This window comes from Canis aureus, chromosome 12 (assembly GCF_053574225.1).
Source record: "Canis aureus isolate CA01 chromosome 12, VMU_Caureus_v.1.0, whole genome shotgun sequence".
Classification (NCBI taxonomy): domain Eukaryota; kingdom Metazoa; phylum Chordata; class Mammalia; order Carnivora; family Canidae; genus Canis; species Canis aureus.
In genome coordinates this window covers 2,714,552-2,786,640 of record NC_135622.1, presented here as the reverse complement: position 1 = coordinate 2,786,640, position 72,089 = coordinate 2,714,552, and the positions used below count along the sequence as shown (strand labels likewise).

Sequence of the window (72,089 nt, the reverse complement as noted above, 5' to 3'; positions counted from 1 at the left end):
TCCTTAAAGCGGCAAGAGACAAGAGAGCTCTAATATACGTGGGGAGAAATATTAGATTAACAGCAGACCTCTCCACAGAGGCCTGACAGGCCAGAAAGGGCTAGCAGGATATATTCAGGGTCCTAAGTGAGAAGAACAGGCAGCCAAGAATATTTTATCCAGCAAGGCTCTCATTCAGAATAGGAGAGATAAAGAACTTCCAAGATAGGCAGAAACTGAAAGAATATGTGACCACCAAACCAGCTCTGCAAGAAATATGAAGGGGGACTCTGTAAAAGAATGAGGAAGCACATATGTTCTCATTCATTTGGGGAATATAAATAATAGTGAGAGGGAATATAAGGGAAGGGAGAAGAAATGTGTGGGGAAATATCAGAAAGGGAGACAGAACATAAAGACTCCTAACTCTGGGAAACGAACTAGGTGTGGTGGAAGGGGAGGAGGGCAGGAGGTGGGGCTGAATGGGTGACAGGCACTGGGGGGGGGCACTTGACAGGATGAGCACTGGGTGTTATTCTGTATGTTGGTAAATTGAACACCAATAAAAAATAAATTTATTAAAAAAAGAAAAAAAGAAAAAAAAGAAAGAGGAAGCACAAGGAAAAAAATCCACAAAATCAGGGACTGAATAGGTATCATGATGACCCTAAATTCATATCTTTCAATAGTAACTCTGAATGTGAATGGGCTTAATGATCCCATCAAAAGGCACAGGGTTTCAGACTAGATAAAAAAGCAAGACCCATCTATTTGTTGTCTATAAGTGACTCATTTTAGATGTAAGCACACCTACAGCTTGAAAATAAAAGGCTGTAGAACCATTTACCACTCAAATGATCTTCAAAAGAAAGCAGAGGTAGCCATCCTCATATCAGATAAAGTTTATCCCAAAGACTGTAGTAAAAGATGAAGACAGACACTATATCATACTTAAAGGGTCTATGCAACAAGAGGACCTAATGATCATGAATATTTATCCCTGAATATGGGAGCTGCCAAGTATATCAATCAATTAATAACCAAAGTAAGAACATACTTAGATAATAATACACTTATACTTGGTGACTTGAATGTAGCGCTTTCTACAATTGATAGATCTTCTAACACAACATCTCCAAAGAAACAACACCTTTAAATGATACACTGGACCAGATGGATTTCACAGATATTTGCAGAATTTTACATCCAAATGCAACTGAATATACATTCTTTTCAAGTGCACATGGAACTTTCTCCAAAATAGACCACATACTGGGTCACAAATCAGGTCTCAACCAATACCAAAAGATTGGTATTGTCCCGTGCATATTTTCAGACCAAAGTGCTTTGAAACTAGAACTAAACCACAAGAAGTTTTGAAGGATTTTAAACACGTGGAGGTTAAGGACCATCCTGCTAAAAGATGAAAGGGTCAACCAGGAAATTAGGGAAGAATTAAAAAGATTCATGGAAACTAATAAGAATGAAGATACAACCGTTCAAAATCTTTGGGAAACAACAAAAGCAGTCCTGAGGGGGAAATGAATCGCAATCCAAGCATTCATCCAAAAACTGGAAAGAACTCAAATACAAAACCAAACCTTGCACCTAAAGGAGCTGGAGAAGGAACAGCAAATAAACCTTTCACCCAGCAGAAGAAGACAGTTAATAAAGATTTGAGCAGAAATCAATGAAATAGAGACCAGGAGAACTGTGGAACAGATTAAAAAAAAAAAAACAAAAAACCCAGGAGTTGGTTCTTTGAAAGAATTAATAAGATAGATAAACCATTAGCCAGCCTTATTAAAAATAAGAGAGAAAAGACTCAAATTAATAAAATCATGAATGAGAAAGGAGAGATCACAACCAATACCAAGGAAATACAAACGATTTAAAAAAACTTATTACGAGCAGCTATATGCCAAGAAATTAGGCAATCTAGAAGAAACGGACACATTTCTGGAAAACCACAAACCACCAAAACTGGAACAGGAAGAAAGAGAAAACCTGAACAGGCCAATAACAAGGGAGGAAATTGAAGCAGTCATCAGAAACCTCTCAAGACACAAAGGTCCAGGGCCAGATGGCTTCCCAGGGGAATTCTATCAAACGTTTAAAGAAGAAACCATACCTATTCTACTAAAGCTGTTTGGAAAGATAGAAAGAGATGGAATACTTCCAAATTCGTTCTATGAGGCCAGCATCACCTAAATTCCAAAACCAGACAAAGACCCCACCAAGAAGGAGAATTATAGACCAATATCCCTGATGAACATGGATGCAAAAATTCTCAACAAGATACTAGCCAATAGGATCCAACACTACATTAAGAAAATTATTCACCATGACCAAGTAGGATTTATCCCCGGGATGCAAGGCTGCTTCAATACTTGTAAAACAATCAATGTGACAGATCATTCCAACAAGAGAAAAAACAAGAACCATAGGATCCTCTCAATAGATGCAGAGAAAGCATTTGACAAAATACAGCATCCATTCCTGATCAAAACTCTTCAGAGTGTAGGGATAGAGGGAACATTCCTCAACATCCTAAAAGCCATCTATGAAAAGCCCACAGCAAATAGCATTCTCAATGGGGAAGCACTGGGAGCCTTTCCCCTAAGATCAGGAACACAACAGGGATGTCCACTCTCACTACTGCTATTCAACATAGTACTGGAAGTCCTAGCCTCAGCAATCAGGCAACAAAAAACACATTAAAGGCATTCGAATTGGCAAAGAGAAGTCAAACTCTCCCTCTTCGCAGATGACATGATACTGTACATAGAAAACCCAACAGACTCTACCCCATGATTGCTAGAACTCATATAGCAATTCGGCAGTGTGGCAGGATACAAAATCAATGCCCAGAAGTCAGTGGCATTTCTATACACTAACAATGAGACCAAAGAAAGAGATATTAAGGAGTCAATCCCATTTACAATTGCACCCAAAAGCATAAGATACCTAGGAATAAACCTAACCAAAGAGGTAAAGGATCTATACCTTAAAAACTATAGAACACTTCTGAAAGAAATGGAGGAAGACACAAAGAGATGGAAAAATATTCCATGCTCATGGATTGGAAGAATTAATATTGTGAAAATGTCTTTGCTACCCAGGGCAATGTACACATTTAATGCAATCCCTATCAAAATATCATGGACTTTCTTCAGAGAGTTGGAACAAATCATCTTAAGATTTATGTGGAATCAGAAAAGACCCCAAATAGCCAGGGAATACTTGAAAAGAAAATCGGGGATCCCTGGGTGGCTCAGTGGTTTGGCACCTGCCTTCGGCCCAGAGCGTGATACTGGAGTCCCGGGATTGAGTCCCACGTCAGGCTTCCTGCATGGAGCCTGCTTCTCCCTCTGCCTATGTCTCTGCCTCTCATGAATAAATAAATAAAATCTTTAAAAAAAAGAAAAGAAAACCATAGCTGGGGGCATCACAATGCCAGATTTCAGATTGTACTACAAAGCTGTGGTCATCAAGACAGTGTGGTACTGGCACAAAAACAGACACATAGATCAATGGAACAGATTAGAGAACCCAGAAGTGGACCCTGAACTTTATGGTCAACTAATATTCGATAAAAGAGGAAAGACTATCCACTGGAAGAAAGACAATCTCTTCAATAAATGGTGCTGGGAAAATTGGACTGCCACGTGCAAAAGAATGAAACTAGATCATTCTCTTACACCAGACCCAAAAATAAACTCAAAATGGATGAAAGATCTAATTGTGAGACAAGAATCCATCAAAATCCTAAGGGAGGGGATCCCTGGGTGGCTCAGCGGTTTAGCGCCTGCCTTTGGCCCAGGGCGTGATCCTGGAGTCCCAGGATGGAGTCCCACGTCAGGCTCCTGGCATGGAGCCTGTTCTCCCTCCTCCTGTGTCTCTGCCTCTCTCTCTCTCTATGTCTATCATAAGTAAATAAATAATTTTTTTTTAATCCTAGGGGAGAACACAAGCAACACCCTTTTTGAACTTGGCCACAGCAACTTCTTGCAAGATACATCTATGAAGGCAAGGGAAACTAAAGCAAAAATGAACTATTGGGACTTCATCAAGATAAAAAGCTTCTGCACAGCAAAGAAACAGTCAACGAGTCCAGAAGACAACCTGCAGAATGGGAAAAGATATTTGCAAATAACATATCAGATAAAGGGCTGGTCTCCATGATCTCTAAAGAATTTAATAAATTCAACAGCAAAGAAACAAACAATCCAACCATGAAATGGGCAAAAGATATGAACAGAAATCTCACAGAGGAAGACATAGACATGGCCAACACGCACATGAGAAAATGCTCCGTATCACTTGCCATCAGGGAAATACAAATCCAAACCACAATGAGGTACCACCTCACACCAGTGCGAATGGGGAAAATTAACAAGGCAGGAAACCACAAATGTTGGAGAGGATGCGGAGAAAGGGGAACCCTCCTGCACTGTTGGTGGGAATGTGAACTGGTGCAGCCACTCTGGAAAACTGTGTGGAAGTTCCTCAAAGAGTTAAAAATAGACCTGCCCTACGACCCAGCAATTGCACTGCTGGGGATTTACCCCAAAGATACAGATGCAGTGAAAGATGGAGACACCTGCGCCCCGACGTTTCTAGCAGCAATGTCCACAATAGCCAAACTGTGGAAGGAGCCTCAGTGTCCTTTGACAGATGAATGGATAAAGAAGCTGTGGTCTATGTATACAATGGAATATTCCTCAACTATTAGAAGCGATAAATACCCACCATTTGCTTTGACGTGGATGGACCTGGAGGGTATTATGCTGAGTGAAGTAAGTCAATCAGAGAAAGACAAACATTATATGGTCTCATTCATTTGCGGAATATAAAAAACAGTGAAAGGAGTAAGGGGAAAGGAGAAAAAATGAGTGGCAAATATCAGAGAGGAAGACAGAACATTAGAGACTCCTAACTCTGGGAAACAAACAAGGGGTAGTGGAAGGGGAGGTGGAGGGGATGGGTTGACTGGGTGATGGGCACTGAGGGGGGCACTTGATGGGATGAGCACTGGGTGTTATACTATATGTTGGCAAATCGAACTCCAATAAAAAAATATTCAAAAAAAAAAAAAAAAAGGCAAAAGCATGGCCAGTCTCTCTCCTAGAAGATCATTGGTGGTAAATGATCACCAAGATCAAAGGACTATAAAATTTGGAGTTTTCAAACCCAGCAGAGTGCCTCAGATAAAACAGAGGAGTACTGTGCTGCCTGGCAGGCAGATAGCTCAGACACAGACAGGATGAAGGTAGGAATCTGAAGGAAGCCAGGGACACAAGAGGGGTGATTGTTTGGTCTTCTGTGAGGCCTTCCTGAAGACTGGCAGGCAGGAACTCTCTGCTGGGGATTCGAGAGAGTGGGGAAACTCCACTGCCCTCCCTGCCACCATCCTCTCCCCCGCCCCCCCCGGCCCCCTCCCCAACTGCATCAGCACTGATGGATTTCTGAGAGCAACACAGTGCCTCCCAGTGGAGACTGGAGCATCCTGCCCCCTGTGACCAGCAGGAGCACCTCCACTAGGACTAGTCAGCCCAAGCATCAGTGCTCAGGCCCCTGCCCCAGAAGACAGGCACAAATCCCTCACATTCACCAAGAATGTGAATGTGAATTCACTCATTCATCATAGAGTGCTGCAAAGCTCCAGCTCTAGAGGAAATAGGATCTGGCTGCTTCTCTGCTCCTTCTCCTTCTCCTTCTCCTTCTCCTTCTCCTTTTCCTTCTCCGTCTCCTCCTTCTCCTTCTTCTCCTTCTTTTGGATCTATCTTCTTTTAACAAGTGAACCAAAACACATTTGGTTAAAACTTGCCACACACTAGACAAGGTCAAACCATCCACCACTGCAGGAAAAAAAGAAACTGCAGAGGACTGACCTAAGGGTAGGAGCAGCCAAAACATAAAAGCAGAGTGTATATAGGACCCCCTCTTTTGGGGGGAACCTCTTCTTAATATAGCTATTACTTTCAGGAGCAGAAATATAACAGGCTTTCTTAACAATCACACAAAAAAAGGGTAACCTAGACAAAATGACAAGATGGAGGAACTCACCCCAAAAGAAGAACAGGAAGAAGTAATGGCCAAGAATTTAATCAATACAAATAAGTAGGTTGTCTCAACCAGAATTTTTTTTCTTCCAAGATTTTATTTAAATTCAAGTTAGTTAACATATAATGAGCATTTATTTTAGGAATAGATTTTAGTGGTTCATCACTTACATATAACACCCAGTGTTCATCATAACAAGTGTCCTCCTTAATGCCTATTGCCCATCTAGTCCATTCCACACCCACCTCCCCTGCAGCAACCATCAGTTTGTTCTTCTATAGGTAAGGAGCTCTTATGGTTTGCCTCCCTCTAGTTTTATCTTGTTTTATTTTTCTTTCTCTTCCCCTATGTTCATCTGTTTTGTTTCTTAAATTCCATATATGAATGGAACCATATGGTATTTGTCTTTCTCTAACTTATTTCACTTGGGATAATACCCTCTAGTTCCATCCATATTTTTGCAAATGGCAAGATTTCATTCTCTTTTGTAGCTGAGCAATATTGCAATAGATAGATGATATATAGATCACCACATCTTTTTTTTTTTTTTTTTACCTATTTATGATAGTCACAGAGACAGAGACAGAGAGGCAGAGACATAGGCAGAGGGAGAAGCAGGCTCCATGCACCGGGAGCCCGATGTGGGATTCGATCCCGGGTCTCCAGGATTGCGCCCTGGGCCAAAGGCAGGCGCCAAACCGCTGCGCCACCCAGGGATCCCTAGATCACCACATCTTTATCCATTCCTCAGTTGATGGGCATTTGGGCTCTTTTCATAATTTGGCTATTGCTGGCAGTGCTGCTATAAGCATTGGGGTACACGTGCTGCCTTCAAATAAGCATTTTTGCTGGGAACGTGAACTGGTGCAGCCACTCTGGAAAACTGTGTGGAGGTTCCTCAAAGAGTTAAAAATAGACCTGCCCTACGACCCAGCAATTGCACTGTTGGGGATTTACCCCAAAGATACAGATGCAGTGAAACACCGGGACATCTGCACCCCGATGTTTCTAGCAGCAATGTCCACAATAGCCAAACTGTGGAAGGAGCCTCGGTGTCCATCGAAAGATGAATGGATAAAGAAGATGTGATTTATGTATCCAATGGAATATTCCTCAGCCATTAGAAACAACAAATACCCACCATTTGCTTCGACGTGGATGGAACTGGAGGGTTTTATGCTGAGTGAAGTAAGTCAATCGGAGAAGGACAAACATTATATGGTCTCATTCATTTGGGGAATATAAAAAAGAGTGAAAGGGAATAAAGGGGAAAGGAGAAAAAATGAGAGGGAAATATCAGAAAGGGAGACAGAACATGAGAGACTTCTAACTCTGGGAAACGAACTAGGGGTGGAGGAAGGGGAGGTGGGCAGGGGGTGGGAGTGACTTGGTGATGGGCACTGAGGTGGGTACTTGACGGGATGAGCACTGGGTGTTATTCTATATGTTGGCAAATTGAACCCCAATAAAAAATAAATTTATAAAAAAGAGAAAGTTGAATGGATAAAGAAGCTGTGGTCTATGTATACAATGGAATACTCCTCAGCCATTAGAAACGACAAATACCCACCATTTGCTTCGAGGTGGAGGGACCTGGAGGGTATTGTGCTGAGTGAAATAAGTCAGTCGCAAAAGGACAAACATTATATGGCCTCATTCATTTGGGGAATATAAAAAATAGTGACAGGGAATAAAGGGAAAAAAGTGAAAATATCAGTGAGGGTGACAAAACATGAGAGACACGTAAGTCTGGGAAATGAACAAGAGGTAGTGAAAGGGGAAGTGGGTGGGGGGTTGGGGTGACTGGGCGATGGGCACTGAGGGGGGCACTTGGCGGGATGGGCACTGGGTGTTATGCTATATGTTGGCAAATTGAACTCCAAAAATAAATAAATAGATAGATAAATAAATAAATAAATAAATAAATAAATAAATCTCACATTCTTGTATAAATCCTCTTACTATATTGCAGGACCAAGTTTACAGATATTTAATATTAATATTAAATATTTAAGATTAATAATTTTTCTTAAGTATTTGATATAATTCTCTAGTTAAGCCATTTGGACCTAGAATTTTTTATATGAGTAGGTTTTAAACCATAAGGTAAATTTTCCTAATAATTATAGGGACTGTATCATACAGGGTTCAACCAGAGGAGATGTGCATTAAAAAATTTATTGCAAAAAAAAAAAAAAAGATTTATTGCAAGGACTTGGCTTACATAATGTTGGGGCCAAGTAGGCAAGTCAGATCCATAGGGTGGGCCATCAGGAAGGTCTGATTGAAACATTTCTCCAAGGAGGTTTTACTCTAATGGCCTTTGAACTGGTTGAGTTAGACCAACTCAGATCACCTAGGATATTCTCCCTTACTTAAGGTCAATTGATTATGGACTTTAATCATATCCATCTTTACAACAATGCCTAGATTAGCATTTGAGTAACTGGGGACTAGAGCCCAGGCAAGTGGGCACATCAAAAGACCATCACAGGGCTATCCACATTTTCCTTAAATGTCAGTTTTCATTAGTTATGTTTTCAAGGAATTTGTGGTTTGTTTTTTTGTTTTTTTGTTTTGTTTTGTTTTGTTTTGTTTTGTTTTTGGAAAGCAAGACTTGGTTCTTTTTTTTTTTTTTTTTTGGTGTAAAAAGGTGATTTTATTTTATTTTTTTTAATTTATTTTTATTGGTGTTCAATTTACTAGCATACAGAATAACCCCCCGTGCCCGTCACCCATTCACTCCCACCCCCGGCCCTCCTCCCCTTCTACCACCCCTAGTTCATTTCCCAGAGTTAGCAGTCTTTACGTTCTGTCTCCCTTTCTGATATTTCCCACACATTTCTTCTCCCTTCTCTTATATTCCCTTTCACTATTATTTATATTCCCCAAACGAATGAGAAGCATAAGATACCTAGGAATACACCTAACCAAAGATGTAAAGGATCTATACCCTAAAAACTATAGAACACTTCTGAAAGAAATTGAGGAAGACACAAAGAGATGGAAAAATATTCCATGCTCATGGATTGGCAGAATTAATATTGTGAAAATGTCGATGTTACCCAGGGCAATATACACGTTTAATGCAATCCCTATCAAAATACCATGGGCTTTCTTCAGAGAGTTAGAACAAATTATTTTAAGATTTGTGTGGAATCAGAAAAGACCCCGAATAGCCAGGGGAATTTTAAAAAAGAAAACCATATCTGGGGACATCACAATGCCAGATTTCAGGTTGTACTACAAAGCTGTGGTCATCAAGACAGTGTGGTACGGGCACAAAAACAGACACATAGATCAATGGAACAGAATAGAGAACCCAGAAGTGGACCCTCAACTTTATGGTCAACTAATATTCGATAAAGGAAGAAAGACTATCCATTGGAAGAAAGACAGTCTCTTCAATAAATAGTGCTGGGAAAATTGGACATCCACATGCAGAAGAATGAAACTAGACCACTCTCTTTCACCATACACAAAGATAAACTCAAAATGGATGAAAGATCTAAATGTGAGACAAGATTCCATCAAAATCCTAGAGAAGAACACAGGCAACACCCTTTTTGAACTCGGCCACAGTAACTTCTTGCAAGATACATCCACGAAGGCAAAAGAAACAAAAGCAAAAATGAACTATTGGGACTTCATCAAGATAAGAAGCTTTTGCACAGCAAAGGATACAGTCAACAAAACTCAAAGACAACCTACAGAATGGGAGAAGATATTTGCAAATGACATATCAGATAAAGGGCTAGTTTCCAAGATCTATAAAGAACTTATTAAACTCAACACCAAAGAAACAAACAATCCAATCATGAAATGGGCAAAAGACATGAACAGAAATCTCACAGAGGAAGACATAGACATGGCCAACATGCACATGAGAAAATGCTCTGCATCACTTGCCATCAGGGAAATACAAATCAAAACCACAATGAGATACCACCTCACACCAGTGAGAATGGGGAAAATTAACAAGGCAGGAAACCACAAATGTTGGAGAGGATGCGGAGAAAAGGGAACCCTCTTACACTGTTGGTGAGAATGTGAACTGGTGCAGCCACTCTGGAAAACTGTGTGGAGGTTCCTCAAAGAGTTAAAAATAGACCTGCCCTACGACCCAGCAATTGCACTGTTGGGGATTTACCCCAAAGATACAGATGCAATGAAACGCAGGGACACCTGTACCCCGATGTTTCTAGCAGCAATGTCCACAATAGCCAAACTGTGGAAGGAGCCTCAGTGTCCATCGAAAGATGAATGGATAAAGAAGATGTGGTTTATGTATCCAATGGAATATTCCTCAGCCATTAGAAATGACAAATACCCACCATTTGCTTCAACATGGATGGAACTGGAAGGTATTATGCTGAGTGAAGTAAGTCAATCGGAGAAGGACAAACATTATATTTGTGGTTTTCATCTAGTTGTAGACTTTATTATTGCGAAGTTTGCAATATCCTCACATTATCTTTTTTATGTAATAGCATCATGTCTATCATTGATTGGTTTTTTTCTATCCACTTTTAACACATGTGACAATGTCACTCTGTGCATAAAGATGCTTAAGCCACAAACTAAATAATATTCATAACAATAATAAGATTTTAAAGTACTAATATTTTAAATAATAATAAAGTGATATAATTTTAAGGTAATAATAATTTTTAAACCCTAGGATTAATCTCTGATTCATTTTTCTTACCTCCCAGACATAATTTCTCCCAAAGTGCTAAACTTCTATTTTAAGAATAGAATCATTTCTCATCTTCTCATGATCTCCTGTGTTCTTACCCTATTTGGAGCCACTATTATTCTTCATCTGAACCACAACAAAAATCTCCTATCTTGTCTCCTTCTTATCCTGTGCCACAACAATCCCTCATCAGAACAACTGCAGCAATAATATAAAGACATATATAATATTATACTGTCATTATTGCAATTATAAAGTATTTTCTCCTTGCAAATAGGATGAAATCTAAAGTCCTAGTCCCCTCCCAGCTGTCCCATCACCCTCAAACATTATCCTGACTCTAACACCACAGATTTGCTTTTGCTTTTCTTGTTTATGAAATTTTTTTTTCAAATTGCATCTCATGAGTGGCATTTATTTTTTATTTTTTTTATAAATTTTTTTATTGGTGTTCAATTTGCCAACATATAGAATAACACCCAGTGCTCATCCCATCAAGTGCCCCCCTCAGTGCCCGCCATCCAGTCACCCCCATCCCCCGCCCACCTCCCCTTCCACCACTCCTAGTTCGTTTTTGAAACTTTAAAAAGGAATCATACAGTAATAATTATTTGTTGCCTGGATTCTTTCCATCAAAATTGTGTTTGTGAGATTCATTATTTTCTGTAGGTCTAGTTCATTCTTGTAGCATTACAGTTTTTCTTTGTGGGAATATACCACTATTTTTGTATCTACTTTACTCTTGACAGGCATTTAAGTAGTTTCCAATTTCAAATGTTTAAAAATGATGCTACTATGAATATTCATGTTCATATATTTTTGTGACTATATGTATATAGTGCTGTTGAGTACATACCTAAAAATGTAATGGCTGGTCAGGGCATAGGGGTATGTTCAGGCTCAGTGAATACTGCTATTTTTTCCAAAATCTTTATCCTACTATTATCTTTATCAATGATAAATGAAAGTTTCCATTTTTCCACACTCTTATTACTCTTGGTGGTGTCTTTCTTTTTTCACATTAGCCATTTCAGTGGCTATGTGGAGGTAATATATTATGATCTCAATTTTCACTTCTCTTACAACTAATGCACTTAAACATTTTATGATAGTTTATTGGAAGTTAGAAAATACTCATTCATGAATTTGCCTGTTCAAGTTGTTTGGATGATTTTCTGTTTCTGTGTCTGTTGGACATGTTTCTCTGTTTCTTGTTTTCTTATTGATCTATAGAATGTGTGTGTGTGTGTGTGCGTGTGTTCTGGACACAAGTTCTTTGTGAGATATATATATATATCATGAATAGCTTTCCATCTCTGTGGCTTGCCTTTTTGGAATTGTAGCAGTGTCTTTTGATAACCAGAAAAGCTTGATTTTAATGAAATTTATCATTTTGGTCCCTTATAACTACATTTTTTATTCTCTGTTTAAGGAATTTTTCCTATCAAGATGATGAAGATATTATTCCTTATTTTTTTTAAGTTGCATCATTTTACCATTCAAATGGTATATAATCATCTATAATCCCCCCTAGGACTATAACCCACCTGGAACTAATTTTTGTTTAAAATAATGCAGGGGTCAGGGATGCCTGGGTGGCTCACCAGGTGAGTGTCTGCCTTCGGCTCAGGGCATGATCCCCGGGCTCCCAGGATCAGATCCTGCATCTGGGTCCCTGCATGGAGCCTGCTTCTCCCTCTGCCTATGTCTCTGCCTCTCTCTCTGTGTCTCTCATGAATAAATAAATAAAATCTTTAAAAAAAATAAGGCAGGGGTCAAGTTGATGTTTTATTTTGGTTTGTTTTTTGTTTTGTTTTGTTTTGTTTTTGGCTCCATGAGAATATCTAATCGCTCTGAGCACCATTTATTGAAAGGACCGTCCTTCCTCACCGCACTACAGAGTCACCTGTGGTGTAAATCAAGTAATTTTATAGAATTGAGTCTGTCCCTGGAGTCTCTATTCTGTTCCATTGGTCTAGCATCGATCCTTATAGTAATACCACACTGTCTTAATTACTGCTACATAGATATCTGGTAGTTAAAGTTCTTCAACTTTGTTATATTTTAAGAAATCTTTAACTATTCTTAGTTATTTGTTTTTTTGTATAAATTTCCATAAAATTTGTCAAGTGCTACCAACAAAAATGTGTTATGTTTCGTGTATACATTCAGTATAATGAAATTTTAAAATCGAATTTTTAAATAAGCTTGTCAAGTTCTATCCAAAATAATAGTCTTAGATTCATATGCATGAATTTATGGGTCAATTTGGGAATAGACAAATGGAAAAACACCTGTGTTCATGCATTGGAAAACTCAATAGTGTTAAAAATGTCCGTACTTCGCATTCCTGGAAAGCCACAAACTACCAAAACTGGAACAGGAAGAAATAGAAAACCTGAACAGGCCAATAACCAGGGAGGAAATTGAAGCAGTCATCAAAAACCTCCCAAGACACAAGAGTCCAGGGCCAGATGGCTTCCCAGGGGAATTTTATCAAACGTTTAAAGAAGAAACCATACCTATTCTCCTAAAGCCGTTTGGAAAGATAGAAAGAGATGGAGTACTTCCAAATTCATTCTATGCGGCCAGCATCACCTTAATTCCAAAACCAGACAAAGACCCCACCAAAAAGGAGAATTACAGACCAATATCCCTGATGAACATGGATGCAAAAATTCTCAACAAGATACTGGCCAATAGGATCCAACAGTACATTAAGAAAATTATTCACCATGACCAAGTAGGATTTATCCCTGGGACACAAGGCTGGTTCAACACCCGTAAAACAATCAATGTGATTCATCATATCAGCAAGAGAAAAACCAAGAACCATATGATCCTCTCATTGGATGCAGAGAAAGCATTTGACAAAATACAGCATCCATTCCTGATCAAAACTCTTCAGAGTGTAGGGATAGAGGGAACATTCCTCGACATCTTAAAAGCCATCTACGAAAAGCCCACAGCAAATATCATTCTCAATGGGGAAGCACTGGGAGCCTTTCCCCTAAGATCAGGAACATAACAGGGATGTCCACTCATACCACTGCTATTCAACATAGTACTGGAAGTCCTAGCCTCAGCAATCAGACAACAAAAAGACATTAAAGGCATTCAAATTGGCAAAGAAGAAGTCAAACTCTCCCTCTTCGCCGATGACATGATACTCTACATAGAAAACCCAAAAGTCTCCACCCCAAGATTGCTAGAACTCATACAGCAATTCGGTAGCGTGGCAGGATACAAAATCAATGCCCAGAAGTCAGTTGCATTTCTATACACTAACAATGAGACTGAAGAAAGAGAAATTAAGGAGTCAATCCCATTTACAATTGCACCCAAAAGCATAAGATACCTAGGAATAAACCTAACCAAAGAGGTAAAGGATCTATACCCTGAAAACTATAGAACACTTCTGAAAGAAATTGAGGAAGACACAAAGAGATGGAAAAATATTCCATGCTCATGGATTGGCAGAATTAATATTGTGAAAATGTCGATGTTACCCAGGGCAATATACACGTTTAATGCAATCCCTATCAAAATACCATGGACTTTCTTCAGAGAGTTAGAACAAATTATTTTAAGATTTGTGTGGAATCAGAAAAGACCCCGAATAGCCAGGGGAATTTTAAAAAAGAAAACCATATCTGGGGACATCACAATGCCAGATTTCAGGTTGTACTACAAAGCTGTGGTCATCAAGACAGTGTGGTACTGGCACAAAAACAGACGCATAGATCAGTGGAACAGAATAGAGAATCCAAAAGTGGACCCTGAACTTTATGGGCAACTAATATTCGATAAAGGAGGAAAGACTATCCATTGGAAGAAAGACAGTCTCTTCAATAAATAGTGCTGGGAAAATTGGACATCCACATGCAGAAGAATGAAACTAGACCACTCTCTTTCACCATACACAAAGATAAACTCAAAATGGATGAAAGATCTAAATGTGAGACAAGATTCCATCAAAATCCTAGAGAAGAACACAGGCAACACCCTTTTTGAACTCGGCCACAGTAACTTCTTGCAAGATACATCCACGAAGGCAAAAGAAACAAAAGCAAAAATGAACTATTGGGACTTCATCAAGATAAGAAGCTTTTGCACAGCAAAGGATACAGTCAACAAAACTCAAAGACAACCTACAGAATGGGAGAAGATATTTGCAAATGACATATCAGATAAAGGGCTAGTTTCCAAGATCTATAAAGAACTTATTAAACTCAACACCAAAGAAACAAACAATCCAATCATGAAATGGGCAAAAGACATGAACAGAAATCTCAGAGGAAGACATAGACATGGCCAACATGCACATGAGAAAATGCTCTGCATCACTTGCCATCAGGGAAATACAAATCAAAACCACAATGAGATCCCACCTCACACCAGTGAGAATGGGGGAAATTAACAAGGCAGGAAACAACAAATGTTGGAGAGGATGCGGAGAAAAGGGAACCCTCATACACTGTTGGTGAGAATGTGAACTGGTGCAGCCACTCTGGAAAACTGTGTGGAGGTTCCTCAAACAGTTAAAAATATACCTGCCCTACGACCCAGCAATTGCACTGTTGGGGATTTACCCCAAAGATACAAATGCAATGAAACGCCGGGACACCTGCACCCCGATGTTTATAGCAGCAATGGCCACGATAGCCAAACTGTGGAAGGAGCCTCGGTGTCCAACGAAAGATGAATGGATAAAGAAGATGTGGTTTATGTATACAATGGAATATTACTCAGCTATTAGAAATGACAAATACCCACCATTTCTTCAACGTGGATGGAACTGGAGGGTATTATGCTGAGTGAAGTAAGTCAGTCGGAGAAGGACAAACATTATATGTTCTCATTCATTTGGGGAATATAAATAATAGTGAAAGGGAATATAAGGGAAGGGAGAAGAAATGTGTGGGAAATATCAGAAAGGGAGACAGAACGTAAAGACTGCTAACTCTGGGAAACGAACTAGGGGTGGTGGAAGGGAAGGAGGGCGGGGGGTGGGAGTGAATGGGTGACGGGCACTGGGGGTTATTCTGTATGTTGGTAAATTGAACACCAATAAAAAATAAATTTAAAAAAATGTCCATACTTTCATTACATTTTCCATTAACAAGGGGTCTTTGCTAATATTTGGAATATAGAATACATTAAATTACTTGGGGATTTAGATTTAAGGTATTTAAGATATCCTTTGTTCTGCCCACAGTATGTAGACTTTCTTAGATCATATAAATCCTGAGTTACAGGTGGGAAGAGATGGTGCCCAGGACTCTGAGATCATTGGCCTGGTCACAAAAGGAGCTCAAGAATCAAAGAGCCTCATAATCAGTGACCAGTGGGGAAGTTCACATTTTATTGCTTGGAAATATGGAGTACCATGTAAGATCCTTGTGTGTCAGTCAGTCCTAAAGAGAGGAGAGTGCAATATTGCTTCATGCCTGGAGCTAAGAGCAGGATGGTGTGACACTGAAGGAGGAGAGTTAAGCCAAGCTCCAGTACTCGGGACAATTTCAGAGGGGAAAGACTCCCCTGTACTGGAGAATCCTCTTCCATTTAACCTTCCAGTTGATAAACGGATAGTGCACTAACCAGATGTCTGTCTTGTTGCAGAGTCCTTTCACTATGAATGTCCACATATGTCTCCTACTAGACTATGAGTTTTTCCTGGGCCTGGGCTGAGCCTTAATCTTTACTGTATCCTCCTCTACTCACAGACTTGGCCCCAGCAGGTGCTCAATGGTTGTTGGGTAAATGACTTTAACTTCATTTGACCTCAGACATGAGTGCTAGAGGGGGTGTGTATGGTGTGTATGGTAACTTAATTTATTCTATATGGGATGTGGAGAGGAGATACTCAGAGGGAATGCAAAGTACATTAAGAACTAGCCCTGGTCACTGGGTGTTATTCTGTATGTTAGTAAATTGAACACCAATAAAAAAAAAAAAACAAAAAAAAACAAAAAAAAAAAAACAAAAAAAAAAAACAAAAAACAAAAAACAAAAAAAAAAGAACAATGGGGGCTGAGCTTTATACTTCTTTTGTCACATGTATTCCTAAGGACCCTACTCTTTTTAATGTTACTATAAATGGAATTGGTTTTTAAACACTGTTTTCAGGGACACCTGGGTGGCTCAGTGGTTGAGCATCTGCCTTCAGCTCAGGACGTGATCCTGAGGTCCCAGGATCGAGTCCCGTGTTGGGCTCCCTGCGGGGAGCCTGCTTCTCCCTCTGCCTTTGTCTCTGCCTCTCTATGTGTGTCTTTCATGAATAAATAAATGAAATATTTAAAAATAAAAAAAATAAAAAAAAAAAAAGAACTAGCCCTGGTATTCCTAGAAATGACCCTATCTCTGGGCATGCCAGCCCAGGGACTTCTTTCCTCGTCCTTCTTCATATCTACCCAAACTTCACTGGAGGGCAAGGTACACTTGAAGAAAACACATCTGGCCATATATCCCTCTACCCCACCCATCACATACTCATACTAAATCCTTCCAAAGGAAATAGAAATGTTACTCACCAAAAAGCTGCTAAACTAGAGTTTTGCATGTAAAAAGGGAGTTTGTCAAGTGTCTTTAAGAATTGATTGAGACATTGGAACACCAGGAAATGGTAGGAAAACGCCTTCAGTTTCCTCTTGCCCAGGCTGAGCCCAGGATACAAGGACCCTACTCTAGGCTTCTTTATGCACTCGAATCCATGAGGCCTATAACAGCCTCGAAAGGCAGGTGAGTTTGGGTGGGGGGACTGCCTCTGTTCTATGGGAGAGGAAGTTCTCAAAGGGGCCATGATGGGTTCCCACTAGAGGAAATGAGAAGTATGTGTAAAGTTATGGTTTGAGGAATATGGACAAGGAAAGACAGATGATCAGAAATAGCAATAGGAGCAGAAAATAAAGACCAGGTGGAGAATACAGTGAGCCATAGAAGTGAGATGGAGATGCAGAAAGTCAGGAACCCACATTAAGAGTCAATAAACTAAGATCTGTAGGGAAATGCAGCCACTGCCCATCTCTGCAAATAACCTTTCTTGGAACACAGGTGTGTGCATCTGTTTATATGTTGTCTATGCCTTCTTTTACACAACAATGGAAGAGTTGATGGAGTTGTGACAGAGACTGTCTGGGCTGACAAGCCTAAAATATTTACTATCTGGCCCTTTACAGGAAAAGTTTGCCAACTACTGTTCTAAAATATAAGATAAATTGAGATTAATGAAATTAAAGGTATAGATTAAAGAAAGCTCCAGGTCAACCAAATGATGCTTATAGAGCTGAGGCCAGAATTTAGCTTTCATAATCCTTAGTCTTTGTTCTTCCTTATGCTCTACCCTGACTATTTCTCCTGTTTCATGGCCAAGCTTCTGAGCCTGTCAGAGCACAATTGGCCATCTAGTGAGTATCTGAGCTGGGGTCTCCTCCTGGGGCCTGACTAGGGTCTCCTCCTCGCTCTGGCTTTGCTCTGGAGTCTAATTTTAAGACCATTGATTCCAAGGGATGTTCATTGTCCTTGAAGAAACAGTGATCACATAAAGTAATCAGGAATGACACAGGACTAGGGAAGTTGCTGAAGAGGGCAGAGTAAGGGGAAGAAATGCCTCGGCATCAAATAGGGGCACTATCCACTGAAAGGAAATGTTTAATGGTATCTGGAAGAAGTGCAGTCCAATATCTCCACATTAGACTGTTTCAACAGGTCTTTAAAAAACATTAGCAGGTGCTCTGCTGTCTCTGAACCTGCTTTTCTTAAAACTGACTATTCTAAAGACAATTTACCTTGTATTTTCAGGAACATTTTCCTGATACTTTCCAAATCTTTTCTTTCCCTGGACTCAATTCAGAGTGAACATGTGCTATTCAAAGCCCAAAGCACCATCTAGGCAACAATTCTCCTGATGGGGTGGACAGGGCAAACACTGGGCATCTGCAGGGAAGCCTCTAAGAAAATTCTCTTTGTTGGCTGCTGTGGTCCATGGAGGCGCCTGTGGAGTGGGTGTTCTTGGGAGGGAGTGAAACATGGTTTCATAACATTGATATTAAAGAAAGGAGTGACAGGAGAGGGTATGTGTTAATTTGGGAATAATCTCCTCTACTGATACGGTCTCATTCTAAAGGGCCTTGCGTCTTTGTTTCCGTTCATCTTCAACCTAAGGAAAATGTCCTATCAGTAGCAGCAATAATGTAAAGTCCTCTAGCGGCACCCTCCCCAGGTCCCTAAGCCCTGCCCTCCTCAGATCCCTGAGCCCTGCCCCCTAAAGTTTCCTGAAGCATGTCCTCCACCCTCCATCCAGTCAAAGTGTTCTCCTGTTAAGTGTCCTCCCTGCCACCAGGAATACCTGCCAAAGCAGAAGTGACAGCTTTGAAGCCACCCTCCCTGGCTTGGCCATGAAGATGCCATCCCTCCTGCCCCCACTCCATCCCCTCACTTTCAGCAACAACAAGGAATACACAATACTTAGAAGATGCTATTCTCTTCAGACTCAAGAAAAAAGATATTATAGTCTATGGGTTTGCTCCCCAAATCAGCCACTCTTTCCAAGGTGCAGGAGACTACAAGGTGTAGACAGAAGTTCTCAAACTTTTCCAGAGTCCTGACCTGTTCTGCCCTTCTCCCTGACTGCTGTGGTCCTGCAACTGGCTGCTCTGCCACACTGCCTCCTGTTGGCGATATGAGGTCACTACAGGATATGGATTTCCTTGCGGATCAATCTGCCTCTATGATTCAACATGATGAAGGCTTCCAGGAGCAAACATGGTGGAAAAATTAAAGCAAGAAAACTGTTTAAATCAACCAAAATTGGGCAGCCCGGGTGGCTCAGCGGTTTAGCGCCGCCTTCGGCCCAGGGCGTGATCCTGGAGACCTGGGATCGAGTCCCACATCGGGCTCCCTGCATGGAGCCTGCCTTCTCCCTCTGCCTGTGTCTCTGCCTCTGTGTGTGTGTGTCTCTCATGAATAAATAAATAAAACATTTTTTAAAAAATAAAAATAAAAAATAAATCAACCAAAATTTTTCCAGAGCTCTTCAGAGCACACCTCTACACTTCTCAGTAAAGGAAATGAGTTGTATTTTTATTTCCTTCCTAATGACTTCCACAACCCCTAACAAAGCTCCTCTAACCCTAACTCACACCCCTTTCTGCCCACTAAAGTAATCCAGACCCTACAACGTTCCTTCCTCCCTCCTTCTCAATAAAAGATCTTTTTTTTATCTCTGATTAACCACGTCTCTGCTTCCTTGCTGGGGCTAAGAGAAAGCCACAGAGGGACAAGTAAGGGTCTAAATGGGAAGAAGACACTGAGCAGGAAATGATTGGTAGGATCTTGGGAGTGATTTGGGACTCCTGGAGAGGGGATGGAGATCCAGCACAAGCCAGCAGGTCTCCTTTTCCTTTCTGGCCACCCATCCTCAGTGTCTCAAAGCACCAGCTGTCTCCCAAGCTCACGTCTGCATCCAGCACCTATCATTTCTTGGGAAGGACTTGCCACACAGAGGAAGTATAGAGTGCTGGCAATTGAGCCACCAACTGGTGTCAGGGCTGCAGGCTGGACTGAGATGGGTTCTTCAAGGTCCTGAGGCCAGAATTGCCATCCTGGCTCATGCAGCATGCAGGAGATGTGCCCAGAGAGGCTTATCCATTGCAGTGGTTCTCCACCAAATTGGTGTTGGAAAGGATGTTTACCTTTAAAATCATTGAAGAATTCAAAGAGCTTTTGTTCTTGTGAATTTTTTTTTCTATTCCTATTTCTTGTATTAAAAATCAAAGCTGAGAAATTTTTAAAACACTTTATGAACAAGTAGGCATTGTACTAGCTGTCATAGTGATGATGTCACCAAATGCCATATAGTCTCTGCCGTCATTTCTAGTGTAGATTCGTGGAAATGGGTGTGAAATAACATCTTAATATCATTTTGAAAATATTTTGACTCATAGGCCCCATTGAAGCATCTTGAGAACCCCCAACATATCCATCCACCTTGAGAACCGCTGGTCTAGTGAGTCACTATGGGGCAGGGTCCCTGAGCCTGAGCCAATCTAATAATACAGGTATGGGAGGACCCATGAAGTTCTTCTGGGGTTTCAGCCTCAGCTTACTGGGGATAAGAGGAGCACTCATATCTGTCGTTTAACCACTCACTAAATCGAGTTCTGTACTTTCAACAGTCAGTGATTAGCAACAAGAAAGTGTCTGAGACTGATAAAACTTGGAGATAAAGAGAAGAGGAAATGGTATCTCTCTAGAGAAGCTCCTCAGTGATCTGCTGGGGTGGTAGGGACAGGTATGTGCTGTACGGACCATTAGATTCCACCTAACAAGGCCAAACATCATAGAGCAGAGGGTTGCTGGGGGATATACAAACATGGGAGGTGGAGAAGATAGAGTAGAAGATGACTCTCAAGTTGTCTCTGCTTTGTAGATGTATAGTAGATATTTTCTTAAAAACTTCCAAAGCTTAGAGTCTATTTTTTAAAGATTAGCAGGGAGAATTTCTTAAATGACTTTAAGCTAAAACTATTGCCTGGGTAGGTAAGAACCTCTATTCATTCACTGCTCTGCCCAAACCACTGAGGGATTTCACCTCCTGGGAACTGGTGGCATCGAAAGATCAGAGACCTCTGGGCTCTACTTAGGTTAGGAGCACAAGATGCAGACTAGGCTGTGCTTTCCATTTTTTTATTTTGAGAGATTAGGCATAAGAAACCTTTCCTGGCCCATTGATGGTCCCAGGAGCCTTCCTGGTGAAAAGAAGGATGCAGAATCCGTCTATGAAGACAGCTGGAGAATGGAAGATTGGATAAACTGCTATGGGAGGGTGAACGCATAGGAAAGTTTTAGAAAGAGACAGAATCCCCTCTATATCATCCCTGGAGGTGACACTGGGAGGGGGGTGTCAGAAGGGCTTCTGTGAGGAGGAGCCTGTGTGGATGAGCCCATGGTGTGGCACCTGTCAGTGTAAAGTGGTAACATCTGCCTTTATTTCCAGATGTAAACAAAATAATTTTGGAGGGCTTTCAACTTTTTTCCCTGAGCGATTTTTTTTTTCTTGGAGTCTTGTTTTTGAGTGAAGAGAAAAATCTTAACATAAATCTTGGATGGAATTGCAGCTCTAAATAGTTCAGAGTGCTATAGTTTTATTTCATGGAAGAATAAATCCCTCTCTGTGGCATAAATTTAAAAAAAAACAACAACAACAACTAAGCTTTCACAGCATGTCGCTCAAATTTCCAGCTGAAATCCCTGTACTTTAACTCTGTGCCTGCGTGTCTATAGCCCTACCCCATCTTCACCTAGACAGTGAGATTCCCCTGGGGATGATCTCTGCATCTCCACACCACCCCTCTACAACTGCCCCCCAACACACACACACACTGTCAGGCCTCTGGTAGATGCTCAATAACTTTAACTAAACCATCTGATATTCATTTGATCCTAAAGCTCAGAGCTAGAATGGTATATGTTAAGGTTTGATAGTAGTTTCAATGTTATGTACCTGAAAGAAATAATGGGGTTGTGCTGGGGGATGAGAAAGATCCTACATCTCAGCCCTGATTCCCTGTAGGTCTGTCTCCTGGGGACAAGGGACTCAGCTAGTCCTGATGCTCATCTCTTTGTAGACCCCAGGTCATCCCAGGCCTTGGGTACAGCTGAGCAAAATGTGCCTGTCTCCATTCCCCCTTCACTCCCTCACCTCCATCCAGAGCTAGTGGCATCAAGCAGCTGCCAAGCAGAAGACCCCCCAGAGCTTAGAGCAACAATATCTCTGCAGGTCTATGAATACCGCATGGACACTGGAGTCACTTGATACAGGGGCCTGGGTGCCCCTGGGCACTGGGCTCCCCTCAATGAGAAGATATTGTAGACCAGGGAACCCTAGCCCCAGATCACAGATGTCATTCTGTGAACCTGGGCTACAGCGTACTTGCTCGGTTCCCCATGCTTTGCTCTTCCTTCACAACTATCTGAAGCTTGCACTCAGACTAGGGTAACAAAAGCCTATGGTTTTTATTGAGTGGTATTTCTGATGTTCAATTTTGACTCTTTAATTGTATTACAATTTAAAAAAAGAAAAGAAAGTAAAGTATTAACTTTCCTGCAGAAGGAGAGATAAGATTTTATTTATTCATTTTTATTTATTTCTTCATGAAAGACACAGAGAGAGAAGCAGAGACATAGGCATAGAGAGAAACAGATTCCCTGCAGGGAGCCCAATGTGGGACTAGATCCCAGGACCCCGGGATCACAACCTGAGCCAAAAGCAGCCGCTCAATCACTGAATCACCCAGGCGCTCCCTTTTTTTGTTTTGCTTTTGTTTTGTTTTGTTTTGTTTGTTTAGAGACAAGATTTTAAAGTAACCAAAGATAGTACTTATGGAGAAGAGAAATAGCCAATAAGTCTAATGGAAAAGACAAAATATCTTCAGAACCGACACAAATGAAAAGAAAGGAAAATGTATATGACATCTTAAAATTCATCCAGTTCTGCCTCCAAACAAATTACATATTCTCTATCCATAGGCTTCTAAATGATGATTTGTCCCTTACTTGAATATTTGCTGAGTCAGATAGCTCATTAACTTAAGAGGAGATGCTAAGTTGAGGTTAGAATAGCCTGTTAGGGACCTCATCTTCAATTCCTACCACTTAACTCCCATTCCTTTGCTCCCACTCTCTGGAAAATTTGGGAGCATTCTTCAAGAGAGACAGCCATGTCTCTCGTGTAATTTTATGCTCCTCCAAATCTTTGCTTTCTGCAATTAAAAATTCTCAACTCAATTTTTCCATTTCTTAACAGGCACTACTTTGTTCTCCTCAAATTTGTTGCCTTCTCTCTTAGTCATTGCAATGAGACCACGATCCTCTTAGAGGGCAGAATGCAGAACTGGTCCTAGGGTAGATGTGGGAAGACACGGGCATCCTGGTGTAGTCCCAGAGGACGCCCCTTGATTGAGAGCCCACGGTGTGGAGGCCAGAGTGGGCCGGGAGTCATAGTTGTTTGTGAGAAGGTTGGAGAGACCTGAGTCCCTAAGGATGAGGAAATGCATGAAGGAGAGAGTACTTACCCCATGTGAATACTCACTTCCTCTACTGTTGCTGCTACAGATCAGAAGTTTATCTATCTTTTGCACATTATCATCAGTCCAGGAAAGATATCCTGCAGCAGCAACCACAATGCACGGTTCCCTGCCAGCCGCCTTTCAGGTCCCTGAACCCTACTCCCCATCCTCAGCTGGCAGAAGTGCACCCCCACCATGCTAATAGGAAACCACCAAGGCAGAAGTGACTCCTCAGAGGCTCCCTGCCCTCAAAGAGCTGGGCATTTAGTTGCCCCCTGCTCTTCTCCAATTCTTTTCTTCTGGCACTGACAGAACACATCAACCAGCACAGGAGTGATTTTCATCTACTCAAGGAGAAACATAGACCACAGAGCACGGATCTATCAACAGTGCCCTCCCACCACCTCCGCCAAGAAACAGCAAGAATTGGCCAAGGGGCCATGGTTTAGGCATCCTTCCTGAACACTATTCTCTATTTCCAGTCTGCTATGGGCAGCACCTGTCAATTCTCTTGGCTGCTGCCTCTGCTATCACAGCTGCCTCTGTCGGCTCCTGAAGATGATTCAGACTGTGAATTAACTATCTTTCCTTAGCTCTCTGCACCCCTGGTTTTCACCATTCTGGGGAACTTGAGTAACCAAGAAGATTAAAAATAGCCTGTAGCCAAGAAAGTAAAACTATCTTAAACAATGTAAAATTCTTCAGAATTTCCTCACCTTTTAATTCTTCACCCTCAGCCAAATCGATTTCATATTTCCTATTAATCACTTCCTCTCCTCTTAAGATAGCTCAGCCTGCACTCTGCCCCTGGCCCTTCCAGGATTCCTTGATGTTCCCTCCTATAAAAGTGATGTCTCTGAACATTCCTGACCCTGTCCTCTTCCTGGGCCTGAGGAAGGGGGAAATGTTCCCACCAGGGAGGAGTGACCTAGGTAGATGAGTGGATCCTTAGGGGATATCCTTAAAAGATCCTGGGGACAGTAATGGGCCACTGAAGTGTGAGGAAGGGGTGCTGCTAAATTAGAAACAGGGCTCTGGTCCACAGAGACTCCTCTCATTATCCCACAGGAGGACCAGCCGCCTCCCTCCCAAGTGCCCCCTCCGTAGGAAAAGCATGCGGAGTGGTGGGCAGGGGAGGGCGCTGTGGCCTCGGGAGGTAGGAGCTTCAGCTCTAAGTGAGGACTCTGAAATGTGAACCAGCCCTGCCTGGGGCTTCTCCTGCAGGTGGCTGTCAACCCAACAATGCCTTCAGCCGGGCCTCTGGGATGTCCAAGCCTGAGAAAGACATAGAATCCAGGAAGTCCAATGTGGCAATGAAGAGTTCAGAGAACTGCCTGTCATTACTCTGTCTCCTCTGATTTCATGAAGTAACATGTGTATCGTCTGAGCATTTCATTATTCTCATTTGTCAAATTCACTGTTAAATGGTGTCTTGTCCAATCAAATGACAACAATTTACTAAGCACCCTGAATTATGTGTTGGAGATACAAATGAAAATAGCCCAGGGCAGCCCGGGTGGCTCAGCGGTTTGGCGCCGCCTTCGGCCCAGGGCCTGATCCTGGAGACCCGGGATCGAGTCCCGCGTCGGGCTCCCTGCATGGAGCCTGCTTCTCCCTCTGCCTGTGTCTCTGCCTCTCTCTCTGTGTCTCTCATGAATAAATAAATAAATAAAATCTTAAGAAAAAGAAAGGAAGGAAGGAAGGAAGGAAGAAGGAAGGAAGGAAGGAAGGAAGGAAGGAAGGAAGAAAGAAAGAAGAAGAAAGAAAGAAAGAAAGAAAGAAAGAAAGAAAGAAAGAAAGAAAGAAAGAAAGAAAGAAAGAAAGAAAGAAAGAAGAAAAGAAAGAAAATAGCCCAGGACCTCTCAGAGAAGTCACCAGTCTTCCAGGTTGGGGAGGGTGAGGTGGGGACAGACCTGTGAACTGACCATTATATAGTACTCAGTCCAGAAAGTCAAACAGGGGTGCTGAGCATGCATGAGACAGACAGGGAGGGGGTGGGAAGGATGCACACTTCAAGGAGGATCTCGAACAAGTTAGATAATAAAAGTTGATGGTCAGAGAAGGAAGGGAAGGGCATTCGACACAAAGGGAACAACCGATAGAAACTAACTCAATTATTATCCCCCCCATTCCATCAGAATTTTATCTATAACTTCCTCTAACAAGTATCTACCAGTTGCCTCTTTTTTTTCTTTTTCGCTTGACTTTGCTCTTAGAACTGGATAGTGAACATCACTGTGAAGCAGAGTGCAAGGTGGGTAGACGAAGAAGCCAACAGTTTTACTGCTCCAGTACAGCTGTCTGATCTCTATCAAAGCTAATTTCAGAGGCAAGTGATAATTGGAATTTTGACCTGCACTTACCCAGGAATCAAGTCAGTGGTACCAAAACCAGTCCTGGGGTTATTCCCCAAGTGCCTGAATGACTGTTTAGTACAGAGAACCCAAACAGCTGGAATAATCAGCAAATTAGCTCCCTCACCTTGGGTAAGAACTATTGTGGAAGAAAAGAATAAGGCAATTTCCTGGAACTCAACCCCACCCCCACCCCCACCCCCACCCCCAACACTATCACCACCTAAATTAGAAATGAAAAGGCAAACTTTCTTGTCTGGAGGTATCACAGAGATTGGCCACTTCAAACACTTGAAAGGCACAGGAATCTCTCTCTTTGGCATATATCCATGGAATCTCCTGCTCTTCTTCATGTGCCAGTGTGAGACCCTAACCCAGCTCACAGTAGTCATCAGTGGATGCTTGTTGATTATACAGCAATTTCAGAGAAGAGTCAAAATAGATACATGTTGCTAAAAGTGATTAAAGGCAAATTAGGTGATATACACAAACTTTAATCATTCATCAAATAGGCAGTCTCTGCTCCCAAGGGTCCAGGGAATTGCAAAATGGGGCAGAGGACAGGAAGATTTTACAGGGTAAAGAATAAGGAACAAGGAAGAGAAAAATAGAAAATGAAAGTGGAACAAGGAAATAAGTATAGAGCCCAGAGTTGACGTGGCATTTGGAGGTTGGCTCTTTCTCTGGAGATGCTCTTTCTGGTCTAGAAGAACATTGACAGGGACACACAGATGATCAGTTTCTGTGTGTTGGTGTGGCCCGGCCCGCAAAAGCAGTTCCGTCTTGGGCCTGAATATCCATCTCACAGCATGGGCCCAGTGTGAGTGCAGATGGCAAAATCTGGGGGCTACACTCCCGAAAACCCCCACGTCTCCTTCTTGTGGTGGCCTGTTCCAGGCCTCGGCAATATTAAATCCTGAAGAGGGGACCAATGTTAGTTTTTACCATTTCAATCTGGCCAAGAGTAAGTCAAGAGATGGTCTGGTCTGCAAATATTTATTAATTCCTCAAATATTTATTAAGGAGAAACGGTGGTGGTTATGTATGAGTTTCCCGCACACAGATTCCTTTGAGCCCAACTTCCTCCACTAGAACCTTACACATGGTGTCTGCAGGTTTCTATTCACCCTTAAAGTGACGTAATGACACGTACCCTTCTAGGCTGCAGTCTGAGTCTCTCCATTTGGGTTTCAGTTTCAAGAAAGCCAGTGGGAGTGACAGCTCCACATACGACTGGGTTTGTTCTTAACTGGCTCAGGGGCTGAAGGAGGAGCCACTTTCTTACCTGGTGGGGAAGTGATGTAGAGTAACGTTAAACAGCTGTGGGCCAGCAGTGAAGGCTTTGTTAGTGGGCAGTATGAAAACCTGAAGGATTTTTATGTGACTAAGGAGTGTTCTATGCTTTATTTTTTAACATGATGTTTAACTTTTTATTTAAATTTAATTAATTAACATATAGTGTATTAGTTTCAGAAGTAGAGTTCAATGATTCATCAGTTGTATATAACATCCAGAGCTCATTACATCAAGTGCCCTCTTACTGCCCCATAATCCCTCACCTCCTCTCCAGCAACCCTCCATTTGTTTCCTATGATTAAGAGTCTCTTATGGTTTGTCCCCCTCTCTGATTTCATCTTGTTTTATTTTTCCTTCCCTTCCTCTATGATCCTCTGTTTTATTTCTTAATTTCCACATATGAGTGAAATCAGATGATAATCGTCTTTCTCTGACTGACTTATTTCACTTTAATTCTGCGACTGATTTTGCTCCTCAGGTCCTATTATAGAAGACCAGGAGATAGGCGGTGAGGGCTCTCTCTAATTAACTTCTCTGGACACAGAGGCAAACGTGCTGGTGAGGAACCCAGTGAGCAGCAAATGGTTTTGTGTGCATACCTGCTAGTCGAGAGCAGAGCTATCAGGTATTTCAAGAGAAAGGGAAGTAAACCCTAAATCACTCACCAAAATCATAAATTCTATTCAGGAATCTTTGACTCCCACCTTCTATCACATTAGGCTTTGCCCTGGAATTTATAGCGTGTGTGTGTTGTATATGTGTAGTGTGCCTGCATGCTCATATATAAACATGTGTGCATGTGCATTTGAGTGTGTATTTGCATGTGTACATCTCCGAGTTTATGAGTGTGTGTGCGTGTTTTTCAAGCTGCTAGTGGGATTAAGGATTATCTGATTTTAACTGCTGTGATTAATTTTTCTGTCTATTTGGCTGGGCCACGGTACCCAGATATTTTGTTAAGCATTATTCTATATGCTTCTAGGCATATAGTTTTTAAGATAGGATTAATATTTAACTCCATAGTCTTTGAGTAAAACAGATCAGTCTACATAATGTAGGTGGGCCTCATAGAAAAAAGACTGACCTCCCCCAAGGGAATTCTGTTAGCAAACTGTTTTTGAATTTGAAGTACAAACTCTTCCCTACATCTCCACCCTGCCTGCGCATTTTGAACTTGCCAAGACTTCACAGTCACACAAGCCAATGTCTTTAAAAGATATATATATGCACATCTTATTGTTTCTGTTTCTCTAGAAACTCCTGAATAATACATCTACCCAAAATAAAAAGTAGAGAGGAAGATGTTTGGCACAAGACTTAAAGGGAACTTTGGAATGAATAAAGAAGATATGGTATATATACACAATGGGATATTACTCAGTCATCAGAAAGGATGAGATCTTGCCATTTGGGGACAGCATGGATGAACCTAGAGGGCATTATGCTAAGTGAAATAAGTCAGACAAAGAAATGCAAAAACCATATGATTTCACTTATATGTAGAATCTTAAAAAACAAAACAAATGAACAAACAACAACTAAAAAGGGAAAGGAACTCATAAATACAGAGAACAAATTTGTGGTTACCAGAGGGGATGGCCAAAAAGATGAAGGAGATGAAGACCTACAAACTTCCAAGTATAAAATAAACAAGTCATGGGGATATAGTCAATATCATAATAAGTGTGTGTGGTGACAGACAGTGACTACACTTTCCCTGGTGAGCATTGTGTAATGTATAAAATTGTTGAATCATTATGTTGTACACCTGAAACTAATATAACGTATGTCAAATATACTGATTAAAATTTTTTACAAATAAAAAATAGGGAATCTTGGTCACACAAAAGAAGCATGGGGGATGGAGGGCTGAAAGAAATTGGATAGTACAGCTCAGCTTCAAAGAGTCCACCCCTCTCATGACCCTTCACTGCGGGTTTCCACATTCAAACAAACTGCCCTGCTGGAGCCTGAGGGGGTGGCCACGGACTGACTCAGCCTAGGCTATCCTTCTTAAGGAGAAGGATATGTCATTAATCACCAGGAAGAGCCAAAGTAGGATTTTCTGGATAGAGAAGGAGTTTGACAAGGGTTTCTAGGAACTGAAGAGCTACACCTAGAACCAGGAAGTTAGGAGGAATCGCAGGTGTTCTCCCAGGCAGGGCTGACACCACAATAAAAGGGCCAGGGCTGGACCCTCCTCAGCCAATTTGGATCTATCCTTGCAGGACAGGTGCACTTGGAGAGGCAGGTGAGTGAAGTGGCTCAGCCACCCGGGGAGGCACCTCGTACCTCCCAAGGCCTTCTAGGGGCCGCAGTGGATGCTGAATGTGGACCCTGACTTGGATTTCTCAGTGGGTGTGATGGGAAATGGAAGTTAGTATTGATAAGGATGGGTGAGTTAATGGATAGACATGTGGATTCACAAATAGAATATATAGAATGATTTTCTTTGAGAAATTTGGATACCATTCATTGTAATATAACATGATTCAGTGAGAAAAATGCATGCTATAAATGTTAAATGACCTTCCCAAAGTCCTAGAGGAAGGATGTGGAAAGTCAGGACAAACTAGACAGTGGACATCCCAATTTTCAATCTAGCACTCCTTCATTTTCCTTAGTTTGGGTAAAATTACAGGCTAAGTAAGAAAGTAGGCTTGGGTGAAACCCTTAAGTTAAAACAAAACTTAACTAAACTAAGATTGTATGCTAATATTCCTATATTCCAGGATTTGGATGTTAAGCTGCAAGATGGCTCTTGCTTACAGCTTGCTTGCTTTGGACAATGAAGTCGGGGGCAGGGGAGGCTATAATACACCCCTCAAACATCATCACTGAGTGAGCTAAGCAGGACAGGATGCTCAGAACAAAATAATATGGAAGAGATAAAGGGTTAGGTACGGGCCATAGAAAGGAGCCTATCCTTAGGTCAGACCCTTGACCTTGTCCAAGACTGTGACCAGAAGGAGCTCTGGAGAGGAAAAACAAAGGTAGTTGGTTTATTCCTCCTCACACAGCTAGTCTAAGTTGGCAACAAGGGGTCAACAGCCAAGTCTATCTGACCTATGTTCCCAGTTTCTTGATTTCACACTTGGTTATATTGTTGATGCTAGACCTGCTGGCCCCTTCCCCTAAGTTAGGCACTAGACTTCGAGTGCCATAGACCAGGAGTCCTATAGTCCTAAAGTATTTTCTTATTTGGAAGCTGCTACCCATGCTTGGTCCTGTGACTTGACAAATGTTCCAGAAAGTTTGACAGGAAGGTTGTCCCTGAGAATAGGATTGTGGTAATTTGAGGCGGTACCAACAAAAAAAGAAAATGAACACAACAAAAAAAAAGTATTTCCTCTTTCTTACAGATTCTCTTTAACTAAGAAAGATGTCTTTTCAGCAACAACAATGCAAAATCCCTTGCCAGCCCCCTCCCCAGGTCACTGAGCTCTGTCCTCCCCACGTCCCTGTGCCCTACCCTTCCCAAGTCCCTGTGCCCTGCCCTCCCAAGGGGCCTGAGCCATGTCTTCCACCCCCTAGCCAGCAGAAGTGTTATCCTGTGCAGCCTCCCCCTTGCCAAGAATACCTGTCAAAGCAGAAGTGACTCCTCTGAAGCCACCCTCCTCAACCTGGTCATGAAGCAGATGGATTCTCTTTCCTCTCACTGTAGATTCTCTTTTCACCTAATAACATGAAACCATATATGGTCCCAGAAGAGGCTACTTCTCCAAATTCAAGGTGAATCATGAAACCACGGTTTATCTACCAGCTTTTCCCATCTACCCCAGACAGCAGACGTTGGCTGGATGTGATGTTCTCAGGGCCTTCCTTGGAGCTTGGACAGGTGTGTGCTTCTCTGGCTACCATCATCTACAGTGGGTCATTCTTCCACCACAGCACCCTCTCTTCACAATGCCGTTGGTCTCACCATGACAACTTCTACCTCCGGAAGCTGAAGAAGAATCCCACAAAAGAAAGAAGACATTAGCTTTTCTTTAGGTTTCACAAAGGAAAACAGAATTCTCCTAAATTATCTTAAAATTCACATGAGAAGACACTCTCCTCTTCTACATGCCACAGAGCAGTTGTTGAAGCCACCTACCTTCCCTACGCCTCCCTACTCCATCTCTCATGGCTAGGTCGACTCTTCCTGGGACCAACCCCTGGCTCTGCAGCCCCTTCCCCTGTCCCACTGGAGTCATGCCCCTGCCTCTCTGTGTGATCCATTAAAAATATTATCCCTGAGGAATCTTGACTTTTGTTCAGTTAATACGCAGACCATCATAGATATAGACAGGGTTTGGGAAGTTGGGGAATGACAGGAGTTATAGCAAAGGGAGTAATGGCTTATGCAAGAAAACAGGGCACAAGAAAAGGGGGAGGAATTCCTTCCCCTTGGAAATACCCACCATTCAGTATCCAAATGCAACTGATTAGCCCCAAAAATGGGCTCTACCCTCAGCTCCTCAGCCTTCTTCCCAGAGGAAGTCTGCTCTAGGGAGAGGAGGTAGGGAGCTTTGGCGGTGGATTGATGGGACAACTGAGGAGCTGTAGGGTCAACAGAACCTTCAGGGAAGTGGAAATATTCCCCTTGAATTATATTTAGATTATTATACCATCCTTCAGCTACAATGTTAAATGAACAGAAAAGCTTCAAAACAGCATGTGACCTCTATTGTGTACAGTTATAAGGCATGCATTTGTGATTGAAAGCTCAGAGCTCAAAGGATTTGATTATTGTGATTGTGATCAAACACCTCCCCCACGTTGGATATTGTGCGGTTCATTCTAATACAAGAATGGTTAAAAGAAAAGAAACACAGTAATTGGGGCGACCTGGGTGGTTCAGTGGTTTAGCGCCTGCCTTCGGCCCAGGGCGTGATCCTGGAGACCCGGGATCGAGTCCCACGTCAGGCTCCCTCCATGGAGCCTGCTTCTCCCTCTGACTGTGTCTCTGCCTCTCTTTCTCTCTGTGTCTCTCATGAATAAATAAATAAAATCTTTAAATAAAAAAAAGAAACACGGTAATTTTAAAACTTTCCTGAAGCATCAAAAAGTGGATGCCCATAGTGAGTGGTGCTATATAACAGCTGCTTTTCTTTCTATGTATTTAGGGAGACGCAAATATAAGGCATAAAACTTTGTAGGGGGGCATCCCTGGTGGCCCAGCGGTTTAGCGCCACTTTCAGCCCAGGGTGTGATCCTGGAGACCCGGGATGGAGTCCCACGTCAGGCTCCCTCCGTGGAGCCTGCTTCTCCCTCTGCCTGTGTCTCTGCCTCTCTCTCTCTCTCTCTCTCTCTCTCTGTCTCTCATGGATAAATAAATAAAAATCTTAAAAAAAAAAAAAAACAACTTTGTAGGGGACATAAGAAAATAGAACCACCATCAGAACTCTAAATGATGTATGTTTGTGGATGAATATAACCTTGTGACTGAATGGCTGAATGATGTCTTCCAAAGATGTCCACACATAAATCCCAGGAATTTGTGGATATGTTACCTTACAGGGTAAAACGGATTTTGTAGATGGGATTCAGTAAAGGGTATGGAGATAAGGAAAGCATCCTGGATTATCCAGGTGAGCCCAATGTACTCACAAGGGTCCTCGTAAGAGGGAGGGAGGAGGATCAGAGTGAGTCATAGTAGATGTAATGAGAAGAGCAAGATATTGGAGTGATGTGAACAAGGGGAAATGGGCCAAGGAATTCAGGCATCCTCTTGAAGCTAGACAATGCAAGGAAACAGATTTTCCTTTGAAAGCTCCAAAAGTAATACAGCCCTGCCAACATCTTAATTTTAGACTCTGACTTCTAGAACTCTAAGATAATAAAATTGTGTTGTTTTAAACCATTGCGTTCATGGTAATCTGTTACAGCAAAAAGGAAACTAAAAGAAACTTCATTCCCCCTGCTTAAAATTTTTGAAGGATAAAGGAGGTGAGAGGATGAGACAAGGGGTGGGGGCATAAAGGGCACTTGATTCATGAGCCCTGGGGGCCTAGACTAGGTCTAGTGGCCTGCTAGAGATGATACTCAGGAGTATCACATTTTCTGTTAAATATTCAGAAATTTTGGAAGCCTGTAGTTAACCATTGATAGCTTGATATTGTCCGGGATTTACACCCAAAACACACAAATCCAGGCTTTGCTGCCCTCCCCATAGCAGTGTTACCAGTTACCATTGGTTGGCGCCAGTCAGTGGCTGATCAATTCAGCAGCACTGTAATGGAGACTGCCAGGTGGCAGGGGGCTATAGGTAGCTTCTGGCAGCTGAGGACTTCAGTCCTACATCTGGAAGAACCTGAATCCAGCCAACAACCCAGTGAGTCTGGAAGAGGACCCAAGCTCCAGAAAGGAACCCAGGAGCCTGGTGAGACCCTGAGCAGAGGACTCCGGCCTATACCTCAGATCCAAGGACATCATGAGATAATAAGTATGTCTTGATTAAGCTGCTGTTTGTGTGATTCGTTATGCAGCAATAGAAAATTAACACACATTCTATAAATATTCTATATCTATAATTCTATATCTATAAATAGTTTCTTGCCCTCCCAAATATTCTCTTCCTCAGGTTCCTAGTCCTTTTTTAAAAAAAATTTTTAAAGATCTTATTTATTTATTCATGAGAGACACACAGAGAGAGGCAGAGACACAGGCAGAGGGAGAAGCAGGCTCCCTGCAGGGAGCCTCATGTGAGACTCGATCCCAGAACCCCGGGATCATGCCCTGAGCTAAAGGCAGACGTTCAGATGAACCACTCAGGCATCCCCTAGTCCTTTTTTTAAAAGCATTTTTTACATGATCCTATGTCCTGGTTCTGCCCCATTTTCATCTCTCTCATCTTCGGGCATTTCAGATGATGATATTCCTCCAACTATAAGGAGTGGATCTGATAGGACCGACACAATGATAAGCAGCTCCAGGAGGGAGGCACAGGATCCATGTTCCGAATTGAATTTCTGGCAGAAGTGGCGTTGGTGGTTCCCGTGATTGTGCCTAACTCCAGTGGACAGACGGCAGTCACAAAGGGTAAAAAAATGTGTGAGCAGGCAGTGCCACTCCCCTTCCCTCTAGGTCCCTCGTGGTTATTGTCCCACTGTGAATTCTCAGCCCACCAATGAAGAGCTTCTGTTTAGGAGTGTGAGAGAGGTCCCATCACAGCAGAAATGAAGGAAAGGCCCCCCAATACTCTTCAGGTCTCAACTAACAGCCTGGGAGGATCAGATAAATAGTGCCCAGGACAAAATGTCCTAGAAGTTCAAGGAGAGAAGCAGAAGTAGGAGAAGAGAAAAGGAAGGAAGGAGGATGTGACTGGCAGAGAAAAAGCACAGAGTCAAAAAGGCCCAGGACGTTTTGGGAACCACAAGTAGTTTACCTACAGAATCTATGACAAAAGTATAAAACATCTGAAAGAATTTTGTAGACCCAAATTTTGAGACCCTTGGGTCTTGTCCTCAATTTGATGGTAAAATTGGGATTTGTCTTCTAAATTTAGTTAAGGGTGATGTGGAGGATGAATTAGAGCTAGGGCACTTTGAGTGACCTGTGACAATGACAAGTTCAATGAAACACCTGCAGTTACCATGAAGATGATGGGGGGATGTGAGAAGAGAGGTGTGCACTGTGGCTCCCAACACCAGCCTGGGTCATGAGCCTGTGGGTTGGGAGATAGAATTGCAGATGCTGCTAACATATTTGGCGTAGGGCTGAGTGGGAAGCAGGAGGTTGGGTATCTTGGGTTTCTGACCTGGATGTCTTACATATGGTGCATATGGGAACACGCCTTGCAGAGTTAGAATGCACAAAGACATCATATAAGAAAAGATGTGGAAGGTGACAAATTCTGATTTTGTGAGATCAGTTTGCAATGCCAAAGGACACCCAGTGAATGTTAGCCCTGGAGAAACATTTAGCTCTGGAGAAAATGGAAGAGTGTGGGCTTTGGAGAGAAAACAGTGGTAGACAAAGTCAGCAGCCATATGTCAGGTGAATGAGGCCAGTAAAGTTGAAAAGTTTGAGCAGAGGAGGAAGAACTCATGAAGGAGGGTAGATGAGGCCAGAGAAATGGGCCACTATCCAGGTATTAAAGGAATCCAAGGTGAGAGGGGTGAAAAAGAGAACATAAGAGTGTCAACTACTGCAGTAAGCTCAAACTGGATCAATATGGAACCATGTCCATGAAGATGTCACAGAGTCTTGCTTGTGAATCTTGCTTCACACACAGTGAATGAGCAAAAATGCATAAACATCAGGAAAACATCACTAACAGGGCACCTGGATGGTGCAGTGGTTGAGCTCTGCCTTCAGCTCAGGTGATCCTGGGGTCCTGGGATCAAGTTCCGCATCAGGCTCCCCACAGGGAGCCTGGTTCTCCCTCTGCCTGTGTCTCTGCCTCTCTCTGTGTGTCTCTCATGAATAAATAAATAAAATATTTTTTTTAAATCACTAACAGTCATTGAACAAAGAAAGGGGGAAGATTATGAGTGTTTTCCATGGGCCACATACAGCCTGAAAGAGGGTGAGAGCTGGCTCTCTGAGCTGTGTGAAATCCTATCCAAGAGGGCTGCCTGGAGGAGAGGTAATTGCAGCAGAGAGAAGCAGAAAGGGAGCTGCCAGATGCCTAAGTACTGTAAGAGCTATACTATATATAGTAGGCACTGTGCTCAGCACCCCAGTGAGGGGTGACAGGGTCCCCTGAAGAACACATTCAAACTCCCCACAAGAGAAAAGATCAGCTTCAACCACCTGCCAAACCCAGAAAGCTCCTAAGTATCAGGACACCAGAACAGTATCATTCAGATAAGAACTTTCCTGTCTTTTCTGTCTCTTCCCTTTCGTGAAACCAGGGGCAGTTGGACGAATGAAGGAAGAGGAGAAAATCCAAAAAGCAAATAGAGAAGATGCTCTCCTTTCTGGTCCCAAGAGGAAAAGAGAAGGAAATCCAATGTTCAGGGAAATATACCTTCTGGTTAGTGAAATAAAATTGTTTAGAATAAATAGAAGTGACTAGAGAGCTTGTTGTCTAAGCATGATCCTCAAAGTCTAGCATATGCTATTAGAGATTCCATCCCAGTAGGAAGGGAAGAGCCAACTTCGTAGAGGGGGTCTTAAGAGGCACCAATGGGAGGAATAGAGTTGCTTACTAATTGAGAAGACTATTTATTCAACAAGAATACACAGATAGAAAAAGACAGAAAAAGAAGACTTCACCTATAAAACAGAGAGGGGGGTTCAAGTGAAGTTAAATTTCTGACACAGAATTCCCTGGCCTGATATAATATGCAGGTAGACAAGGCCTGCAGGCTCACACAGATAAACCACTGAATGCTCTGATTATCTAATTCTCCTGTGAACACCATCAGGGACTTTGGCTGGACATCAGGAAAAAAGGATCTGGTGAAGCGGGATTTCAGGGCCAAGATCTAGTAAGTGGAGCAGGAGAGATCCAGTAAGCCAAGGGATGAAATGTCCAGGAAAGCACTGACAAAAATAACAACTCACATGTACAGCAAACATTTACTGGGGGCTCTTCGTTCATAGAATCTCACTTAATCTTCACAGCAACCTATGAGTACAGGAAGAGTGTCAGGTATACCCTATAGGCTTTGTACTTGGAAATGTGCCTGGCATGTTATAAGCACTCCATATAAGCTATATATTGTCCTAGATGAGTGCTATTATTACATTTTATGGGTGAGGGAATTGAGACTTAGAAAGTGAAGTCTTTTCTTTTCAAAATTACCAGGGGTCCTTTGGTAAGTAAAAACTGACGGTGGGATTTGGATTTAGGGATCTGACTCCAGGGTATTCACTCTGACACCCATTCTTCTCTCCTTTCAGCCTCTTTCCCTCTGAGACCCAGTAGCTCCAGAAACTGTTCTGTGTTCAACCTGGCAGTGCCTTGCTGCCAACCACACTGTCAACCAAACCCCGACCCAAAGGTGAGGGTGATAGCCAAGAGATTAATGTAACACTGCCATGAGTCTTGGCCTTTAAAGGAGGGTTTTGGGGATCCCTGGGTGGCGCAGCGGTTTGGCGCCTGCCTTTGGCCCAGGGCGCGGTCCTGGAGACCCGGGATCGAATCCCACATCAGGCTCCCGGTGCATGGAGCCTGCTTCTCCCTCTGCCTATGTCTCTGCCTCTCTCTCTCTCTCTCTCTCTCTCTCTCTGTGACTATCATAAACAAATAAAAATTAAAAAAAATAAATAAAAAAAATAAAGGAGGGTTTTGAAGACTGAAAAGATGATAAGTGTCCTAATGAAAGTCTAATGGATGATATACTTACATTCAGTGGGAATTTCTTGAGCAAGAAATAGGAAAGAAAGGAGAGAGAGGAAGAGGATAGCAGCTAGACAAGGGCCAGTAGAGATCACCACATCTTTTTTCTTTCTTTTTAAGATTTACTTATTAGAGAGAGAGCACGCGTGGCAGGGAGAGACAGAAAGTCTTACGCAGACTGCAACTGAGTGCGGAGCCCAACTCAAGGCTTGATCTCATGATGCTGAGATCACAACCTGAGCTGAAGCCAAGAATCAGATGCTTAACTGACTGCACCACCCAGGTTCCTCCAAATCACCACATCTTTTGACATCACTGCCACAATAACTGCCTTCTCCATAACCAGATTGCTAGCTTTAGTCCAGAGCTGAACAGCAGGTGAGGTGGAGTCTCTTGAGAGGAGTACAGAAATTGCTTCTCAACAGCTTTGAAGAGCTCATAAAAATGAAAAATATTGAGCAAAGAAAATGAATATCGAGGAGTAGGCTATACTGAGACAGTGGGCCTAATGCCAGCTATCCTGGTGGCAGGGAGTTAAATTGTGGCCCACTCTCCCCTTTTATTTGGGTTGCAATTGTGTATGACATCCTTTCTCCTTTGTAAATACCAAAATAAACCCTATAAAGGGGTTCCCCATCATCCCTGGTACATTTTCTCTTTTCTCCTCCAATCCTCTTTCATCCTTATCCACTCAGCAAACACCTGTTGTCCTGAACTGAACTCAAGGTCTCAGTCTGCTCAGTGGCACAGGCCTGGAGCTGCATTTCCACTAACTGTTCAAGATGTTCCACTATTACCACATTCAACATGCCCGGACTCATCTTCTTCTAACAGAAATCTGTTCTCTTTCCCCAGCACCCATTAACAATAACACCTGGGAGTCATCTTTCATAATTTTCTTCTAAATTTCCCATTAACTTAATCCCATAAATATACTTCTCTGATAATACTTCTCTTCGGAACACTTTCACTACCACCACCACTGCCTTCCTTCAGACCTGGTGATGTTTATAATTTCTTTGAAACAGGCCTTTGCCCCATCGCCCAGGCCATCCCACACTTTGCTGTCAGAAAACTCTGTCAACACCTTAGACATCATCATTTCACAGTTTTAATCAAAAGTCACTCATGGCTGTCAGTGAATGACCACCAAGATGAACTTTCCGAGTTCAAGGTATTATGTATTCCACCCCATTTGTCTTTCCCACACCAACTTCCTACGACCACCCTAGACACACCGCTGGTCCAACCACAGAGACCCAATGGCCAGGCCTTTGAAAAGGCAAGGAAAGAACTTTCTCAGAGGCAAATATTTCTACTCTAAGACAGGATCTGGGGTTAACCCAGTATGTCAGAACGAGTCAGGAGCACCAAACCCAAGGTTTATCTTGGCTATCAAGGGGTGGCCACTCCCTGATTAAAAAACACAAAAATTAGTGAGTTATAGGCAGAAACACAGAAAAAGAGGTAAAATAATCCCTGGAGTTTGGCTAGGTTGTGCGGAGTAGTAAAAAGAGGTTTCAGAATCTGATATTAGAAAAATAAGGAAAAGAGAATCAAAATGGATGTGAGCAGTCCAGGAAGCTCTCCTAGAAAGGTGGAGAAGGGGCAAGTTCAAAGGAATTAAAATCTGGGGGGACAGAGACCATGTGTAAAAAGAGCTTTTCTGCTCCTAGCAAGAATGAACCTCCCTATGCTTAGAGTTCGATAGTCTTCATCATGGTCTGATTTCGCCAGCGTGAATTTTGAGTGACCCTGGGAGGGAACAGGACAGCAAAGGAGATGATTTAGCACAGTGTATTTTCAAGAGCTTGAGTTGAACTAGCTGCTCTAGAGTCACACAACAATCGCTACCCGGTGATGCAGTGATGAGGTCACAAGTGGTGCTCCCCTTCCCCCCCATCCCTGGCTTCCTCAGAGTTAGGCAGAGGAATCAGAGGGAAAATCCACCTTCTCACACACAGCAATACCATCCACCTCACTCGACTACTTGTCAAGTTCACTACCAACACAAAGGGGTGAGTTGCATTTGGACAACCACACATGCCCTGCCTTTTTCCTCTCCTTTCTTAAGAGTGACTTAAAGCACCTCAGGCATTGAACAGGGTTGAGATGATGGTTATTTTTCAATGAAAGCTTCCTTTCATTTTCAGTAGCAAGAACTGAGCTATGCTCAGCTTATTTCAAGGAGAGATTCTTAACAATTTTGGAGTTTAACTTAATGATCTATTTCTCCAGAGAGCCATATTGCTTTTAAAACCAAATTAGATAAAAGTTACCTTTTATATTGTTAATCAAAGGAGTGCCAGTTAGATACAACTTGCAAGTATTGTCATTGGCTAAAAAGCCCTGTGCATATCTAGAAATCAAACCATCCATAGAAGACCTAGCTCAGGGCAAAACTCAAAATAGAAAATAGGGAAAATAAAATCATATTTTATTATTAAATCCTTAAAATCATTTTATGGCTCTCACATTCATATTTTCAGAGGAATTAGAATTTCCCAGTTCATCTCCTCCTCTCCTGACTTCTTCCCTTCCTCTAATCACGGGGAGGAGGATTGGAATGGTCCATGGGAGTTCAACCATGGTAGAGATGGAGATTCAATTATCTTCCCATCCCCAGTTTCCAAGGGAAGAAAGCAATTATCAAGAAAACAATGCTTTGAAAGCTTGGGCAAGGCACAGAAAGAAGTGTCCTGAGTCCCTGAGTTCCTAAACCCACTCATATACCCTCTCATTCCATCTCCAGAGGGTTGGGGAGGTGGCCCTGCAGGAGTTGTTTAAAACCCTTGTGCCATGGATGCCTTTAGCTGTCTGACCAAATTCATGACTTCAGAATAATGTATTTAAATTAATTAATTAAAAGACATGGACTTACAAATGATATCAATCATATTGGTACCATATGATCAAATATGGTTTTATCATTGGGAAGGGATAGTAGTTCCAGGACCCTAAGTTGAGAACTCCTGCTGGGAGATATGGAATGGAGACAAGGGTAAGTGAACAAAAAGCAGGGTAAGAGTGAAGAGACCAAGAAATGTTGTCATCAATCCACTCCATGGACAAGAGGACAGCCCAGAGGACAGCCCTTAAATGGGAATTTGGTATAGAGCCCCAACCATTCCAGGAAAATTTTTTGTAGAAGCAAGGATGGACAGGAAGTGTGAGTGAGAAGGCTTGCTGGTCCTCTTCCACCTTGCAGTGGTCTCCCACATACTACCTGTTGCATATTTCTTTGCAGGGCATAGAAAATCAAAGAATGTCGAGTGATGATAACAATAAATCTAGTGAACCCAAGAATGAGCCCAAGAATTGTGATCCCAGATGTGAACAAAAGTGTGAAGCCAAATGCCAGCCCAGCTGTTTAAAGAAGCTGCTGCAAAGGTGCTCTGAAAAGTACCCACGAGAAAAGTGCCCAGCACCACCAAAGTGCCCACCGTGCCCCCCACCATGCCCTTCTCCATGCCCGACTTCCTGCCCCCCCAAGCCCTGTGCCAAGCCCTGTCCTCCTAAATGCCCATCTCCCTGCCCACCCCCAGAGTGAGGTACCAAGGGTACCACTCAACCCACTACCTCCAACATCTCTACCATGTTCACCATCTTGGTGTTGAAAGCTGAAGCCATGAACTGACAAGTAAATATGTCCCTCTGCTGTGCAAAGCTTTCTTCTCCTGTTTTTGTTTTTGTTTTTGGTAGTTTGGGGTTTGTTTGTTGTTTTCCAGCACTAAAACACCAACAAGCAATCCCTAGAGAGTAAGGCTAGAACCCTGGCACTCCAAAGTCAACAACTTTTGAAGATAGCCTACCTTCTGGCCCCACCTGCTGCATAAAAGGATGTGGCATCTCCTGAGGGGTGTACGTAGGGAATGCAGACTGGCAGAGCCATAAATATGGCTGTTAACAGTGGTTCACCTCAGGAGCTCAAGTGGCCATGATGCAGAAAGAAGATGTAAGGGGGAAAGAAGAGTGGGATGTTGAGGAAAGGTCCAGTCCAGAAAGGCTGAGGAAAAATTCTGCCCTCAGCTATTAATCCCACTGCATAATGCTTGGGCAGAACACTCTGAAAACAGGCTGTGTGGGCTTAAACTCTAACTCTGCTATTTCCTTGTCTCTATAAAAGGAATGCTGATGCTAGCAGTGGGCTTACAGAGTTGTCATGAGGCTTAGGAAGTAAAGTGTGTCCAGTGCCCAATTTACTGGGACATAGCCAGCCCTCAGAAAGGGGAACACATGGTACCTATCCAGGTGTCACATGTCACACCTGAACATAACTGCTCTGTGCCTTTCTTCACCATCAGGCTATAAGTCTCCTGAGTACAATATTTAGGTTCTAACTTATGCCTATAAGCACAGCTAGGCCCTCATCTAAAAAATAAAAAGCAGTGCCTGGGTGGTTCAGTTGGGTGAGTGTCCAACTCGTGGTTTCAGCTTCATCATTGCAGCAGCATGAGATTAAGCCCATCATCGGGCTCTGCACTCAGAGGGGAGTCTGCTTGAGAGTCTCTCCCTCTCCCTCTGCCCCTCCCCCACTCACACTCATTCTCTCTCTGTAAAAAAATAAATCTTTAAACAAATAAATAAATAATAAAAAACAAAATTGGAGTTGTGGATTACACAATGTCAACTGGCTGGTTTGGATACTTTGAACCATACTTAGGTAACGTCTCCATGGAGAGAATTCTAGTGAAAGGTACACGGGAGTGTCAACATTCTAGTAATTTTAGTACAATGGAGTTATGTGTAACCAATGGAGTATTTTTATTTTCACTAGTCTTTGGATTTTCATTAAGTTTTTATTTCCCATGTAATAGAAAAAAAATTACATAATCATGAATATTTCAGAAACCCACCAAAGTCCTTTCATTTGCTTAATGAACTAAATAAATAAATAAATAAATAAATAAATAAATAAATAAAGGAAAAACATCTTCCTACATCTGAGTACACAACTTGGATGCCTTCCTTTGAGAGATAGGGTCTCAGTTCCAGGCCCCCAGTGGCTCTATGGCAGTGTGGTTCAGGTGTTGGTGCTCTCCTGGGTGGTTCTGAGGACTCTGGGGACAGACTGGGTGGAGGCCATCTCTGAGAACATGAAACCATCCATTTGCCAATTTAGTTCTTTTTCTCTCATGTAAATGAAACCAAAGATACACATCTCTTAATGGCTACTTTCCCAACAAAACCTGGATCAAAGGCAATGCCAGGGAAGATGGCTACAACGTGATGAGTGTGCTGCCTCCCTGCAGAATGCCATAATTACTCCCAGCCCCAGCGACAGTCACCAAGGCCCTGCCCCAAATGGTAAAGGGTTGTTTAAGTAAATTAGCAACACCTGAAAAATGGCACGATGAGAACCTGTGTGGTGTCAGTCTTGATGGCTCACAGATACTGTGATAGGGCAGGACCAAGCCTCTCCTTTCATGGAAAAGCTGTAAGAAGAGACTCTACCACAGACCCCCATGCATCATTGTTTCTTGAGAAGCAGGCAGTGCACTGCTGACCTTGCAAAAGGACTTTTAAGTCCTCCCAGACCGGGCCAGCTAGGGGCGTTGCTGTGAGCTGGGCCAATGCTATATGAAAGGGCTGGCACACAATCACAGGAATGTCTTGCTTTGAAGCTCTGCAGCTGGAAAGCACCCTAGAGCTCACTTTCATTCATCTCCTACATGCAAATGGCAGCTGGGGAGATGGCAGTAAGGAACCAGTTACCAAACCTGTCTTATTTTCCTGTCTTGCTTCCACATGACCAAATATTCCAGCCAGGAACATAAGCACAGACACATCCTGGGAGGCTTTATTGATGATAAGTTATAACTGCTTCTGTGCCCCAGCTGCTTATGCTCTGCAAAGAAATCAGTGGGTTAATACATTAAGTCAATTGCCAAACACATAAAGATGCTAAAATACAAATTGATCGTAAAATCCATAGCAGGTTATTTTCAGGTGCACTGGCTGCATAAAACCTGTGATGCCTTACCTACAGAGTTCTGGGCTCTCTCTTAGGCTTGAAGGAAATGATGCTCAGACTGCGGGTTCATGCTTTTCCCACCAGGAAAATCCCCATAGTTTCTCATCTATACCATCCAGAACCTCCTAACTGGATTCTGAGATTCCAAGTTCACCTTCTAGTCCTTCCTCCAGTGTAAGACAGAGAAGGCAGGCTGGCTAAAATCCAAATCTAAATATGTCACTCCCCTGCTTAAAACCCTTAAAAGGTTCCTTTTTGCCTAAAGGACAGCTTGAATGACTTGACCAGTCACGCATAAGTCTTCCAGAGCTGGCCCCCACCTCCTTGTCTGGCTTTACCTTGCCACTTCTCTCTCCTAGAACTGTGCAGCCCAGCATCAGGTAACTGGTGGCACTTTGGCACAGCAGAGAGTTTCTGGCCTGTGTGACTTTACACTTGTCTATTCTCTATCATTCTTCCTCTTCCCACTGAGTCCTCCTCTGAATAATCCACTTGAGCGGGTGGGTCTTCATCTCCCTCTGAACCCAACTCAGGGGTCACCTACTCTAGGAAGCTTCCCCCTCTGCCCCCGAAGGCTGGTCAGATGCCCCTTACTATGGTCTCAGAGAATCCATGCCTTTCTCCTATAACACTTACCTCACCATATTCTGTCCATCTATTTACACTGGGTTGTAAGTTCTTTGAGAACAGACACTGCCTGGCACACGTAGCAGATATTCAATAGCAATAAATGAGTGCACATTCAGTGGCTTTGGATGCACTTTTCCAAAGAGGAAAGGACTGCTCTGGGCTGAGGCCCTGGCTACTGTGTTATGTGCCCTTGCCACATGGGTCATTCCCAGAATTCAGGGATAGGAGAGGGGGACAGGGCTGAATATAGGTGGCTTCTGGCTGAGAAAAAAGCATCCCTGGCATTGGTCACTTTTCCCTTTGATCACAAGGTACAGATCCTGCCAGCCCTACCCTCCAGCCTCGCCTGGGAAGTACAGCCTGCCTCCCAGCAGATTTCTTACTTTGGAAGGCAGCATGGTAAAGGGAAATGTCTTGTCATCACAAAGACATGGATTCAAAGTGAGCTGTACACTCTCAACTGTGAGGCCCAGGCAAATTGTGTCACCTCAATAGGAGAAGTGGTCTCAGTTTCTTCCCTTGAAGAATGAGAAGAAATGTCTCATTGAGGTGTGGCGATGACTGACCAGTGAGATGGTATATGCAAAGCCCCCAGCATGGGAAACTGAACTTAGAAAGCCAGGACACAAAAGCACTCAAGAACTGGTTAGCACTTGGAGTCGTCACCCCTATCTATGATGGCACATGTCTTGTTCTTCTGTTCTGCTGTGGAGTGCAGTGGGCTTGAGGAGGAAAGAGAGAGTTAAAGAAAGGAAGGCAAATATCTTTGAAGGAAGTAGATTTACAAGGCCAAACCTCCCATCCTGTTCCCAAAGTGGGCCCCAGAACCCACAAATCACAGTAGGAGCCAGATGAGGACTTTTGCATCACTGAGTATAAGTGCTAGATGTGGCACAAAAAGTGCCCAGTGTCTCAGTTGTCTGGGAGAGGAAACTCAGCTCCAGAGAAGGAAACATCTTAAACAAGATCACATTGAGTTGGTTGCTAGAAGAGTCTAGGATTTCTAAGCCCAACTTAAGCCATGATGAGTCAAAGGGAAAAGGACTGAAGACTAGTATGAACCTAAACAATTTTGGAACATACTTCTCCCCATTTCCTGTGTCTGTGGTCTTTAACCTGGAGGCCATGAACCTCCTGAAGGTAAAGATGCGTACCTATGTATAAACTTCCTCATCACCTCAATACTATTAAGAACCATTGGCTGATCTGCATCTTTGTTGCTTTCCTGAAGTTTATAAAGAGTCCCAAGTGCAGTGATGTCCTAAATGTTTTTAAATGGGCCATTGCCTAGTCCAGGCATGAGCTAACCACATGATCTTAAAGTAGGCACTTAATACCTTTGTACCTCAATTGCCTCATCTTAAGAAGAATGCAGTTGATAAATAATGTAGTGCCTCTTATTTAAGCACGTGTTGAACTGAAACGAGGAAAGGGAATCAGGTGGCCTGTCATGTCCCCTCTGGGAGCAATGACCTGTGACCCACAACCCCTCCCACAACCTCTGATTCAGACTCTCCGTGCAGGGAACACTGGAGCAGGGAAGGGTGGTGGACTCTCCCTAAGGAGCCCACAAGCTCTCCAGAGTCACCTGCTCCCAGGGAACAGGGTGAGCTACATTCTGCACCATTTGGCTTTATCAGAGCCACTGCCCTGTAATATGCAGACTGGCCAGCCAAATGAATCAGAAGAGTCTGGGAACTTTTATGATCTGAACAAAGGCGATCGTTATTTGAATGAGGATGGTAGGGGGTGGGGAGGCATGGCCTGAACACACCTGACTCTCTTCTGCTGACCCTGTATAATCACACCCTGACTCCCAATAATGACAGCTGCAGAAATTTAAAATCTTAAATCTTAGATGGCATTCAATCAGATTAGCCCCAGTCTCACTGGATAGCTGGGGATGGTTAAAGTATTTAAGCTCCTTATCTTAAGATGTAGGGTGAGACAATCTCCCCAAAGCTGTCCAGGTCACAACTCCAGATACTGGGCCACTAAGGTTGGTTTTTGAGGACCTGGACCCCAAATACTCCCACTCTGTATCTAGGAAAAGATATGCCACCTAAGGTTATTCAGTCACTTGACTGGGCCACTGCTAGTCACAGAAGACAGAAGACTAGGCGGATTATAAATCATAATCTAATCAAGGAAGAGCCTCCTACCCCCCCACCACCACCACACAGTCATGCTTCCACATACTTACCAAGTCATATAGACGTCAAAGCTAACCATTCATGAATATCACAGTCTATCAAAGCTGCAATGGACCTAGCTTGACTCCTAGGCTACGTTTAGTATTTTAAAGATGAAGAAAATGAGGCCAGAAAGCCTCAGGGGCTTGCCTGAGGTCACACATCTTGTTAGGGACAGAGCCGGGTCTCTGGGCCTCTGCACAGTACACTGTCTACTACATCCCAGTGAGTAGAAAAGTATAAGAAAAGATGGAGTCCTGGGGGGGGGGGGCAGATAAAGGAGATGGAATAAGAACTGAGAGAATTGGAAAGGCTTCATGAGGGAGCTGAATCCTGATCAGTCAGATGGCACTAACATTCTGGAAGTACCTTGATAGCCCTAAGTGTGCATATGTTCTCAAATATATTCCTCATAAGGAATCTGTGAAGCACTGTTAACCTTCCCAACAAGAAGAAATCTAGGCTCTGAGAAGTACCTTATCCAGGATACACATACTCTTTGTAATTGAGTCAACTCCAGGTCAGTGGGGGTCCTGAGCCCAGTTCTTTTCTCATGCATCACTATGTGCTGGTCTTTGACTGAGGGGTTGACATAACCAATGAGTAAATATTTAAATGAGGGAGTGCTAAGTGGAATTTTAGTCTTCATTTGAGACTTCCCAAGAGCTTCAGACATTGGGAAAGGTGTATTAAATTTCTATTGATGCTGTAACCATAACTTTCGTGGCTTAAAATGACAGAAGTATATCATCTTAGAGTTCTGGAAGTCAGAAATCTGACACCGGTCTCTCTGGGCTAAAATCAAAATGCCAACAGGGCTATATCTCCTTCTGGAGGCTTTAGGGCAGAATCTGTTCACTTGCCGTTCCCAGCTTCTGTAGTTTGTCCACACTTCTGGCGCATGGTCTCCATCTTCAAAGGCAAATATGGTCAGTCAAACTTTTCTCACATTACATCACTGTGACACTGATTCTTCTGCCCCTTGGTCCACATTAAAGGACTCTTGTGATTACATTGGACCCACTTCACTGTTATCAGCTTACTGTGAGGCAGAGAGTCCTTTGAGAGAAGTTGAACTGTGGCCTCTTCCTAACTGCATTCACCCTCCTCCATGAGAACATGACCTGCTTTCTCCATTGTTCAGCAAATCCCTATTTGGTCTCCTCCTGAGGCTCAAAGACACAGAAATGCATGCGTCACAAGCAAGGACAGCTGATGCATCCTGTTGTAGAAAACTTCAGGAAATCTCAACCAAGCAGCCTCCCTTCCCCAGCCTCTCACCCACCACTTTTTTTTTTTTTAAGATTGTTTATTTATTGATGATAGATCTAGAGAGAGAAAGAGAGAGGCAGAGACACAGGAGGAGGGAGAAGCAGGCTCCATGCACCGGGAGCCCAACGTGGGACTCGATCCCGGGACTCCAGGACCGCGCCCTGGGCCAAAGGCAGGCACCAAACCACTGAGCCACCCAGGGATCCCCTCACCCACCACTTTCTTGAACCAGCCTCAGGCTCTCCTTTCAGCAGGGTTCTAACAGCATTCCTTCTTCCAGGCCTATAACACCCTTGCCTACCCTCCTTGCCTGGTAATTCCTACTGTACAGCAAAACACAGCACATTCATCCCCGAGCAGCCCTCTAGGACCTTCCATCCATCCAGGATTGAAAAAGAGGTCTTCTTTTGGGGCTTGGGGGCTTACCTCTGCCAATCTTCCCCATGAGATTGTGGACTCCTTGAAAGCAGGGTATTGAATGACTGAAAGAATGAATGAATAAATCTAGTGATGGAGAAGTTCTTGTCTGCTAGGACTCCACAGTGTTGCCTGTGAGAAATGGAAAGAGAAAAAAAAGAAAAGAAGGAAAAAGAGGAGAGCTCCCCAATCCTACACTTAATCACCCAGTTTCCAGGTTCTCTAAATTACCTTACCCCTTCAGATATACCCATGAGTCTTCCAAGTCTCTCTCCTCATCCTACCTAGCCCCACTTCCACCCAGCCCCAGAAGATCATCTCCCTCACAAGAACAGCAGCATGACTCCCCCACCCCTGGCACTTACCTCTTACAGGACACCAATGGTGTCCACGCTGGTGCTACCTAAATCCTCCATGCACCAGTCCTAAAGATCAAAATGTTACCTGGTCTGTCCTCAACTCACCTTCTAAAAACTATTTGGGGGATAAAGACTCCAAAAACTGTATAAGCCTTTAAAGGAACATCTGATTTTAGCCAAATACTTTTCTTAGGAAATGTCCTCCACTTCTTCAAGTTAAGGTGTCCACCATCATGTTTAAAGTCCCTGGGGGGGATCCCTGGGTGGCGCAGAGGTTTGGCGCCTGCCTTTGGCCCAGGGCGCGATCCTGGAGACCCGGGATCGAATCCCACATCAGGCTCCCGGTGCATGGAGCCTGCTTCTCCCTCTGCCTATGTCTCTGCCTCTCTCTCTCTCTCTCTCTCTCTCTGTGACTATCATAAATAAATAAAAATAAAAAAATAAATAAAAAAAAAAGTCCCTGGGGTTTGACCAACTTTAGCAAACAAGCACAAGCCCACCACTAAGTGGTCTAGGGGCTTCTTTCATAACAAATACTTTCCCATCCTCCAATACATGAGATCCTTCTCCACTCTCAATCGTCTCTTACGTTCACCTTCTTTATTCCTTAATTAATGCATTCACTCTATTAATGGTCATTTATCTTCCACCTACTAGACCCCTAGCCTCTAGAAACCTACAACCCAGGTAGTAATAAGATCTTGTACATAAGTAACTGGAATTCCTAATAACTACAGTAAATATCACATAAATAGCACCAACAATAGGCATTATGGGAGTTCAGAAGGAGGTGAATTCATTTCTGGCTCTTGGAAGGTAGACTTGAGTAGAGCCTTGCAGAGGGCTTAGGGGTTCACAAGTCACAGAGAGAGGGGGCACACAAGACAGAACTGGGAGCCACACAGAGGCTTGGAAGCAGGGAAAACTGGCTGTGTTTGCTTTGAAACTTTTCCTTTCATCGCCCCGGCTTTTATTGACCTAAGTTGTAGGAAAAGTTTTTCCAGAAAGCAAGGAGGCAGACCAATATTGTTCCATCCTGTTTTCTTGGTCACTGTGAAAATTCTGTGAGTGACTCCATTTTTAGAAATGTCATAAATCAAAGTTAAGAAAATGAAGGTTATCGGCCTTCTCCCTCTCTTTTCCTCCACCGTACTTCACAACTTAAGAGTAACAAATGGGGGGAAAAAAAAGAGTAACAAATGACTCCAATTTCCCCGAAGACTTCTGTGCAGGAAAATCACTATCTCCAGGAGACTGTAGATCCTTTGTATGCTTGGGACCATAGGACAATCCATCTTCCTTGGGTCTGGAAGTGTGATTTTCAGGCTCAAAGAAGAGACATCCAGTGGAAATGTCTGAAATCGGCCATACATGGCCTTGACCCAGATAGACCCCAAGGCCTTAGGCCTTCCTGTGGGTAAAGACAAGATGAGTAAGATGGATCTTATCTCTTGCCACCTCCTGAACCAGTTTGGGCAGACAAGGAACCCCATCCCAGTTTAACAGACTAAGATAACGTTTTATGAACATTCTTTCGCTGCTACCTCTAATGAGAGAGATCTGAAAGGAGCCCCTCCCTGCTGAGGTCTGGTAAGGACCCAGCAGCCCAAATGGAGACTGATTAACAGGCATCCCAAGCAGTGACTCAAACTATGGGCAATTTCAGAGGAAGCTCGTTATGTTGACTCCACAATTAGGACATCAGCCCACGTGGCCAGTCAGTACTGCAGGAGGCAGGACCAGGCACTATATAAAAGTCCCTATTCTGCTGAGCCCTGCAATCCACATCCTTTGTTGAGTCTTGCTGAAGACAGGTAAGTGGAGACATCTGTGCCCTCTCTCCCTCCCACTTGCTGCTCTGCCTTCAGGAGGCTCCTCTCTTCCTCCACTGCACTGTACTTCCCACTGATTTTCAGTGGTTTGCCATTTCTTGGGCCTCTCACACCATCCTGTGTATCTGTCTAGTCTCTTGTACCTGGTTTTCAAAAAGATTAGTCAAATAGAGGAAAAGGGAAGATCTGTGGTGGAACTAAGTGTCAGGTAGGATTGGGCTATGAGTATCTAGACAAGAGCTATGAAAATATTCCCACCTAGGATATGGTTATCAGAGGGAGCTGAAATAGGGATCGAAAAGAGAAAAGGATAAAAAAAATAAAAAATAAATAAAAAATTAAAAAACTGCAAACAAGTTCTTAGGGTTAATAATCATTCACTTTCCATTTCCCTCTACCAACCCGTCATCTCCCAGTTCCCATCCTAGTACTATTACTAAAGTTAATTTCAAATCTTGTGTTTGTTTCAGGTCCTGCTATCCACCCTAGGATGTCATTTAATGAACAACAGTGCAAGCAGCCATGTGTGCCTCCTCCATGTCTTCAAAAGACCCAAGAGCAATGCCAGGCAAAGGCTGAGGAGGTATGCCTCCCTTCATGCCAGGATCCCTGCCAAGAGAAGTGCCCAGTGCAAGTTCAGGAGGTGTGTCTTCCTCAGTGCCAGGAGTTAAACCAAGAGAGTTGCCCACAGCAGGTCCAAGACCAATTCCCACCTCAGTGTATAGAGCCATACCAGGAGCTATCTCAGACAAAATGTGTGGAAGTTTGTCCACAGAAAGTTCAAGAAAAGTGCTTATCCCTCAGCAAGGGAAAGTAGGGTCTCATAATGCCATCTTGAGTCAAGAAGATGGCCAACAGATGAAAACCGAATCCAAGCCCATGCAATGGTAGCCTCCACCTGTGGGTACCTCTCTGTGCACTTTGTTCTTGCTGCCTGGCTTCTTCAGTATTCCAGGACTGGGTCTGTTGTCTCTGAAGACATTTTTCTCTGCATTTCATCAATCTCTGTGAATAAGTATTGTTTTCAGCAGTCTAGTGGAAAGTAGAAACTGTAGGAAGAGTGCTGTTATAAGGGAAGACCATAGAAACATCATCCAGCTTCCATGGGGCATGAACTCACCCAGCCCTGAGTGTGTAACAGCCAAGAATGATGCTTCCATACATCATTCAGAGCATCAGCCTCTACTCGAGCATCAAAACAAGTTGACTTTTGATGGACTTTGCACTGATTACCACCACCACCACCATGAATACTGAGAAGAGGTTGGTGGTGTTACAGAAATAAAAACTTGGGTCACTTTGTCTATGCATCCTAAAAAGGAAATGCAAATGATTGGACATTGGAATGTTAGTTGTGCTTTTAAAAATGAAACAAAAGCATATAATGATTTAATCCAAACAGTCAATAAGGACAGATGAGATGGGGTGTCTGGGGTCCTGATTGATCTTGTGCTTGATGGCTGGTTTGCTTTGGGCCCTATAATTTCATATTACATGCTTTAGAGATGTGATTTGTGTCCGTGTGGTGCAATCTGGGCTGTTCTCCAGCTTCATTGCTTTCTTCTCCCTGGCGAAGGTAAAATATAAAATAAAATTGATCTCAAGGCTGAAGTCTGGCTTGATGTGTGTTCTTTCTTCCTCCTCACTGCCCAACCACAGTCCCTCCCTGTGATGATCATGTTCCACCTTTTTTTGGACAATCTGGAGTAGGAATGAAAAACAGAGTTCTCAGGTGCAGATAAAACAACAATGTTGACAGAGGCCTCATAGAAGTTCACGTGGATTGTTCCACTCCCACTCATAATGCATCATGAGCTCACTTATGCACACATTTCCCACCTAGGAGAATCCATCAGAGCCTGGGACATGCCTACACTCAGAATTTCACATCCAGAATTCTTGCCACTATGACTTTCCTCTCTGATCCTTGCTTTTGGGAGAAAGGACTCAAATGGGGAGGAGGAGTATTATATGAAAGAAGGAGTCCCCAGTGAATCTATGATATCTTTCAAGCATAGCATCACTGTCAGAAGGAAGAACTAAGCATAATTCTGAGATGAATAGACTCAAGGACCAAAATAGGCCTACCATCTCAGATTTCAGGAAAGCCCGTCAGCCCAGGTTACCTCCCTGTAGCATAACACCCACTTCCTCTCACTGAAAGGATCCAGTAGAAGCAAGACTTACTTACATGAAAGACCTCATAGCTGCTTCCTCAGTGGTGCCTTGAGGTCTGATCTGGACTCTTAAGTCATAGAGCCAGTCTCCTAAGATCTGAAGAGGCCCATCACACCCCTGGGCCACCCCCCCTTCCGAGTCAGCCCATATGAGTAGACCCAGTGGGGAGCTACTTGGCTGACTTGAGGGCCTTGCAGCACTGGACTCACCTCAATCCCTTAATCTTAGAGATTTTCTAAGGCAAGAGAGGAGGATGCAGGGGGAAACTTGGGGGAAGATTTCAAGCAGTGACATGAAGCCCTGAGGGCTCACTGACTCTGCAGATGGCAAACACAGGCCCTGAGCTCTATGCACATTTTCTGAGGGAATCCTGGCAGCAGCTCGAGGGGTTCATGCATTGCCCCTTTATCTTTATTAGGGAACTGGTCTGGCCTCACAAAGCAAGTAAGTGGTGAAGTCAAGATTCCAACTGGAGTCCCTCCTGATTCCAGAATAGAGCTTTTACTTGTATGAAGAAGTGCCTATGACACACAGAAAGATTTTCAGAACTGACTTCACATTCATTTATTCATCCACCTACTGAGTGCCAGGGGCTAGAAAGACAGTGGTGAACAGGCAGGCAGCATCCCTGAGCAGAACTAGAAAGCTGCTTTCCATAGGCCATGCCTGCCTAGGGGGCCTCTCTAAAACCTGGACATCCCAAGTACTGAACGTCTCCAGGTGCTTGAATCGCAGTTCTTTTCCCTCCCTGCATGTTTGGAATAAATTCTCTCTTCTATTTTCTGGCTTTGGAATAAGCCTGTGCTCCCCCTGGGCCACAACCTACAACAGGCCCAGAGAACCCTCCTAGCAGTAGAGCTTCTAACTGGGCTGGGGGAGGGGAGAGAGGTTCATGACACTTCTCCAGCCTGGCTCAAGCCCAAGAAATGTCTTTGTTCTCCAGCACTAAAAGCATACACAGATTGAAGTCCAAGATAGGGCACTCAGACGCTGAGCAGAAGTGCATGCTAACACGCAGAGAGAGTCCATCAACATCAGAGAAAGAACTGCCTGCTGATTACAGGGGAGGCCTCAGTAGATGGCAAGGAGACACACCTACAGATTGTAGATGAAGGAACAGACATCAAGGAGCCAGAAGACCTTCATCACACTCTGCCATGAGAACGGCCATACCTTCCTCGTGCTCACAGAGCTCTGACCTAGGCCCTGCCCACACTGCTGCTACAGGGTCAGGGCCCTAATGACATGGGTCTGGGACATGGGACGGTTAGGATGTAGGTGTTTGTACCTGTGCTGAAACCTTTCAGAAAGAGGGAGAGAGACATTAACAAGGGGAGTCTGGATTTAGAAGTTCTAGTTGACAGTCCCTAAGGAAAAGACAAAACTGGAGCCCATAATTTGAATATACTCCCAGATCGAGCACCCATAGCTGCATAACTGAAATTCACAACTATCCTGATTCCCCCCCAAATGTGAGCTCTGACCCTAAACGAACTTAAGCTTTCCTCATATGAGCATGACCTCACAGCTTCATGAGCCTATAGGCAACACGCAAGTAAGTTTGTGCAGCACTGTTCCCTAGAAAGAATGTAGGCCTCTAGTAGTCAATCATTAATAGAGATCGATGTACTTACGCTTTATCAACTGAGCTGTAAGCCTCATTTTGTGAGCTTCTTGCTACTTTCATGTTGAAATCTTCCAGTTTGGTAAACTATTCTTTTGTCCTTTTCTCTTAACTTGATTTGATTTCAGTTTTGATACAGTGAATTCAATATGTGACAAGAGTGGACCTATGGGCTCCATGTGTCAAGAGTAAAAGTATCAAGAAAACATCAGTAGATATTTACAGAGAACCCACTCTGCACCAGGCTCTGGAGAACTGTTGGGATGGACCCATGTGATAGTAAAATGGCCTGAACACTTTCATATTAGAAACTGTTGAAATATATTTAGACTAGAAAATAAAATACCCAAGGGATCAGGATAGCTTTTCTCAATATTTTAAGTGCTTTAGTGGGGAAGGGATTGGATTTCTGCGAGGTTCTAAAGGACACAGTGGGGATCTATGGATAGAAGTTACTGATTTGGTTCAGTTTAAGAATTTTCTTATGATGAGATTTGTTTGCTGGTGACAAGAGCTTCCCTTGGACATGCTACATTCCCATGAACTAGAAGAATGCAACTAGGGAGTGATGGCAAGTGTGAATACTAAGCCTCCGCCCAACCTGTCCGGCACTAAGATTCAACTAGCTCATCTAGCTCTCCTGGGCAAAATGGGACCCAGGGGCAGGGGAACGTAACAGGACAAAGAGACTCAGAAGGCCAGACCCTGAGGTCAGAAGACAGAGAAAATTACTCTGGCCTCTAGGACACTGCTTGGAAGCCCTAGGGACCAGCACAGGGTGCTTCATGGCTTGAGACTAAGGAAAGGAGGAAGTTAAGTGATGGCAAGTGGCTCCCTCAAATTTAGGTATTTTCTTAGTATCTTTATGGGGCCCAAACATTTCATCCTTAAGTAGTACCTTATAATAATTCCTCACCAACTTCCAAATCCAACCTTCCCAGTCTAGGTTTAGAACATCTCTCTCCCCTTTATTCCTTGCTTCTTTGCCTTCTGGACCTCCTTTCTCTCCTGGGCCAGAGGTGGCCCATCTATTCCAGTGCATGTGTACCTGAGAACCCATCATAGCCTCCTTTCTACCTGCATCAGTCTCTCTCTCTCCCACCCAGGATTCTCCCTCTGCTTGTGTCTGTCAGCCCATGAGTTTCAAACTTACCTCCTCCTGGAAATCTTCCATGTCAAGGAGCCAGCAGGTGCATCTACACAAGTTTCGAGAGGTCTGTTTCCCCCTTGCAGCTACCCTGTGTGTAATTACCTGTATCTCCTGTCAGCATGAGAGCCATGGATGGCAGCTGTGCCTTGCTGTGCTCTTTGCCTGTCTTCATGGGGCCAACTACCTTGAAGTCTTAGGAACTCCCAGAGTCAGTAAACCAGCATGCCCTCTGAGCAGAGACAAAAAAAGGCTTCTTTTATTTATAGGGTGACAAACCATCCTGGCTTGCCTGGGACTAAGGGGGTGTCCAGCATGCAGGACTTTTGATTTTAAAATTGCACTGGTCCCAGGGAAACCAAGACAAGTTGGTTACCCTGTCTGTGTACCTGCATATATAGGACATGATGTTTGTTGCTATGGGAACACAGAGGGAAAGCAGATGAGATGTCTATGCTGGAGGAATTTGCAGCCCAAGATTGAAATGGGGAGAACTTTCTGAAAAACTGTGTACCCAGAAGGCTTAGTGCCTACTGCCTGCTGTCCATCACAGCACCATTCTGGGTATGCATATGCGTGTGCATGTGTGTCTGTGTGTGTCTGTGTGTGTTGGGTGAGGGACACTAGATCAACTGGCAGGTCCCCAGGCTAGCCCTGTATAAGTACAAACTGTTAGATCCTTGGCCAGAGAAGTAGTATAGTGGGAGATATCCCCATGTCCTCCACTCCATTCCCACTGCCATCTCTAACCTCAGGATGCCTCGGTCAATGGGTGGCAGGTCTGGACTCAGCCACTCTTGCTCTTTCTTCTCTCCCATGGATATTTGCCTCTCACCTAGAGGTGGCTGGAAGAAGAGAGGGTGGGCTGGCAGGGCTCTGCATCTCCCACACTCCCAACCTCCCAACCAATCTTGTACCCACCAGCCCTCTTAAAAAAATAAATTAATAAATTAAATTTAATTTAATTAAATTTAAAAAAAAAAAAACAAAACCCTAGGGACTGCTTCTGTTTATCCAAGAGCACCATCTACTGGCCACAGAGGCACTGGGCCTTCTGTGGGCCACACCCATCCTGGCCTTATGTCTGAGAAGGCCACACTGAGGGTTAGCCAAGGCAAGGTGCTGGTGGAGGCAACAGCAGAGATGTAGCATCTAATGGAATAAGAGGAAGGCTTAATATGCAAGACAGAGTTATATAACATATGTGGCAGGTGCATTAGGCATGGTGGTTCAGAATATAGGCTCAGGAATCCGACTGTAAGGATTAAAACCTTCTATAAAAATTAGTGAAAGGGAATAAAGGGAAAGGAGGGAAAATGAGTGAAAATATCAATGAGGGTGACTAAACATGAGAGACACCTAACTCTGGGAAATGAACAAGGGGTAGTGGAAGGGGAGGTGGGCGGGGGGGGGGGGGAAGGGGTTGGGGTGACTGGGTGATGGGCACTGAGGGGGGCACTTGGTGGGATGAGCACTGGGTGTTATGCTAAATGTTGGCAAATTGAACTCCAATAAAATAAATAGATAGATAGATAGATAGGTAGATGATAGATAAATAAAACCTATTCTTTCTTAAAAAAAAATTTTTTTTGAAGGCTTGTTGGTACCAAGCACTGTTGCAAGCACTGAAGATTTAGCAGTGAACTAGATGCATAGAGTTTCTGCCTCCCAGAGCCTACATGAAGAGGAGGAGACAGACAAGAAGCATGTGAGCAAATGCATAAATAAAGAAAACGTAGGAAATAAAAGAGTGACAAAATACTCTGGTAAGGAAGGGTGCTCTTTAGTCAGGAAAAGCTACTCTGAACAGGTGACATCTAAGTATAAACATGAAGGAGCCAGAGGAGCCAGCCATGTAGGGATTGGGGGCAAGTTTAGCAGAGCAATAAGGAACTCAAGGAAGCTCCACAGGCAGTGGCCTCTGGAGTATCACTCCAGATACACATTTGAAGGTGGACACTGACCAACTTTTAATCCATTCAAATGAATGTGGGTGGAAGGGCAAGGCCTCTGGGCACCATGTCATACAGGTGGTGATTGAAAAATGGGAGTATTTCATCCAGAGATGAGAAAGATTTACAAAGCATGTGGCAGCTGTCTTTAGACTTTTCCAATATGACTCCAGAGGGGAAGAGCATGTCTCCGTGAGTTTAGGGTACAGAAAGGCAGGTTTATACTCATAACAGGAATCAAATGGCCCAGCAGTGAAATGGGCTACTTGTACAGTAGTGAAAGTATGCAAGAAGAGGCCAAATGGTAATAAAAAGTTTGAACTAGATTTTTAAAAATCTTGCATCAACACAAAATTGAACAAAACTTTTCTAAAATTTTAAAGAGAAAGGAAAAGTTTTATTCGAGCCCTAGTTAGGACAACTGTCCAGGATATACAATTTTCATAAGTAGAGTGCTCCAGGGAAGAAACATTTAAAAGGTATAAGTTGGTATACAGTTAAGGTATAATGTTATACAGGTTTTGAGTAAGGGACAGGCAGGGCTAGGTAGGGAGAGATAGGTAGGGGGCTACAGGGATCAGGCTCACAGAAATCCCAAAAGTGTGGAGGTGAAAGGAAATCAGAGATAAGGGAAACCAGACCATCCTGTCCCAGGTGTCAGAGGTGGGGTCTTGTTGTTATAACAGGTACTTGTGACCAACAAAGAATTACTGGACCCTAAAAAGGAAGTGCACCATTAAAGGTGTCATCACTAGTCCTTACTCAGTGGTGATATCAGTAGAGGGTTAAGATGATTTAAGTGTCTGGCTAGCTTTCAATAAAAGACCAACCCTAAAAGCCCTTAGTGGCTACCCTGTCAGGATCCCTCTTATTCCTGAAAGTATTTTCTGTATCCTTGCTTAGTGAAACTCTCTTTTTTTCTGTATCCTTTTTTTCTGTATCCTTGCTTAGTGAAACTCTCCTTTGTCCTCGAGATTCAGTCTTGATGCTGATCCCTGAGGCAAGAACCTCACTCTCCCGCTTGTTTGTTTGTTTGTTTGTTTGTTTTGGGGGGGGAGTTCAAACAGTTAAAAGTCATCACGACAAAGGGCATTCCAGAAAGCTAAGCTACAGGCTTTGTCTTACGTTTTTAGTATGTGCAAGATCATGGCTTTAATCTGATGGGAACCAGGAAGGTTTTTCTGTTTTTCTTATCTTTACTTTTGGTTATTATTATCTTTTTGTAATGATGCAGATGTACAATGTGTGATTGGGGCAGAAACAGAGCCCATGCTTTTGTTACATTACTTTTTTCTCTGCTGGTGCCCTCAGTTCATGGTCTCGCCACTCTGAAGAATGAAGACAAAGGCCAGACAGAGTGTGGGCAGCAAAGCAAGGTTTATTGAGCGATATAACAAAGCTCTAGAAGAGGAAGAGGACTTGTGATGGTTGCCACTGGAGTTTCTAAATCTAGGAGCTTTTATGGGCTTGTTGGTGGGCGGTTAACCCTCCCTGTGCCTGTCATCCAGTCAAGCTTTTGTCACCCTTTTGTCACATGGGAAAGGGTGAAGGGCTTCTTCCAGGATGGTGTAAAATCCTTTTAAGAGTGGTAGGGCTGGAGCTGGAGCCCCTGGTTCCTCCCTGCCTGTCTTCCCACTATCCTTTATCACTTTGAAGTCTTGTTAAGTCATCTTGACCTTGGCAAATATTAAAGCATAGCTTCCCTGGGAGCCCAGGAATAAGGCCCACAAATGTTGAAATTTTCCTTTATCACTTGTTTTTTTTTTTTTTTTTAAGCTTTTTTTTTCTTTAAGACTTTACTTTTTTTCATGAGAGACCCACACAGAGAGAGAGACAGAGGCAGAGACACAGGCAGAGGGAGAAGCAGGCTCCATGCAAAAAGCCCAGCGTGGAACTTGTTGTGCCCAAGATTGCGAATCCGAGAAACCACGGAGGAGCCGACACCGATGCAAACACACGAGGGTTTATTTACAAGCTCGAGCTTGGGTCCAAGTGTACCCGACACAGCGGAGCGGGGACTTGGACCCCGAGCTGGGTTTCAGCTTAGTTTTTTATAGGCTGGTCTAGGGGACCTCCAGAAGGGGGGAGGAATTTCTCAAGTTCTGTTTACATTCTGATATGGGGCCTTCAAGGGCACTGAGCTCTGTTCTCATTCTAATAGGGGCTTCCTGCCCTTGGCTTGGGCTCTGTTCTTATTCTAATATGGGACTTTCTAGGACGTTAAGCTGTAGGCTGTTTTTTTTCCCTGTAACTGAAGTGATGTAAAGTTCAGCTCTTATTCACAGGGGCCTGGGATGGCTGTACTTGTGCTAACGCTGAACTTAAGGTGGAACGGCCTTAATTTTCTCGGCCTCCACAGAACTCAATCCCAGGACTCTAGGATCACTCCCTGGGCGGAAGGCAGGTGCTAAACCACTGAGCCACCCAGGGATCTCCTCCTTTATCACTTGTAAGTCTCCTCTACTCCTGCACTTGAATCGCTTATAGGTTGCTCTGAATATAGCGAAAACAGCTTTTGCCAGCCAATCACTGAAGGGATATGTGTCCCAGAGTCTTAGGACCAAGACTATGGCATATCAGAGTGGAAAACTGGGTGTCAAATACAGAACAAGCTTTTACTCAAACCCAGGCAGATGCTAATAAGTGTGGAGGCTGAGAAAAATTAAGGCCATCCCACCTGAAGTTTAGCATTAGCACAAGTACAGCCATCTTAGGCCCCTGTGAATAAGAGCTGAACTTTACGGGAAAAACTGCGGAATGTCCTCAATGTCCTCAGCAGGGAATCCCATATCAGAAAGACAACAGAGCCCACACCATGGTAGAAAGTCCCATATTAGAATGAGAACAGAGTTCAATGCCCTAAGCCCCATATCAGAATGTAAACAGAACTTGAGAAATTCCTCCATCCCTTCTGAAAATCCCCTAGACCAGCCTATAAAAAACCCAGCTGTAACCCACTTCGGGGCCCAAGTCCCTGCTCCGCTGTGTCGGGTATACTTGGACCCAAGCTCGAGCTCGCTAATAAACCCTCGTGCGCCGGCATCGGTGTCACCTCCTTGGTGGTTTCTCGGATTCGCAATCTTCGGCACAACAATAAAGATGAGGAGTGGAAGTTCTCCTCATCTCCCCTCTCAGTTTGCTTCCATTCTCTGTCACAACACTGGAGATGGGAATTTCTTCCCCTGTAGTGGTCTGAGGAAAAAGTAGTCCAAACTATTCAAGAAAATATCTGAGTATTCCTGGGTCTTAAAACTCTTTATGCTGTATTCCCTCATAACAGAAAATATTTGTGTATGACCTAAAAATATATGAATGTGTTCAACCTCATTATTCATCAGAGAAATACAAAATAAAACCTCAATGGGACACCACAACCCACTGGAATGGCTAAAATTAAAAGGATGGTTGCTGAGGTTGTGGGAGTGCCAATCGGTGCAACTACTTTGGAAAACATTTTGGTAGTTGATGTAATAGTTTTGGATTAGTGTTGCTGGGGTCTGAAGCCAATGGCCAAGAAAAAATTCTTGGATATCTTTGGTGCAAAAAAGTGATTTTTATTAAAACACCAAGTCAGGACCCAAAGGCAGAAAGGGCCACTGTGCTGGCGTTGTGAGGGATGATTGATTGTATACTTGGGAGCTGGGGAAAGTAAGGAAAAAGGGAAATTTCCAAAAGGACTTTCTTGTGCTAAAGAGGATTTGAGCCTGGCTATGGTTAAGCTAAGGTTGTTTTTCCCTCTAACAAAGCATTAAGACAGTTGAGAGTTTCCCACATCACTATGGAGGGGAAAGTGATGTTAATCCTCCAGGAAATTGAGGCTATGGGTTTCTGGAAGTTAAACTATGGATAAATGTATTTTCTTGTAAATCATTGAGACATTTGTAAACTGTTGGAGACTCTACTGGACTGGGATCTCTATCAGTTAACCATTTGTTTTTCCCCTCCCTTTATTGTAGAGCAGCTAGGAGTGGCTGGAGAATGTCACGCTAAGGGTGGGGGTCAGCTTGTGCTTTGCTCTCTGCTTGCCTTCTGCTCCCTCATCACTAGAGATTATTAACGACAAACATGTGACTAGACATTGATGGAGCAACTCCTCTTCTAGGCATGTACTCTGTGGTAAAGGAGAAAATAAAATGGAGTAGCATTGCTCAGAGGAGTATTTAAGACGGAGATGAGTTAGGGACAAACAGGGCTAGGCAGGGCTAGGTAGGGGGCCACAGAATCAGGCTCACTGAAATCCCCAAAATGCTGAGTCTAAGGAAACCAGAGATAAGGGAGCAAGCCAGACCACCCTGCCCTGGGTGTGGGTGGGGAAGGTGTCTTTTTATGACAGTCAGCTGTGACCAACAGAGAATAACCAGACCCCAAACAAGAAGTAAGCCATTAAAGATGTTACCACCAGTCCTAACTCAAACCAAGACGGCACAAGAATCTCAAGGCCACAAGCTTCCCAGTCAGTTCCCAATAAAAGACTGCTGCTACGAGCCCTCAGTGGCAACCCTGTCGGGGCCTCTCACTTCTGAGAGCTTTCTCTGTGTCTTTGCTTAATAAACTTCTATCACTTTTCTCACTCTCCTGTGTCTACAAGATTCATTCTTCGACTCCATGAGACAAGAACCAAGCTCTCTCATTTCAGAGACAGAAGCACATTGAGGAATTGGGACTTAAGCACATCCTCCGTGTCAAATTCTTACAATTGCTGCTGAACTCAGTCAGCTATAGGCCAAGACATCTGCTGCATGTTAGTGATGAAGTTTTGGAATATAGGTGAGGTCCGGAGCCGATGACCAAGAAAGAATTCTTGAGCCGTCTTTGGTGTAAATCGGTGGTTTTATTAAAGCTCGGGGACAGGATCCGTGGGCAGGAAGAGCTGCTGCCCTGGGCCTGTGAGGGGCGGCTGATTACACCTGGGGGTTGGGAGGGGTTGGAGGATAGCTGTACTCTCTAAGGAATTTTGGAAGCAGGGTCTCCAGGACCTGTAAGTCTCCAGGACCTTGAGGGCGCCAGCTATTGTTGGGAAAAGGTCACTAATATTTAAAACCTGAGTCATGAGACCCTTCAGATGTATATCAGTGGGCCATGTGCTTGGGGGATGATTGCCAACATGTATCTTGGGGGTTTAGAGACAATGGAAATTTCTAAAGGAATTTTTATATGTTAAAGTAGACTTATAGGCTCCTGGAGTCAGGCCAAGATTGCCTTCTGCCCTGAGCACAGGATGAACATGGAGGCACCTGAGTCTGTAGAGGGATGTCCCTTTGCCTGTTTCTAGGACTTGTCAATGTGCTGCCCCTGGCTTGTGCCTTGTCCTCAGCTAGCCCTGTGTTCCCGCATCATTAGATTGGACATAAATGAACTTTCTGCCCAGCACTAGCCCTAGTAACCAATCACACACAGATTAGTGCAACTGTAGAGACCAGCACTGATCACATTTTGCTCAAAACAACTTATGTAATTTCTTACTTTCCTCTTTAAAAGCCCTAACATTTGTCTTTCCAGAGCACACTCAATTTTAGTCGACTTTGAGTCTCTCAGACTGCAGTCCCTAATGATGTGGGAAGCAAAGGCAAAGAAAAAAAGCTAAATTTCCTTACTGCCTACAGCCCACTGACAAGTCCTTGGAACAGGTAGAGTGACCTTCCTCTAGGAACCGCTGCCTCGTTGTTAATACTTTGCTAAGGACAAAAGGCAATCTTAGCCCAATCCCTAGGATCCTGTAAGTCTCCTTTGACATATAAAAATTCATTTGAGGGATCCCTGGGTGGCGCAGCGGTTTGGCGCCTGCCTTTGGCCGAGGGTGCGATCCTGGAGACCCGGGATTGAATCCCACATCGGGCTCCCAATGCATGGAGCCTGCTTCTCCCTCTGCCTATGTCTCTGCCTCTCTCTCTCTCTCTCTCTCTCTCTCTCTCTCTGACTATCATAAATAAATAAAATAAAAATATAAATAAATAAATAACAATTCATTTGAAACTTCCTTTGTCTCTAGCCCCCCTCAAAAAAATACATGTTGGCAATCATCCTCCAAGCATGCAATGATATATATCTGAAGGGTCTCATGACTGAACTTTTACCAAACAGGAATAAGTAACCTTTCCCAAATGATAGCTAGCTCCTTCAGGATCCTGGAATTCCAGAATTCCTGAGAGGCTTATGCCATCCCTAACTCCTCCCAACTTGAAAGTATGTAATGGGCCACTCCTCATGACCCCAGTGCAGCTCTTCCTGCCATGGGTCCTGTCCCCATGCTTTAATAAAACTACCGTTTTGCACCAAACAAGTCTTAAGAATTCTTTATGGCTGTCAGCTTCTAACCCTGACATCTTTCCGATATCACTACAATGGAAGAGCACACAATGATTTCACCAGCTGGATCCCAAGACCTGACATGTATTGCCCACCTGCTTGTACTCACTGACCTTTGTCTTACATTTTTCCTTAAACTCTTCTTCCCAGCTTACCTCAACTCAGGCAAATGAAACCTGAAAACACCCCTCAGGTGATGGTGACTGCCCTGACAAGACCTCCTGCTGGCCCAGACCACCCAGACCTTTTGAGCTAAAAGCCCAACTCATGCTTGCACAGATGGCCCATGGAGTGACCCCTGGAATGGGGCAAAGGAATGACCTAACACTACCTTTTCATCATTAATACTAAAATCTCTGCCTAAGGAGGAGCCCCAGCCTCATTTACATAACATTCAATATGTGCATAGGCATGTTTCCTTAAGCCACCTGTGTGACCTTCTGCCCACATCTACATACAGTGACAAGGCTTTCCCTATCTAAATATTCATCCTAACCATAAACAGAAGGAACCCATCCACCCTCTCTCGAGGAGTCATGGTTTTGGAAGTCATTTCCTATGATCTCTTTATTTGCTGCATTTAAAGTTTTCTTTATGCAACAACTTGCCTGATGCAGTTTCTGTGACTTGCCAAGGATCAAACTCATGTTGCTTTGGTTACATTCCCACTGCACATTGAATAAAATTAACCATCATGTACACATTGTTCGAGGTATAGTGGGACAGACAGTCACTTCGGTGCATGCTTATTCATATAAACAAGTATATGCATATGCATGTGCATATTTACCCTGGCCACTGATGTAGGAATGGTTAGGGGCAGATGGGGCAATGCAGGGAAAAATAAGGGAAAGGCCCAGAGTCGGGCTCCCATAAATCCCAAGGACACCGAATGGTCCAGAGTCAGGCTCCTACCCATCCCAAGGAAACAGAGATAAGATAGTAAAAACAGAAAAAATGAATGGACCAGGCTCCCTAGCTCCAAAGTGTTAGGGAGTATCCCCTTTGATGGTTGCCAGACAATTCCAGAGATTCACCAGACCCCAAAACAGCCATATGTCAATCACTTGAGATAGTACAAAGAAACCTCAGGCCTTGGGCCCCCTGGTTAGGTTCCCAATAAAGGCCAGCCAAAAGGCCCTCAGTGGCAACGCTGTCAGGACCCTTCTCACTTCTGAGAGCTTTCTCTGTATCTTTGCTTAATAAACTTCTATCGCTTTACTCACTTTCTTGTGTTATTGAGATTTATTCTTTGACTACATGAGACAAGAACCAGGCCCTCCCGTATCACCATGATGTCCCCACACCAAGATAACCATATTGTTATGGGGTCTCGGACCCATAACATCTGAAATACCCAATACAAAGTATAGTGCCTGGCACGTAATTGGTGTCCAAAAATATTTGTTGAATAATAGATTAATGAAGGAAATTTATTTGATATCAACTGAGCTTTACTGAATGGGAAGAGATTGTAAATGTTAGCATTTATCACCTCCACTCTCTACTTGGTACAGAAATGACCACAACATTCCTGGCAAGTAGTTTTGCCAATTTTAGCAATAAATAGTCCAAGTTGTTGATTGGGGAAAGCTCTTTCAGAAACCTGGAGCTACTTGTAACCAAAACTATTTGGTGACTCTGCTAATGCAAACACTGTGCTAATTATAATTAAAGAGTGATTCTGGTTCCCCACACTAACAAGCTACTCTCAGACACCAGCTGGGTGTCCTAACGATTCAACTCAATTCTGACACCATCTACCTGGAGATGATACCATCAGATTTCATTGATGAGTTAAGGCTCAGTCCCTCAGAACTGTTATGTCCTCCTCCTTACCCATGAGATACCAATAAATAGTCCAAGTTGTTGATGTAGTTTTGGAATATAGGTGACATTTGGTGGGGTGAGGCCTGTTAGGTGACGGCCAAGAAAGAATTCTTGAGACATCTTTGGTGCAAAAAGTTAGTTTTATTAAAGCACAGGGACAGGCCCAAGGGCAGGAAGAGCTGCTGTACTGGAGTTGTGAGGGGTGCTGATTATATACTTGGGAGTTGGGGGAGGTCAGGAAAAGGGAGATTTTCAAAAGAATTTTCATGGGCTAAAGTGGACCTACAAGATGCAATGGAAGCCTTGCCATTGTCAAGCTAAGGTTGTTTTCCCCTCTAGCAAGGCATTAGCATTAAGACGATTGGGAGCTTCCTGGAGGAATGTCACAGATATTCTTCCTACCTAGGACTGGGAGGCTGGGAGGTGGCAGGGTATTAGCTTGTTGTTTATGCTCAGCTAGCTTTCTGTTCCCTCATCAGTCACCTGTACTTCCGATCCACTAGTCATAAATCACAAGTCCCCATAACAGCTTCCTTTGGTTTGATTAATTTGAGAGAGTGGCTTACAAAGTCTGAGAAACCTTGTACTTACTAGATTACTGGTTTATTGTAACAGGATAACTCAGGAACAGCCAGATGGAAGGAATGGATAGGGAGGGAGGAGGGAGCCTCCATGCCCTGTTGAGGTGGTACTCTCTCTGTGTACAAGCTTACCAACCTGGGAGATTTCTGAACTCTATCTTTTTGAGTTTTCACAGATGCCTCATTACATAGGCATGACTGAGTAAATCATTGGACATCACTGATTCAGCTTTTAGCCCTACTCCACTTCCTGGAGCTCAATGGGGTAGGATTGAAAGTTCTAACACTCTAATTACAGGTTTGATTCATCTGGCAACCAGCCCCATTCTTAGGTGCAGTCCAAAAGTCATGTGTCCTTAGCACAACAAAAAATATCTTTATAATCTTTCTTACTCAGGAAATGCCAAGGGTTTTAAGAGTTCCGTGTAAGAAACAATGAAAACCAAATATATATTTCTTATTACAAATCACAGTATCACAGTAATAATCAATAATCCCTCATATTTTAGCACTTACAATGTGTTTTCACAAATATCGAAGTTGATCCTGAGGATAGGCATGTAGGAGAAGGGTGGGTAGGTGATCAGCCTTTCAATTTCACAGCTGTAGAAACTGAGACCAGGAGATTTGCCCAGTGTCATGGAGCTGCTAAGTAACCCAGAATCCCGCTACAAAAAGTCTCCAGAGGGAGCTGCTCATCCACTGAGGGGGCATAAAACCATCCACTAGGAGAAGGAACAAACTATTTGAATGTTTTTCTGTGTTTATCTTTATTTCACCACCCTTAAAATTATCTACATTTTGTGTTTGTTTATAATTTATATGTTAGGATGATAGTACATATATATTGCTTGTAAACAATATATATGTATTATATGATGACCTCAAAACTTTAAACTTTTTATTAAAGTATACATCCAGAAAAGGATGAATATTTTAAGTGCACAGCTCAGTGAATTTTCACAGATAACACAACCAGGTAAGCAGCCCCCAGATTAAGAAACAGAATATTAGCAAGGACACACAAACCTCCTTCCTGCTGCCTTCCGGTTACCACCATCCTTCCCTCAACTCAGTGTAACCAGGATTCTGACCCTTACAACAGTCTTGCTTTGCCAGTTTCTGTAGGTTATATAAATGATATTTTTAAAAGTATGTTTTATGTTGAACCACGAAATTTGTCAATATTCAACAGTTTGACTTCTATAAAGGCAACTTCACAGGGTTCATCCTAATGAATTTTGTGTCTCTATTCCCTCTCCTCCACTTAATTTATATTTGTGAGATTCATCCATACTGCTGTGTGCAGCTATACATCATTTCTATACATTGCAACCAAACTGTAACAGGATTTGGTGTCCCTTTGATGTAGTTTTGGAATATAGGTGATGTTTGGTGGGCTGAGAGCTGAGGACCAAGAAAGATGTTTGAGATGTCTTTGTGTGGGACCCAAGGAACTTAACAAAAATCCCCTACCCCTGGACAAGCAGAGCAGGACTACCTCAATTTTGTGCTACACCCGCCATCTCCTGTATCACCCCCACGTGACCTTATTGCTTAAGACACTCCCCCACCCTAGTCAAGCCGCTGAGCACACCCTTACCGGAAACCGGAAACCGGCTCATATAGGAATGTGGAACCCCTAGCGCCAATTCTGACCAGAATGATAGGCTAGTTCAAACCGTCCCTATAGGGTAAATTGTAAATCAATTGGCCACGTGCGTGTGGACTGACATGACTCTGCAACTTTCTGTGTGTGTTACAATCTCATTGGCTACTGGCTCCTACAAGACTGCTACACCTCCTAGCCTAGGGGTCCATCCAAGTCCCTGCTCCGCTGTGTCGGGTATACTTGGACCCAAGCTCGAGCTTGTTAATAAACCCTTAATAAACCCTCGTGTGCTTGCATCGTTGTCGGCCCCTTGGTGGTTTCTCAGATTCGCAATCTTGGGCACAACATTTGGTGCAAAATGGTAGTTTTATTAAAACAAGGGGACAGGACCCCTAAGCAGAAAGAGTTGCTGTCCCTTGGGTTGTGAGGAGCTAGGGATTAAATACTTGGGAGTTAGGGAGGCAAAAAAAAAAAAGGGGGGGGGGAGGGAGCTTTCAAAAGGATTTTCATATGTTAAAGAAGACTCACAGTATACTAGAGGCCTGGCCACAGTCAAGTTAAGGTCCTTTTCCCCTCTCATAAGACATTAACATTAAGATAGTTGGGAACTTCCTGGAGGAGTGTCACACAAATCCCACCCAGGAGTGAGTATGTGTTTGGGCTGAAGTTTTGCAGGGTGTCAGCTTGTGCTTTGTTCTCAGCTGGGCTTCCATTCCCTTTTCACACTTAAGTGCCTGCGATTCTTGATCATGCAGCATTGAAGAATGAAGACCAGACAAAGAGTGGTGGGCAGCAAAGCAAAGTTTATTGAGCAAGAGTATAAAGCTTCCAGAGAGGGAGGGGGTCCTGAGTGGTTTGCCCTGAGAGTTTCTAAGTTTAGGGGTTCTTATGAGCTTTTTGTGGAACTTTCTTAAGCAATCAGGGTGTGAAAATCAGGGCTTTGGTCGCATATCTGTCTATGGATTAGGTTAATGTCTACATGCTGATTGACCTTTTTTTTTTTTTTTTTTTTTTTTTGCTGACATCTGGGGGCTTAGGTATTAACTGCCCCTTGCCCATAATATTGACAAATGCTTTTGTGGTTAATTGTCTCTTTTTAGGTCATTTTGCAGAAGTCATTTCTGGAAAGGTTGCAAAGCAGAATGTCAGTGTGGTCAGCTGAAAATCAAGATGTTAGTGCTATTTTATGTTAGCTGTCCTGCCTCCAGATGTCCTTGTTGTGGACCCTGCCCCTGACTACATAACTGTCCAACCAACTCCTAACAAAACCAAACTGAGTTCATTCCTTAATGAGTCAGAAACTGCACCAAGTTGAGTTGTAGCACAAAGAAAACTTTAACTGCAGCAAATGAGATCACAGGAAATGACTTCCAAAACCATGACTCCTCAAGAGAGGGTGGATGGGTTCCTTCTGTTTATGGTTAAGATGAATATTTAGATAGGAAAGCCTTGTCACTGTATGTAGATGTGGGCAGAAGGTCACACAGGTGGCTTAAGGAAACATGCCTATGCACATATTGAATGTTATGTAAATGAGGCTGGGGCTCCTCCTTAGGCAGAGATTTTAGTATTATTTTTTTAAATTTTTATTTATTTATGATAGTCACAGAGAGAGAGAGAGAGAGGCAGAGACACAGGCAGAGGGAGAAGCAGGCTCCATGCACCAGGAGCCCGATGTGGAATTCGATCCCGGGTCTCCAGGATGGCGCCCTGGGCCAAAGGCAGGCGCTAAACCGCTGCGCCACGCAGGGATCCCATGAGATTTTAGTATTGATGATGAAAAGGTAGTGGTAGGTCATTCCAGGGGTCACTCCATGGTCCATCTGTGCAAGCATGAGTTGGGCTTTTAGCTCAAAAGGTCTGGGTGGTCTGGGCCGACAGGGGGTCTTGTCAGGGCAGTCACCATCACCTGAGGGGTGTTTTCAGGTTTCATTTGCCTGAGTTGAGGTAAGCTGGGAAGAAGAGTTTAAAGAAAAATGTAAGACAAAGGTCAGTGAGTACAAGCAGGTGGGCAATACATGTCAGGTCTTGGGGTCCAGCTGGCGAAAGGAAGACCCTGAAAGGTTTTAAGCAGAGAAGTAACATTTGATTTGATTCAAGACCTTGAAAGGTGATTCAATCCGCAAAGTGGATAAAGGAAGGATGAGAGCTTGCATGAAAGGACATGCAGTTATGAGTAAAGATGATGGATGGCAGCAGCGAGACAGAGAAGAGGGTGGGTCTGGGAAGTGTTTTGCAGGAGAAGTGAACAGGTGGATGGATTCAATGTGTGGTGTGAAGGAGAGAGAAAAATGCAGAGGTACTCCCAGGTTTCTGTACTGAGTGGTTGTTGGGGCATTTACAGAGAAGTGAAGAGTAGGAAATATTTGAATATATAAGTCTCAAGCTCAGAGATATTTAGGGCAGAAACATAAATTTGAGAGTCATCATCACATAGAAGATACTTAAGTATGTGGGAGTGACTGAGATCACCTAAGCTGAAGAACAGGACACTGCCAGGTCTCAAGTTTGGACAGTAGAGGGGAAGCCAACATGGCCAACCAGTTGATAATGAGCATACAGTGAAAATGAGTAGGGTTTTGGGAGACAGGAGAAGAGAGGAGTCTTAGAAAGCAAGGAGAATGAGTTGAGTCAAGCATCACAGAGGTCATTGGTCCCATTGACAAGACTGGCAGCACAGAAGCCAGAATAGAATGAGTGGCAGGGGTCTAAGGAACAAAAGGCAGGTGCTGAACAAGGATAGTCAGTGTGGACTCTTCTTTCTTTCTTTCTTTCTTTCTTTCTTTCTTTCTTTCTTTCTTTCCTTTCTTTCTTTCTTCTTCTTTTTTTTTTAATTGAAATTCGATTTGCCAACATATAGTATAACACCCAGTGCTCATCCCATCAAGTGCCTCCTCAGTGCTCGTCCCCAGTCACACACACACCCCCACCCACCTTCCCTTCCACTACCCCTTGTTCATTTCCCAGAGTTAGGAGTCTCTCGGGTTTTGTCACTCTCTCTGATTTTTCCCACTCACTTTCTCTCCTTTCTCCTATAATCCCTTTCACTATTTCTTATATTCCTCATATGAGTAAAACCATAGAATGATTGTTCTTCTCTGATTGACTTACTTCACTCAGTATTAATACCCTCCAGTTCCATCCACGTTGAAGCAAATGGTGGGTATTCATCCTTTCTAAGGACTGTTCTTTCAAGGTGCTTGACTGTGAACATGAACAGAGAAAGGAGGAGATAGCTGGAGGTTAAAATAGGAGTCAAAGACACTTGACCTGTTTGGTTTTTCTTAGGATAACTGGCACTAAGAAATAATCCAGGAGAGGAGAGAAGATTGAGGATAAAGATGAAGGGAGACACTGAAGACTGAGGTACTTACAAGAGAGACCTGATACCCTCACTGTTTAGGTTTCAGCTCATGCTAGTTCTTGAGAAAGGTCTTAACATGCTTCCCAGTTACACACATACACACATGCACACACATGCCACCATCACAATTACCATCAGCATTCTTTTTTCTATATATTAAGTTTATTATGTTCTTTTTAACACTTACCTAAAATAATAATAATAATGATAATATTGTTTTTCTATCCCTACATTTACCTCCCCTCTTGCAACAACTAGTTTGTTCTCTGTATTTAAAAGTCTGGTTTTTATTTGTTTGTCTCTTTTTTTGCTTGTTCATTTGTTTTATTTCTCAAATTCCACCTATAAGTTAAATCGTATAGTATTTGTCTTTCTCTGACTTATTTCACTTAGCATTATACCCTCTAGTTCTATCCACATCATTGCAAATGGCAAGATCTCACTCTTTTTAATGGCTGAGTTATATATTCCAATGGTATATTTGCCATATCTTCTCTACCTTTTCATCTATGGATAGACAGTTGGGTTGCTTCCATATTTTGGCTATTGTGAATAAAACTACAATAACCATAGTGGAACATATGTCTTTTTGAATTAGTGCTTTTGTTTTTGTTTTCTTTGATAAATACCCAGTAGTGGAATTAGTGGATTATATGATAGTTTATTTTTAAGTTTTTAATACTGTTTTCCACAATGGCTGCACCAATTCGCATTCCTACCAACAGTGCCAAGGATTCCTTTTTTTCCACATCCTTGCCAACACTTGTTATTTCTCATGTTTTTGATTCTAGCCATTCTGACAGGTGTGAGGTGATATCTCATTGTGGTTCTGATTTGCATTTCCCTGATGATTAGTCATGTTGAGCATCTTTTCATGTGTCAGTTGACCAGATAATAAATTTTTGTTTGGATGTTTATTGTGGTTTTTCCCATTTGAATATGAGCTCTAAGAGGGCATAAATTTGTTGGTGTTGTTCATGACTATGTTTATACCATCAGAGCAATAGCAAGTATACAGAGAGTATAAATAAATATATGTAAACAGAAGGGCCCATGGGGAGAGAGGGGTAGGAGCACCTGCTCAG

The 72,089-nt window shown here is 43.2% G+C and overlaps 2 protein-coding genes and 1 long non-coding RNA gene across 4 annotated transcripts in view; 2 read left to right on the top strand and 1 right to left on the bottom strand.

Annotated features, from left to right (window-relative positions):
* Window positions 1-39,595: 39,595 nt before the first annotated feature.
* LELP1 (late cornified envelope like proline rich 1) lies at window positions 39,596-41,400 on the top strand. The gene is made up of 2 exons (XM_077916193.1): window positions 39,596-39,752; window positions 40,982-41,400. The coding sequence occupies exons 1-2, from the start codon at window positions 39,603-39,605 to the stop codon at window positions 41,282-41,284; spliced, it is 453 nt and encodes a 150-aa protein (XP_077772319.1). The 5' UTR covers window positions 39,596-39,602; the 3' UTR covers window positions 41,285-41,400.
* Window positions 41,401-50,254: 8,854 nt separating this feature from the next.
* PRR9 (proline rich 9) lies at window positions 50,255-52,021 on the top strand. Its single transcript, XM_077916015.1, has 2 exons — window positions 50,255-50,392; window positions 50,881-52,021. The coding sequence occupies exon 2, from the start codon at window positions 50,901-50,903 to the stop codon at window positions 51,225-51,227; it is 327 nt and encodes a 108-aa protein (XP_077772141.1). The 5' UTR covers window positions 50,255-50,392; window positions 50,881-50,900; the 3' UTR covers window positions 51,228-52,021.
* A 16,460-nt stretch (window positions 52,022-68,481) lies between these two features.
* The window catches only part of LOC144324586 (uncharacterized), a 10,224-nt gene continuing 6,616 nt past the window's right edge, over window positions 68,482-72,089 (bottom strand). For both annotated transcript variants that reach the window (XR_013390035.1, XR_013390036.1), the window contains exons 2-3: window positions 70,752-70,844; window positions 68,482-69,592 (exon numbers count right to left, since the gene is read on the bottom strand). This is a non-coding gene — a long non-coding RNA (uncharacterized LOC144324586). The remainder of the gene's footprint in view (window positions 69,593-70,751; window positions 70,845-72,089) is intronic.

What these genes read in the sequence shown, in the direction of transcription:
- PRR9 (XM_077916015.1), top strand. Translation starts at nt 50,901, where the DNA reads ATGTCATTTAATGAACAACAGTGCAAGCAGCCATGTGTGCCTCCTCCA.
- LELP1 (XM_077916193.1), top strand. Translation starts at nt 39,603, where the DNA reads ATGAGGTCACAAGTGGTGCTCCCCTTCCCCCCCATCCCTGGCTTCCTC. An exon ending in TTCACTACCAACACAAAGGG is followed by an intron (nt 39,753 to 40,981) that starts GTGAGTTGCATT and finishes ATTTCTTTGCAG; the next exon opens with GGCATAGAAAATCAAAGAAT.